The 70592-nt window shown below is 50.9% G+C and overlaps 2 protein-coding genes across 3 annotated transcripts; both read left to right on the top strand.

The window, feature by feature from the left end:
- The first annotated feature begins 14517 nt into the window (after positions 1-14517).
- Positions 14518-36328, top strand: UNC93A (unc-93 homolog A). 2 transcript variants are annotated; one of them, XM_045865456.2, is made up of 8 exons: positions 14518-14658; positions 17984-18165; positions 19137-19366; positions 20841-20966; positions 22445-22656; positions 24599-24734; positions 25970-26101; positions 36056-36328. In XM_045865456.2, exons 1-8 carry the CDS (start codon positions 14569-14571, stop codon positions 36319-36321), a joined length of 1374 nt encoding a protein of 457 aa, XP_045721412.2. In that variant the 5' UTR covers positions 14518-14568; the 3' UTR covers positions 36322-36328. The 2 variants fall into 2 exon arrangements, with proteins under 2 accessions (XP_045721412.2, XP_064454433.1); XM_064598363.1 differs by lacking the exon at positions 20841-20966.
- Positions 36329-37312: 984 nt separating this feature from the next.
- On the top strand, positions 37313-55818 carry TTLL2 (tubulin tyrosine ligase like 2). Its single transcript, XM_045865455.3, has 2 exons — positions 37313-39412; positions 54068-55818. The coding sequence occupies exon 2, from the start codon at positions 54086-54088 to the stop codon at positions 55679-55681; it is 1596 nt and encodes a 531-aa protein (XP_045721411.2). The 5' UTR covers positions 37313-39412; positions 54068-54085; the 3' UTR covers positions 55682-55818.
- The last annotated feature ends 14774 nt before the right edge of the window (positions 55819-70592 follow it).

Below are 70592 nucleotides of genomic sequence, written 5' to 3'. Positions count from 1 at the left end.
ACCCAGGCTCCCAAAGGCCGAGTTGGCCTGCAGGCAATACGCCCTAAGCACAGAACCCTTACTCATCTTGTGAGTCACAATCCCTCCCGGTTCTCAAAACACATCATCAGCCTGATTTCTCCCCGACGCAGCAGAAGCGCCCTTCCCCACCCTGTCATGGCCTGCGGTCCTGCAGGGCATCCCCATCCCTGAGGGGCAGGAGGTGCTTCTTGACTGAACAGCACGAGGAGGTGTGTGGTCCCCTCCCAGCCGGGGGCAGCTGGTCCTAGGGGGCCGAGAACACTGTGCAGTCGTGCTGGCCTCCACTGAGGGCAGGCCATCGCGCGGGTCTCAGGCTTGGGGAGGGGGGCCTGCCTTCTCTCCAGCGCACGTCTCCCTGCAGGACTCGGGGAACAGGGAGCCGAATGCGGGGGAGCCCTCTGCACCGCTGGTTGCCACGCTGCCTCGGGGGCCCCAGCTGCACGTCTCGCTTCTTTCCGGCTCGGCACAGACAGACCAGGCCTCGGGGAGCCGCTGATCCCGTGGGAAACCGGCTCGAGGCTAGGTGATCACGGTGGCGGTATCCCCATGCTGGCAAAGGATGGCCTGCACGGCACGCGGGGCAGGGCAGGGGACAGAGCTAGGCTCCGTCGGGAAACACAGGAAGCTGGGAGCAGATGGCAGATACCTGGCGCCTGTTTGCATTCGCTTCGTAAACCACTGGCGTTGGGAGCAGGTGGGGCCCGAGGACGTTCAGGAGAAGCTAAGAGGGGAACAGGTTAATGATTAAATCAGAAGCCTGAAAATAATTTGGAGTCTTAGTTTAATGTTTAGAGTTCTTCATAACAAAATTTCTTTAGGTAAGTCCATTTTCCTTTAAAAACCTCTATTCTTTATAAAATTATATGCTTTTTCTAGACATATGGGAATAGTATACAGGTGCATCAACTAGAGAACACATGCCCCGGACTGCCACATTTCTGTTGTCCAGCGAAGGGTTTGGTGTGAGTCCTGCCTGTAGACTCCCTGTATGTAGCTGTGCACAGATGTGTGTGTGTGTGTGTATTTGTATTCTCATATACCTATATGTGCATGATTTTTCTTTTTTCTTTTAACTCTTTTAATTTCTTAATGTTTTTATTGAAGTATAATTAACACACAGTGTTGTATTAGTTTCAGGTGTACAATAGAGTGAGTCAACATTTCTATACATTACACAGTGCTCACTATGCATGCACCCCCACTCCCCTTCCCTCCCCCACCCCTCCCCCTTCCTCCTCCCCCATAACCACCAGGGTGTTCTCTGCAGCTAAGAGTCTGGTTTTTTTTATTTGTTTCTTTTTTCTTTATTTGTTCATTTGTTTTGTTTCTTAAATTCCACGAGATGTTTTTTTTTATTAAAATGAGCTTATGCTGTTTTTGTGTGAAAACCAAGACCTCAGGAGAAGACTTTATAAAATGTCCTCAACCACACCAGGCTCTCTCCTAGTCTGCCTTTCCACATCTCGCTGGCAAATCCTTCCCAGAGAGAGTCAAGTGGTTCCCAGATAAGCAGCCACCTGCAGACTTGTACTTTGCAAACAGGTCGTGCCACTTGCGAAGGCGGTATTGTGAATGATTTCCCAAGGCGCTTTGGAGAGTCAGTCATTCTCCTTGCCACCAAAAGCAAACCAGGAAAACGTCCAGCGTCCTCCAAGATCTAAGAAGGCATATGCCATGGTAATGATGGGAACTAAGGAGGCACAAAACTAGGTAAAATCGTCACGCGTGGCGTTATTTAGTCTGGGGAGACGTAATGCAAACTTTATGGACATCTGTGTGTTGTGGGATCAAAGGCACACAATTATCTTTGGAGATTTACCAAGGTAATTTTACATCCCTGCAGCTTTGCCCGTGCAGACAACATAATGGATTGAGAAATACCCAAAACATTCTCGCGTAATCACCACTTTGCCCTCATCTGGGATCGTGGGCAAATGTGCATTTGGCCCTTGGCTGTCCCAATGATAGGTCCAGCTTTCTCAGCCGCTCCCGGGGCTCAGTGGGACCCTGTTCAATCAGAGGGCCTCAGGCTCTGGTCTGCTGGGCTCACAAGACGCAGGGCTGGAACTTTCACTTTCTGTGGGGAGAAGCCTGGTCCGGCTCAGCACCTGCGGCTCTGAGCAGCTGCGGGTGGTGGGCTCTGTCATCTTGGTGGAAATGTGAGGCAGGGGGCCGATGGGCTCTCCCTCCCCATCCGTTCTATCACGTGACCTGCTTTCTTTAGGCGACAGTGGGTACCCCACCTGAACTGCTGTGATTTCTCTATTTGCTTCGTGGTTTACTGCCTGTTTCCTTCAGTGGTATGAAACCTCCGTGGGAATGGGGGCCCTTTCCGGCCAACACTTTGTTGGCCTCAGCACCCAGAGCTGTCTCTGGCACAGGGCAGGCCGGGGCAAGCGGCTTGACTGCCTGCAGAAGGCGGCTGGGCCGCTCAGGCAGCAGAAGGCCCACCGGAGGGAAAGGGACAGTGCACGTGGAAAACAAAGAGACGTGTGTGCATGCATGTGCGCGCACGAGTGTGCACTAAACGGGGGCCTCCCTCACCCCCCCAAATACGCGAGTGTGGCGTGAGGACTTTCCCCTCTCCGACTCCTTCATGTTTCGACACTGGCAGGGCATCCCAAGCGCTCACAGCGACCTGCCTGTCTCCTTCTCTCTGGGACAAGATGAGGCACCTTGGCCTTTCCAGACGTGGTGGCTCGGGGGCCCCGCAGATTCCTGCCGAGGATGCGGGCTGCAGTCAGGCCGCTCACGTGGCCCAAGTGGAAAGGCATGCGAAGGACCCCAAGGGCAGGGAAGACCCAGGATCTCAGTACAGCTCCCAGGGCTGACATGCTTCGTGAGCACTGTGAGCGTGAACATATTTCGGAATATTTCAGGTCTCTCTCTGGGCCCTGATTCCACTGAGTTTGTCCTGAGGAGGGTCTCGGCTCTCTCGGAAAAGTGATGGGAAGGAGCTGAAGGGACCTCGGCTGGGGGAGGACGGGATCCGGGATGGACCCCAGCTGCGTCCAGAGCACCGTGGCCAGCTCGGTCCTCACAGCCGCCGGCCTCCCCCACCAGCCAGCAGGCCAGCCTGCCCCTCCGAGGCTTCAGCTGCTTTGAAACACTTGCTAAGAGATTAACAGAATGTTTTCTGAAGCCAGAGTTGAGAGAATATAAATTGCCCTGACTTTAAAAAAGAAAAAAAGCACCAAATACATTTATTTCCAAAGAGTAAGAATTCCAAACATCAGCAATAATTTGCTCCATTCCTTACAAATACATTGCTCATCTTTATTAGAAGAAAGTATAACTAATGAATAGGACAAATTTGAATTTGTGGGCTGCTTTTATTAACAAAGATATCAGGTCTAAATGTCAAGAAAATTGATATCAATTTGCTTATATAAGTAATTTCTTCAAAAGAACAAATCACTGATGAGACTTCCCTGGAAGTGAAAGCGATCTTTAGCTTCTCAGAAGGAAGTTTACTGATGCAGAACGTGATCCTGTAGGACTCACACCTCCAGGAGCTTTCCGTGTCGGCAAAACAGTGGCATCTAGTGGCTGGTAAAATCCCCGCCTGTCAAACCCCGTGAGTCTCCAGAACCTTCATTCTCAGCCATGTGCGAGATGGCGTCTTTCATTTAATACCCAGTAAGTGATCGTGAGGATTCAAGCAGATCTACAAAATCATCTTCTTTCCTCTAAGTGATAAGGTGTTGTTAATTGTAAGGAATGAAGTGGTTATTAGTATTTTGAGCCATTTATACCTAAGTTTTCAGCCGTTGGAAGCTCCCCCAGGCCAGTTATGTGTTGCTCATAATGCTGACACGGCTGACAGGCCAAATCAGCTTTTGGGTTTCTGGAATTCCCCACTCTTGTCCCCGTCCCAGCCACGTACCTGCAGGAATGTATAAATTAGTGGACACACACTTCTGAGGCTGGGTCCCTCCGATTATGAGGAAAGTATTGTAGCTTCATCTAAACTTGTCCTCATCACATGAACAGTTTGGGCACGGTCCTGGTGGGCATCTCTTAAGAAATATTTTGGGAGAGCGACATCACTAAAATGATGACATATGTTGTCTCTGACTTCCCTCCCCTCTCCCAAGAAGAACAACTAGCAACTGTTAGAGAACAGCACCCCTGAGAGAATCCTAGAACACGGGCGTGAGGCTGAAGCACCGCCTGCACCTCAGAGACCAGGACAGACTGCGTCAGCCGGACAAGAGAAGCCGCCACACGGCCACGTGGCCACATGTTACTACATCGTCCCTCCCTTAGGCCAGCACAGCCCCACATGGAGAGGTCTCCCCTGAGCCGCTGGTTCCTCCAGTGGGAAAGGGGAACCCAGGGTAACAACTAGCCTCCCCAGCATTGTGGGTCATTTTGTGGGAGCCCCTAATCTGATTTCATACCATGGGGATTGCAGGGGAATGTGCGGGACTCAACCACTGGGAATTTGACTGTGCAAGGGAAGGGGGGAGGGGCTTGCCACAACCAGCGCTGGGATCTCGGGAGACCTAGTTCATAATTGCAGTGCCCAAGTAGTAATCCCCACGAGAGATTTTGTTCATCTGCAAAACCAAGTCGGGGTTATGGTCTGACCAGGAAACTTAGTGGGGTGCAGATCTGCCTGATTTGGATCCTCGAACAAGGAGTTCTGCCAGCCCTGGAGCCCAGTTTGCCCGTGCCAAGGCAAGGTGCTGAGTCACAGCCTCACTCACCGTGGAGCGTGCCTTCTAGCCCCATTTGAGCAGAAGGACTGGCAACAATTCCTGGAAGCTGTGCAGCCCAGTGGTGCTCCAGCCAAGAGGCCAGCAGGCAGAGCTGATGGCCCCCAGAGCAAAGCCACTACTGAACGTAGTGACTTCCTGAGCTATGCACAAGCAGGGAAATCTACACACAGCTAAGTCCCAGGGTAGCTCTTGGTCCCTCCCAACAAGACAGCTTGTTTGGTAAATTGAGAGTAGCCTGGAGCAGCTCCTGCCCAGGCATAGGGGCTGAGACAACCCCACCCCCTGTGAAGAGGGCCTTCCAGCCCCATCTGGCTGAAAGCTGTGCAGCCCAGCTGTGCATGAGCTGAGAAACAAGCAGGCGGGCTAATGGCCCCCGGGACAAAGCCAGTACCAAGCATGGATGCTTCCTGTGCTGCACACAAGCAGGGAAATGAGTACAATGCCAAGTCCCTGGGTTGCTCCCAGCCCCGCCCAACCAGAGAGCTTGTTTGGGAAATTGAGAGCAGCTTTTCCCCTTCCCTTCCAGGCACAGGGGCTGAGACAGAGCCCCGCCCACTGTGCAGAGTGTCTTCCAGACTCATATAACCAGAAGGCTTGGTGACAACTCCTGGAAGCTGTGTGACCCAGCAGTGCTAGAGTGGAGAGAAGGACAGGCACAGCTGACAGTTTGCAGAGCAAAGCTCGTGGCCCTATTCTTCCAGGAAGCTTGGGGTGTGGGTTGGCCTGAGTTAAGGCAAGAAACAAAGAACTTCACCATCTTTAGAGTGGTTTCCCCTGCTGTTCCTGGCCATCCCTGCACATCTAATTCATGGCTCAGCTCATCACTGAATACAGCCTTCAACCTGTAAGCAACCTAACCAAAGTATATGGGAAGCTGCATAGCCTATTTAATAGTCCTATGTACAGTGGCACATGAACAGAGAGCCTAACCTGTGACTTTCCCCATCTGCAGAGCAAAACAAGGGGCCTCCCCTAACCAGGGAATTCTGGCTTGATTCAGGTCCCCAAACCATGAGCCATACAGGCTCTGGTCTTGTTGTCCTGCCAGGGCAGGGAAACTAATTCATAGCCCTATATAGTACTGAATGTAGTACCTAGTCCTGACCATCTAGTAAACCTGACCAGAGAATCCAGCCAACTGTGGAGCCCATCCTACTGCCTCACTTGAGGGGTAGGGAACCAAACCAGTAGTCTTTTTCAACTATTCTCAGCCAATAACACAGCCCCCATTCCCAACCACAGAGTTGGAAAAGTTTCCTTGCCAAAAATAGGCCATAATATCAGGACCCATCTCCCCAAGGACATTACCAGCAGACACACCCAGAAACCCAAACAGGGCTGACTGGTGAAGAGCTGTCTCTGCCAGAGCAAACCTGTAACATCTAGAAGAGGAGCTCAATTACTCAGATACACAGATACCAATGTAATGAATCAAGGATCATGAAAAATCAGGTACATATGACACCACCAAGGAAACTAATAAAGTTCCAATAACTGACCCTAAAGAAATGGATATCTGTCAGACAGAGAATTCAGAACAATCCTCTTCAGGAAGTTTAGTGGACTACAAGAAAACAGACAACTAAACAAAATTAGGAAAACAATGCATGAACAAAACAAGAAGTTCAACAAGGAATAGCAACCATCAAAACAACAAACAAACATATGAAATCTGGGAGTCAAAAAAATACAATAACTGAACTGATGAATTCAGTAAAAGATTTGAAAACTAGACTCAACCATGGAGAATAAAGAATCAGTGACCTGGAGGACAGGACATTGGAAATTATTCAGTCAGAGGAGCAAAAAGAAAAAAGAGTGAAAGAGTGAAGAAAGCCTATGGGAATTATAGCACACAATGAAAAGAAACATTATTCACATTGGGGAAATTCAAGAAGGACAAGAGAAAGAGAAAGGAACAGAAAGCTTATTTAAAGTAACAGTGGCTGAGAATTTCCCAAACCTAGGGAGAGAAATGGACATCCAGATCCATGAGGTCCAAAGGATCCCAAATAGGTTGAATCCAAATGAGGGCTACACTGAGACATTGTAATTAAATTATCAACAGTAAAAAACAAAAAAATAAAAATAAAAAGAATTTTAAGAGCAGCAAAACAAAAAATGGAAATTACAAAGGAAGCCCCAGAAGACTAGAAATAGATTTCTCAACAGAAATTTTTCAGGCCAGGAGAAAATGGAATGACATATTCAAAATATTCAAAGACAATAACTGTCAACCAAGAATTCTATACCTGGTGAAGCTGTGCTTCAGAAATGAAGGAGGAATAAAAACTTTACTAAACAAACAAAAGCCAAGAGAGTTCATTACCACCAGACCTGCCTTACAAGAAATGTTAAAGGGATTCTCTGAGTGAAGGAAAGGAATGCAATTAACATCAACAAAAACATAAAAAGATAGTGCAAACCTCTCTGGTAATGATAAATATATAGCCATGGTTAGATTCTGCAATATGGTAATAGTGGTGCCTAATTCACTTACACCTCTAGTTTAAAAGTAATAAAAAAAGAAAGTATTAAAAATAACCATAACTACAATAGTCTGTTATTAGTTATACAATATAAAAAATATAAATTGCAATAGCAATAAGCTAAAATGTGAAGGGGAGAAGAAATAAAAGTATAAAGTTTATGAATTTTATTGGAGTTGAGTTATTATCAGTTTAAAATAAGATGTTATAAATTTAAGATATTCTATGTCAGCCTCATGATAACCACAAGGGAAAATCCTGTAGTAATTGTACAAAAGTACATGATAAAGAAGTCAAAACATACTGACACCAAAAGACATTAAAACACACACAAAAAAAGTAGGATAAGAAACAAGATCTATAAAATAACCAGAAAACAGTTAACAAAAGGACAATAGTAAGTTCTTACTTATCAGTAATTACTTTAAACATAAAGGGATTGAATTCTCCAATTAAAAGATATAAAATGGCTGGGTGATAAAAAAAAAAACCCACCAAGATCTAACAATATGCTGTCTAGGAGGGATTCACTTTAGCCTTAAAGACACACATAGACAGAAAGTGAAGGGATGGAAAATGACATTTCAAGCGAATGATAACAACAACGATAAAAAAGCAGGGGTAGCTATACCTACACTGGATAAAACACACTTTAAACTAAAAATGGTAAAAAAGAGACAAAGAAGATTATTAAATGATGATAAAAGGGTCAATACATCAAAAAGATATAACAATTGTAAATATTTCTGCACCAACATTGGAGCTCCTAAATATATGAAGCAAAAACTAACAGAGCTAAAAGAAGAAATCAGCAGGAATACAATAATAGTGGGTACAATAATAGTGGGGGGCTTTATTACCCTATTCTCAACAATAGAGAGATCATACAGACAGAGAATCAATATGGGAACAACAGATTGGAACAACAACATATGCAGCGCATTCTATCCAACAACAGAATACACATTATTCTCAGGTGCACATGGATCATTTTCTAGGATAAACTATAAGTTAGACCACAAAACAAGTCTTACCAAATTCTAAATGGTTGAAATTATATCAAGTATCTTCTCTAACCACAATGTCATGAACCCAGAAATCAATAACAAAAGGAAAACTGGAAAATTTATGAATACATGAAAATTAAACAACACTGACCTGAACAAGCAATGGATCAAAGAAGAAATTAAAGGAGAAATAAGAAAGTTTTTTGAGACAGACAAAAATGGAAACACAACGTATCAGAACTTGTGGGGTGCAGGAAAAACAGTTCTAAGAGGGAAGTTCATTTCAATAAATGCCAATATTAAGAAGCAAGAAAGATCCTAAGGAAGCAACCAAATTTTACGCCTTAAGGTACAAACTGAACACAAAGTTAGAAGAAAGGAAATAATTAAGATTAGAGCAGAAATAAATGAAATAGAGAATAGAAAAAAAAATAGAAAAGATTAACCAAAGTAAGACTTCATTCTTTGAAATGATAAAATTTACAAACCCTTATCTAACCAAAGAAAAAAGAAAAAGGACCCAAGTCAACTGAGTTATAAATGGGAAAGGAGACTTTATACTGGATACTACAGAAATTCAAAGGATCATAAGAGGCTGTGATAAGCAACTATATGCCCACAAACTGGATAACCTAATAAAAATGGAAAATTTTTTAGAAATCTATAAATTAACAAGGCTGAATAAGGAAGAAATAAAAAGTGTGAACAGACAAATTACTAGTAATTTGTAATTCTTCATCTCCCAATGAAGAAAAGCCCAAGACCAGATGGCTTTGTCAGTGAATTTTACCATTCAAAGAAGAACTAACACCAATTCTTCCCAAGCTCTTCCAAAAAATCAAGGAGGTGGGCCATTCCCAAACTCATTTTATGAGGTCAGCATTATCCTGATACCAAAACCAAAAAAGGATGCTACCAGAAAAACAAAAATAAAAACTACAGGCCAATATCCCTGATGAATATCAATGCAAAAATTTTCCACAAAATACTAGCAAACCAAATTCAGCAGCACATTAAAAGGACCATTCACCATGAACAAATAGGATTTACAATTTGGAATGTGAGGATGGATAGTTCGACATATATAAATCAAGCATTGTGATACATCACATTAATAGAATAAAAGAAAAGAATCATAATCATTTCAATAGAAGCAGAAGAAGCATTTGACAAAATTCAACATTTATTCACAATAAAAACTCAACAAATTAGGCATAGAAAAAACATATCTCAACATAATTAAAACCATATATTACAAGCCCATGGCTAATATCATGCTCAGTGGTGAAAGGTTGAAACATTTCCTCTAGGATCAGGAAGAAGACAATGGTGCCCACTCTCACTGCTTCTATTCAACATAGTACTAGAAGTCCTAGCCAGAGCAATCAGGCAAGAAAAAGAAATAAAAGGTATCAGAATTAAAAAGGAAGAAGTAAAACTATCTCTCTTTTCAAAGGACATTATCTTATATATAGAAAATCCTAAAGGTTCAACCAAGAAACTATTAGATCTAATCAATGAATTCAGTGAAGTTGCAAGATACAAAATCAACATATGAAAGTAAGCATTTCTATACACCAACAACACATTTTCAGAAAAGGAAATAATTGAAATTGATCCCACTTACAATAGCATCAAAAACAATAAAATATTTAGGAATAAATTTAAGGAGGTGAAAGATCTGTACTCTGAAAACTACAAGGCATTGATGAAAGACATCAAAGAAGACACAAATAAATGGAAAGTATTCCAGGTTCATAGACTGGGAGAATTCATATTGTTAAAAAGTCAGTACTACCCTAAGACATCTATAGATTTAAGGCAATCCCTATCAAGATTCCAAAGGCATTTTTTACAGAAATAGGAAAAAAACTCTTAAAATTTTATATGGAGCCACAAAAGGCCCCCCAAAGCCAAAGAAATCCTAAGAACAAAGCAGAAAGCATAACACTTCCTGATTTCAAGCTATCCTATAAAGCAGTAGTCATCAAAAGAGTATGGTACTGGCATAAAAACAGATGAATAAACCAATGGAACAGAAGTGAGAAATAAACCCAAGCATTATAGAGTTAACTAATGTTTGACAAGGGAGCCAAGAACACTCAATGGAGAGAAGACAGTTTTTTCAATAAATGGTACAGGGATAATTGGATATTCACTTGTAAGAGAATGAAACTGGGCCCGTATCTTATTCCACACACAAAAATTAACTCAAAATGGATTAAAGACTTAAATATAAGACCTGCCACCATGAAACTGCTAGAAGAAAACACAAGAATAAAGCTCCTTGACATGAGTCTTGGTGGTGATGTCTGGATGTTACGCCTACAGCATAAGCAACAAAATCAAAAGTAAATGAGTGGGACTCCATCAAACTAAAAAGCTCTGCACAGCAAAAGAAACCATCAACAAAGTGAAAAGAAAACCTATGGAAGGGGAAAAATATTTGCAAACCATATATCTGATAAGGGATTAACATCCAATATACGTAAAGAATGCATACAACTCAATAGCGACAAACAAACAAACAAAAACAAACAAAAAAGAATTTAAAAATGAGCAAAGGACCTGAATAGCCATTTCTCCAAAGAAGATACACCAAAAGCCAACAGGTACATGAAAAAATGCACAATATCTCGAATCATCAGGAAACTGTAAATCAAAACCATAATGACATATCACCTCACACCTGTTAGAATGGCCATCGTCAAAAAGACAAGAGATAACAAAAGCTGGCAGGATGTCGAGAAAAGGATCCCTTATGCACTGTTGGTAGGAACGTGAACTGGTGCAGCCACTGTGGAAAACAGAATCAAGGTTATTCAAAAAGTTAAAAATAAAACTACAGTATGATCTAGCAATCTCACTTCTGGGTGTGTATCCAAAGAAAATGAAAACACTAACTCAAAAATATACCTGTACCCCTATGTTCAAAGCAGCATTATTTATAACAGCCGAGACATGGAAACAAACTAAGTGTCCATTAATGAATGAATGGATAGATAAGTTGTGTATATGGATACCATGGAACATTATTCAGCCATAAAAAATGTGGAACTCCTACCGTTTGTGACAACATGGGTGGACTCTGAAGGCATTATGCTAAGTGAAATAAGACAAAGGAAGACAAATACTGTATGATCTCTCTTACATGTAGAATCTTAAAAAATAAAGTTAAAATTTAAAAACTCATAGAAAAAAAAAAATCAGACTTGTGGTTACCAGAGACAGAGGGTGATGGGAAAATGGAGGGAGGTGGTCAAAAGGTACAAAATTCCAATCACAAGATCAATAATTACTAGGGATGTGAGGTAGAGCATACAACTACAGCTAACACGGCTGTACGTATGTCTAGGAAATACAGGGAAGTTTCCAAATCCTAAGAATTCATCACAAGAAAATGTATTTTTCTTTTCTCTTTCCTTCCTTTTCTTTTTATTGTATCTATATGAGACAGTGGATGGTAGCTGAACCTATTGTGGTAATTATTTTATAATAAAGGTAAATCAGACCACCATGCTGCCTACCTCAAAATGACACAGTGATGTATGTGAATTATTTCGCATTAAAAGGTGGGGGGAGCATTTTGTTCTGCTAGAGAGCCAAGGCAGATTGTAAAATGCTGTTCATTTAAAAAGCCGCTATTATGAAGGATAAAAGGGCAGAACCAGGAGGGAAAGTGGGAGCAGATAGGATGAAAGCAATTATTTCCATGTGAACTCCTGACTACCAGAAGGACAGTTAGAGGGACAGGGACGGACGTGGCTTGCAAAGACAGGAGCAGACTGAGGCTTCGTGACGTAAGCACAGAGCTAGAAGGGTAGCTCCCTGGAGTTGTTCCCCAAGAGTCAGTGAGCAAATCCCAGAAGGTGGTTCTGGTACGTTTGAACAGTGGGTAACAGAAGAAAAGCTCAGCTGGGTCTTGTAAGATCAGAGTGGAAGTTGATTGTGAATAGTTGTAGACAGGCCAGCACTGAAGTAAGCTAGAATGTTGCTGAAAATAAAAACGAAACCAGAGTTCATTAATCGATGAGACTGGGGTAAAAAAGTGCATGTTATGCTAAGTATTAGATTTCTTTAAATAACTGTTCCAAGTGGTATTTTCTGTGAAAGTTAAAATGTCATCTTAGCCAGTTAACATTTCCTGGTGATGACTATGTGTTAGGGCTATTCGGGGGGCCTTCACAATTACTAGCTTCCTGAACTTTTGCAACTCTCCCCTCTCAAGAGGAAAGCGAGTTTGGAAAGTGGTGCGATTCCCGTGAGACTCTTGGGCAGAGAAGTGACGGGTTAGGGTTTACACCCACTGGTCTCATTTGTTTCCATGTTGGTGTCTTTTAGGGACGATGTTGCTTGCATGTCTGTGTTAAGATGACAATCCACGTTTTGTCTGTATGTAAAACCATTATTTTCCTAAAAATTTTATTTTCACAAGAATAAATCAAGCTGCAAGGGCTTTCTCGTGCTCTTCAAAAGGAATGACATGCTCCTATGAATGGCGGGTGTGGCCAGTGACCTAACCATGTTAGGTCACCATCAGTCTAGACTAAATAAAAATTGCTGGGTGCCGGGGAGGCTCAGTCGGTTAAGCGACTGCCTTCGGCTCAGGTCATGATCCTGGAGTCCCGGGATCAGGTCCCGCATCGGGCTCCCTACTCGGCAGGGAGTCTGCTTCTCCCTCTGACCCTCCCCCCTCTCATGCTCTCTCTCTCTCAGTCTCTCTCTCTCTCAAATAAATAAATAAAATCTTTAATAAATAAATAAATGAATAAATAAATAAATGAAAATTGCTAATTTCACAGAACTTTGGAAACAATCTTCAAACGTCAAGTTCACTAACAACTGAATGGAACAATTGAATGAACAAATGGATAAACAAATGATTTAGCTTACTAACTGTGAGATATGGTTAAGTTCTTTAAAACCAGATGGGTGCTGCCCAATGTGGGAGATACTGCAACAGGTAGCTATTTAAAGTTAAATTAATTAAAATGAAATGCAGTGATGAGTTCAGCTCCTTAGTTGCACGAGCCACGTTTCGAGGGCTCAGTAGCCACATCTAGCCTGTGGCTGCCATGGACAGTGCAAAAAGTTCTCTTGGACAGCACAGCTCTATTCAAAAAATCCCAAATGTGTGATCTGTTCTGAAGCTCAGCTCCCTGTCTAGTCAGGTCCGAGAGTTCCAGTGACAATTATCAGAGCTCCCTTCAGGACAACATAAAATGACGCATGTAAAGTCCTTTGCAAATTGTAAAATGCTATACTCAGGAGGCGTTGTGGTTTTGTTTTTTTAATTATTGCAATGTTGTAAAATCACATAGTCTTTGAGATAACCAAAACTTTGGCCCTTGGATCTTCCAATCATGTTGTCGTTTTCAGAAGTTATGCTATATATCTTGAATCCCACATTTACACTTGTTCTTCTTTTTTTTTTTTAAGATTTTATTCATTTATTTGACAGAGAGAGACACAGCGAGAGAGGGAACACAAGCAGGGGGAGCGGGAGAGGGAGAAGCAGGCTTCCCGCCGAGCAGGGAGCCCGATGCAGGGCTCGATCCCAGGACCCTGGGACCACGACCTGAGCCGAAGGCAGACGCTTAACGACTGAGCCACCCAGGCTCCCCTATACTTTGTTCTTTAAGACTGAAATACATCTACATTCTGTACTATTGACGATTTCTTTTAATGCGAAAGGTACCATCATATATATATATATATATATACACATATATATATATTATATATGTGTGTGTGTGTGTGTATGAAAATGATTATTTTACTGTAAGGACTTTATCTAGAAATTAATAGGGGAAAACTGCAAGTACGTACAAGTTGATAAAAGTCCTAATCTTTTGCCCTGTTAGAAAGTGGTTATTGTAGGGCGCCTGGGTGGCTCAGTTGGTTAAGCGACTGCCTTCGGCTCAGGTCATGATCCTGGAGTCCCGGGATCGAGTCCCGCATCGGGCTCCTTGCTCGGCGAGGAGCCTGCTTCTCCCTCTGACCCTCCCCCGCTCATGCTCTCTCTCTCTCTCTCATTCTCTCTCTCTCAAATAAATAAATAAAAAAAATCTTTAAAAAAAAAAAAAGAAAGTGGTTATTGTAGATCACAGAGAAGGTGAATGAGTAACAACCCCCATGGTGCTTCCTGGAGTCAGTGATAACCAAGTCCATTAACGCACAGGGGCCTTGATGACCTGCGTGCCTCTCACACAGAGGAGAGAGAGAAGGGGACTTCTTGGTACAGACTGCTCTTCCTGTGCCCCGATTGGTTTCTTTAAGGGAACTACGAATCTATGTGTCCACTGATGGTTGACACCTTTAATCGGCATGATGGAAAGAAGCCTGAAGAATGTCCTTGTGGTTTCTTTTGGATTTCTGCTTCTCTTTACAGCCTATGGAGGTCTGCAGAGTCTGCAGGTAAGTGAGAACACTTGTGCGTGAACGTCTGTCTCTTGGCCTTCAAGAATCCCCATGGTCACAGAAGACGAGGAACGTAGAATTTCTGATTAACCAGTTCACCCCCAAATCCTCTCAAACAGTGGTTTCTATATGCGAGCTTGCAACGCACAGCCTCACCCCGCCAGCAGGATTACACAGCAGAGAGCGTGTGCTTGACCCTTGGACAAGGGGTGTGGGTCGACTTAGTGATGTGATAAGACATTCTTCACCTTTGGATAGAGACTCAGGATGAATCATGGTGAATTCTATGGTTCCAGGACTTTGGCTTTGTGGTTGGGGTAGTAACGTGAATTTATCAAGTTTCACTAAATTATATAGATGCTAAGCCTCTTTAAGCAATACAGTGAATTTGGACAAAGTGGTCTCTATAAGTTTGACCCCTATGGTACTCTTTCCTCCTCGGGCCTCTCTAAACAGCTGTGGCAGGGGTCACATGTGCCTGGGAGTAGATTTGCTATATATGTCCCCAGATAGTTACTTTTTTTTTTTTAAATGTATTTGGCATAGGGGCAGCCGTCCAGGGAGAGCAGACGACTCACCCCTCCCCCCCGCCCCCAGCACACCCAGGTCCTCCCCAGTCTGCCTGGGCTCCTGGGAGTAGAAGCACCCACAATCGTTGCTGGGGCCCCTCCTTCCTTGGAAGACCTGAGATGTTAGGGAACCAGACCTCCAACTCTGGCGTGGGGCAATCCCCCCCACCCGCCCACTTCTCTGCCTTCTTTCCTAGACCTGACCCAATATGTTTCCTTGCTTTTTGATCCAGAATATGTAAACATGGTTTAACTAGGACTGTCTCCATCAGTCAGGACTGGCCTAAGCAAAAGAATGCAATGACATGGACAGAAGTGACCTTAGGCATGGCTGTGTCCCCACGATGTTGGGAGCACCTGCCTGTTCCTTTGGCTTTCATCTGCTCAGCTTCATTCTCAGGCCTCCAGGGGGTAGTACAGATGGTCCCAGGTGTCTCCAGGGTCCCAACCCTGATCCGAACTCACCCCTGGACCCGGGCGCCCACCTACAAGCATCTCCCTGCTGAGGCCCTCTCACTCCTGTGGCTAATGGTCTCCTACTAGTCATTCAGGTCTCCACTGGATGTCCCCCCCTTCTCCACCTTCCCTGCTCCCTGGAACCAAAGTCTGGATGGGGCACACTTGTGTGTACTCCCCTGGTGCTGTGGCAGGCTCTGCAGTAAGCCCGTGAGTCCCTGATGCCGGAAGGATGGTCACTCTCCGTGACCATGTCCCCCTGACTAAGACAGTCCTCAACATACAGGAGGCAATCAGTGGATAACTCTGTGCATGAAAGTCAGCGGTGCATGCTAATCTCCAGCTTACCTACCTTCCCAGGCTCTCCACGGGCTTAAAGATCTGACCCTACTCCCCAGGACTGAGCCAGGACTCCTCATGTTGTAGTCTGGCAGGCTGCCCAGCCTCATCTTCCCAGAAGAGCTTCAAGGCTCTGGACAAAGCACTTAAATGTTCCCTGCTGCCTTTCAGCTCAGGACGAGGCCCATGCAAACTCATCCCCCACATCTCCTGCCTCCCACACCTCCCCCCCTTCCTCAGGTTACCCCCTCATCCTCCAGATCTCATTTGGTCTTCACTCCTTCTAGAAGGTCTTCTGACTGCACTGGGCCAGCGTCCCTTGCAGGACTCAGGCCCAGTTGCAATGGCCTGTTCGTTGGTGTTACTGACCCCCGTCAGTTCCTGTCTACTATGCACACCTGGAGGGCAGTGGCTGTTGTAATTTCCTTTGGTTTCGCTAGAGCAGTGCACAGAGCCTCTCCTGGTAAGTGCTTAAGGATGTATTTGTTGGGTGACTTAAGTGAATGTCCTACTTGCTTATGTGAGCAGGTCTTGCATAATTCAAATTTCACACACACACGTACTCATCCGCATACAGTATTCTGCAGGTCTGCTCTTCTAACACACGCAGACGCAGGTGTTTGAACACCGGCATTCACGTAGAAAAGAAATTTGCTTTTAAAATTTGATTCCCACTTTGGCTACTGAAATCTGTCTTCCTTTTCAGTGGTTTGCAGTCAGATTTCATTCAAAGGGACCGACATACCTTGCTGATTTGTAGCAGCACTGGGTGTGGAGGAGAAATTCCAGCGCACAGAAGTGCTGCATGCTTCTCATGAACATACGAGGAGCCACGCTCAGTAACACAGGAGAATTTCATACGTTTGTATTAAGGAAACAAAAGGCTCAGGCTGAACCAACTCTCTCACTCCACACTCCTAGCAACCAGAGTCATAAGCGGAAATTTCTAGATAACCCCTAAGTCAGAGCAGAGTGCTCAATTTCCATCTTCCAACCAGATTTCAGAATTTTCATGACTAGCTGTGGTTACTTTCAGTATCAAATAATCCACAAATACAGTTATGTACCCGCTTTGGGCAAGGCATCGGGAGAGATTTGGAAAGAATAGAATATTGCCCATGTTGGGGGATCGTTGTCAGCTGGGGTGACATCGCGGGTCACCGGTGGCATGTGCTAGAGGTCAGGTGAAATTCTAGCATAGGATCAAAGCAGCGGTCTCTGTGGATAAAGTTATCCTGGAGCCCTTGGAGACGCTTGATCTACACTTGAAGAATGGGAACCCTTTGAAAAGCAAGGACAAGGAAGGTCAGAGCACGTCGAGGGGTGGGGCAGGAAAGGAAGAGAGAAAGAAGAGAGAATCTTGGGAGTGGTGGGTGCTATGCAGTCAGAACTCAGCCCAAGGGTTTGGGGTCCACAGTAGACAGAATGACAGTGAGGAAGTGCCAGGGGGCTGCACCTGCCCTGTGCAGGTTACCTTGCCTCAGAACATTGTCTTGTCAGAAGGGGGACCAGATAGGAAGGAATGTGAACAGTCCAGGCATTAAAGTACCAGCTTCCAGATCATCTAACTATCTAGCTGTCCATATGAATCTACAAGGAGACAATGTCCCCATCTTTATCTCTTCCATGGGGAAAATCACACCCATTTCTCAGCCTTAAAGGGGAGGAATGCAAAGCTGTTCTATAGACGGGAGCAGATGCCACAGAGGGCATGAGGCCCTCTGCCCCACCGTGACCCCAGCACCGAGGGCCTCAGGTTTCCCCTCCCTAGTCTCTAGCAGCAGCTGACTCTCTGTTGGGACTGTGCTGGTTTCCCCCCACACTGCACCTGTCAGCTGGGAGGGGGCCGCCCGCCAGGGAAAGCCTATTGCTGGTGGTCTCAGGAAACTAGTGCTGACCTAGAGCTCTTTCCCCTTGGCCACCGGCCCCTCTGACCAGGGTGGTTTTGTCCCCCACAGAGCAGCCTGTACAGTGAGGAAGGCCTGGGGGTGACGGCACTCAGCACGCTGTATGGCGGGGTGCTCCTGTCCTCCATGTTCCTCCCGCCGCTCCTGATTAAGAAGTTTGGCTGCAAGTGGACCATCGTCATCTCCATGTGCTGCTACGTGGCCTTCTCCCTGGGCAATTTCTACGCCAGCTGGTACAGCCCGCACAGCTCCCACCCTGCTTCTGGGTCAGGCCTCAGGTTCAGCTGCCCGATGACACCCCACTGCATCCCCTTTAACATGAGTGCTGCTTCCTGAAATTCCTCTCTGCTCCTGGACAGGATAATGTGGAGGTTTTCTTCCCATTTTTTTCTCATCAAGATGTCTCTGTCCCTTTTGCTGGGCCCATCTCCTCCCACCAGTTCCCAGCCATGACCTTCCCTCAAGTCTGTTGTGGGCCTTGAGCTTCCCTCCCTGCACCAGGGCACTTTTGTGGCTCCAGCAATGAGAGCTAGACCCTAAGATATCCAGGGTGAATTTCAGGGGATTTAGCAGAATGTGACCAATGGACCCATTGGTCCCACCATACCTTCATCCCATCACAGAAAGTGAACATGGCAGGGCTGGAGCTGGTGCAGGGGCCCAGCCTGAGCCCTGCTTACTCCCTGATTGAGAGGGATCCTCCGGGACCACGCCGTAAGGGCACCAGCCCCTAGCTCTTATTCCCAAGAACACACCTGTCAAACATCTCTTTGGAGGGATGCCCGTTATCATCCAGGACATAATGATTACGGTGACTTCATATTCTTCTTTTTATTACTGCCCTAGAGTTTTCATACAGAGTCCTCAATGGAGAGGGTGAATCAATCAATCAATGTTTCAAAAATGAATAAATCATTTTAAACGTACAGCTGTCGGAAATACTCAAAAGCCACCCAGCCTTACTTGTAATCTCAGCTCATTGTAGTTGCTTTCAAACACAAAGAAGTTCACTGGCAGTGAATTTCTCTCTTGCTAATGAACCTGAACCAGAAAGGGCACTGGGTTTCGTCATTTATCTGAGTCTGATGGATGGTGAATCCATCGACATAATAATGCTTATGATGCGCTAGGCACGGAGCCTCCTTTCCACAGAAGCGCGGAAGAGCGGAGGGAGAAGAGGCATTGTCTGTGTTTTACTTTACAGGTACACCTTGATTCCCACCTCCATACTGCTGGGTCTTGGAGCAGCCCCGCTGTGGTCCGCTCAGTGCACGTACCTCACCATCACGGGAAACACACAAGCAGAGAAGGTGGGAAAAGTTGGCAGAGACGTGCTGAATCAGTACTTTGGCATCTTCTTTCTCATATTCCAGTCATCCGGTGTGTGGGGCAACCTGATCTCATCCCTGGTGTTTGGCCAGATGCCTACCCAAGGTAAAAGGGAATAGGGCTCAGTGATGGCCCCTGAGAGGGGCCCCCACCCCATTCACGCACATCTTTATTCCATGACTCGGGCAGGTGAACTACCTAAAGACGTGGTTCTCAGCTGCCTGTGCCCCGGCCTCTCCTGGTTCCCAGCTGTTCTCCAGGACAGTCTGTGCAGGTCTGAGGGTCTGTCTTGTCCACAAGTGCCCCAGCAATTCTGACCCTGCCCTCCCAGGGGCAGGCGGAGCACTTGCAGAGCATTGCCCGTGGGAAATGGAGGGCCACTGACAGTGGAACTCGGGTTCATGGAGCCATCACTATCCTTTTAGACCAAGAACAGGCTCAACTGATTTATTGTCCCACTGAACTGATCCACTGTCCAGTGTCTTAAATGTTCCACATAAGACCAGTTGTCCCTTAACTGATTTCAACATCTGATGGCTGATGTCTTAACTCACGTCTTTACCTGACCTTGCCCAGACATGGCTGTAAAGTGTGTATCTGTTTAATGTCTGCACCCTTTGATGTCTGAGGATTTAAACCAAGGGCAGAGGAAATAAATCTCTCCAATTCTCACAGGCAACCTTTATTCATGGGGTGAGACGAAGGGGAAGGTCTTAACTCCTGACTCTTACCAGGATTATCCCTATCTCTCTGTCCTGGTCCTCCATCCTGCCATCCCCTATGAAGTCCCACCTTTGGAAAACTCCAAAAGCCTCCTTCTCCTGTTTCTCATGTGATGTCATCACTTGCTAAGTGCATCTGAAGAAGGGAAACCATCGGGTGGATGGAGACCCATTTTTACTCAATATTGCTTATCAAGGTCAGCAGTAATGCAACAGAAACTGGGATTAAGGTTCAGCCTCTATAACACGACTGGTGTGAAATGGAGTGAACAGCTTTACTTTTAAAGACATTCAGGCAAGTGAGCTTAATTCTCCAAGCGATCTCCAGACACAGACTCCGAGGAGTGAGGCATCCCAAGAGCCCTGCAAGGCTTCTCCGCCTCCCTCCAACCCGCCTCTCATTGTCTGTGCTGCAGACATCACCAGCCAAGTTCTATGTGATGAGATTTCTATTATGACAACTGTTCTTTCTCCCGTGACATCTCCCCCCTCTCTCCAGAGACTCTGACGTGGTCTGAGAGTCTGACGCCTATTCTAATGCTAATGTACCTTATTTCTTCTTGAGTAGTTTGGAAACGGTGAGCATTTTCCTTATGTCCAGAAAGTCATACAACAAGCAGCCAGCATTTATGGCTCATTTGTCTCGTGTCTAAAATCACGCCTACAGATGTGTGCCCAAGAGGAAGTGTGTTTTGAGGTACTTGGTCACACAAGCCCACATCCCCTGACTTTGACCTATCGTGACTCTTGCCTGTGGGGTGTCCAGGCTCCTGTTAGCCACGCGATTCATTCCTCATGCCCCTGGTCCTATCCGTTTCCTGTGTTCTCGTGTCACCTTTTTGCTTCCGATGGCACAGAGGCCATCCCAGAGGAGCAGCTCCTGTCTTGTGGGGCCAGTGACTGCCTGATGGCCGCGGCGTCCACCAACAGCACCCAGCGTCCCTCGCAGATGCTCGTCTACACCCTGCTGGGCATCTACACGGGTACGTGCTCACAGAGGGTGGAGCCCCAGGGAAAGCAAACCTAACTCTTTCCTGTGTTGAAAAACAGTATCTTCCCAAAGTGCAAGTATTCCTGCAAAATGTGTTCAGCTGGGTTGCACTCAGGTATTCTTCATATGAAATCAAATACAGCAGAACAGGGCTATCTAACAGTTTCCTGTGATGATAGAATCGTTTTTCTTTTGCAAAGTTCAATACAGTAGCCAGTGGCCATGTGTGCTTATTTATATTTTTATTCACAAATTAAAAATACTGTTCCAAAGTTACAACGGTGGGGATTGTTGGTCTCAAGGAACAGCCCAGGCCATGGAAATGCATTTTCTGCATCCTCAGCCCCCACATGAGGTTCCCCGCTGCGTGCCTTCACCAGCTCTGCCCACAGCTTGGGAGGGGCTGGCTTTGTGAACCTGGTGGTCCCAGGAAGCCCCCGGCCGCCACACGGTGTCACATCAGGCTGGTGAGATGAGGCAAAGAGAAAAAATAATTCAAGTCCTCTTTAAAGGATGATCGGCCTAAGCTCTCAGACTATAATGGCGGCTGAAAACCGTTCTGAGGGGTTTTCACTGCCTTTCAGAGAAGCGGGAAAAGCATCAGGCTCTTGGCTGATCTGTGGCTCCCAGAGCACTGAGTGTCGTTAGAGTTGCCAGAGACGGAAACCTGACACTGGTACACGGACATCCTAAAACCGGGGAGGACTGAGAGGGCTTCTGGGTAAAGAGGAAAAGGAGTAAATACTAGCCCTCGATCCAAATAACACAGGGGTGCAGAAAGAGGGGCAGTCACACCCGTGGGATTAGGAGGGCACAGGTGTACCTCTGGGGGAGCGAACAGTTGTCTTGAATGGAGTGTGTTTGCATAGTCAGCCCATTCACGTGGTTCAAAACACACCCCCGGGGAGAGGGAAAGCCCCCTCTGTCCCTCCTCCTGGCCGGTTTGGCCGAGACCACCCCCAGTCGGTCGTTCCTGGACCCAGCGGCCCGTGTGACAGTGTGCCTCACGCCCTTCCTCCCTAAAGGCAAGCAGCTCCGCATGGGTCTTTCCCTCAGCTGCTCCCCATGGGGATTGCCCACCTTAGCATATAAGGAGCTGCTTCATTCCTTGTCTTCGAACGAGCAGTATCCCCTTGTGTTCGGGATGCACCCAGTTCCCACCCTCCCCTGTTGTGGGGAAACAATAAACATAAAGCTCAGCAAGTGATAACGTCGTAGGACTTGTGGTCCCGAGAAGGGAGACTGGCTCTTGCTGGCAGTTACCTGAGGGTGAGGATGAGGGAACAGTGGCGGTGAGGGGCGCAGAGGGCCCCGGTGCCTTGTGTGGTGCGGGCCGGAGGCTCTGCTCAGGCTCGGCAGCCTTGCTTCACTGAGAGCAGGATTTGAAACCAATGCCCCAAAGGAGAGGAGTAGCCGGTGGCTCCCGGCTCCTGTGAGCCCCCCAGCACCAGCCCTCTGTCTTCCCTCCAGGGAGCGGCATCCTGGCGGTCCTGCTCATTGCCATGTTTCTCGAACCCATCAAAGATGCTCAGCAGGAAAGTGAAGGAGAGAAGAAGTTACCTTTTTGGTCCACCCTGCTGTCCACCCTCAGGCTTCTTCGAGACAAGCGCCTATGCCTCCTGGGTCTGCTGCCTCTGTACAGCGGATTTGAGCAAGCCTTCCTCGCGGGCGACTACACCAGGGTACGAGAGAACTGCACGGGACGCACACCCCAACACCCGTGCGTCTCGGGGCCCCTGCCCTGGGGCCGGGTGGGGGGCGCAGCTGCTGGGGCTGGAGAGCGGAGCCTTCGGTTCAGGAGCTCAGCGTCCAGGTCACTGCCCCCGCCCCCCCGGAGCTCGGCCTCATCTCCAGGGACCAGCTCTCACTGCAGAGGTGTCTTCAGGGAAAGGGCCCAAGCTCTCCGGGAGTCATCACCTGTAATACTTCCTTGTGTTAAGCCTGCCTGCAGCTCACGCTTTGCCCTTCTTTTAGGGAAAAACATGAAACCCACGAGGAACACTGGAATTCCTTCCCATGCTAGTTTTCAAATTATGCCTTTCAATCTGGCAATGGATTGGCTCTCGGGCACTGTCGCCCTGTCTCTCCCTAGACGCCTGCCTGCCCACGTCGTGCATAGGGAAGGCCTCTCTGGGGGCAGGCCAGCAGAGAGACACCTGTCCCCCAGGGCTGGCACAGCAGGAATGCGAGGCCACCGTCCACCACCATCCCTCGTGGCCGCGGCATGCTCACGGAGGTTTTGCCTCCAAAGCTCCCCACCCACGTGCTTCGTGTCCTGAAGATCGTCCTGGGGTGCCATGGGAGGGATGCCTCAGACAGGGGTGGTAGAGAGCGGAGACCCCCTTTTCCAGGAAGTGCTGGTTGGGAGCTGGGGTGCCAAGGGGCCGGAGAGCCAGGACCAAGGCTGCTCCTTGAGGATTGCCCTTCCTTGACCAGAAAACTTCTCTAGCTTTGTGCCCACCACAGCTCCCTCCCAGGTAGACGTGCCGAACTAGCCAGATGCCCAGTTAAATCTGAATTTCAGGTTAACCACAAATATCTTTTAGGACACATATGCTCCATGCAGGATGCGTGCGTCATAGATTCTCTCTGGTCCCCCCCGCTCCTGGGACAGTCTTGACGGAGAGTCTTGGAGTTCCAAAGACTAAAGACAAAAATGACAAAACAGTCCTTTGGCATTTGGCCGCGGCCCCTCCCGTGGGCTTTGCTGTTGACCACGTGGCATGTGACCTCAGCCACAGCCCCCACCATCCCAAAGCAGCAGAGCTTCCTGTCCAGCCCACTCGTCTGTGTGTCTGTCCTGATTCTGCCTGAGGACAGGAGTGGCGGGTGTGGGTGTGAGGGCGCGGGCCGTGGTAGCACACGCTGTCCCGGGTCCAGGCTGGGGCCACTCTGTACCCCACCGTCTGGTGCAGGAGCTCCCCTCTTTCTTCTTGTCTGCACAGAGAGCCTGTTCATTTTCTTCACAACTGCTTCCTTTCTATTAGGATTTTATTTGCGGAGCTGTTTCAGGTTCATGGCAAAGTTGACAGAGGTGCCTGGCCCCACACATGCACAGCCTCCCCGTTATCAACATCCTGCCCAGAGGGAACACTTGTGCCAACCTGTGAACCTGCCATGACAGGTCATCATCGCCCACATTAGGGGTCTCTCCTGGTGCTTGCGCTCTGTGGGTACGGACACGTGCGTAAGGACACGCGTCCACCATTATGGTGTCACGCCGAGAGGCTTTGCTGCCCCGAGAGTGCTCTGTGCTCCCCCTGTTCATGCCTCCCCACCCTCTGTCAACTGTCTGGTGAGCAGAACAGGAAATGACCAACTCCACCAGGAACGGCTCCAATGGGCCCCGTGTAATTCCTAAGAACCCCACAACACACAGCAAAGGCTGCGTGGGGAGAATTGTGTGCAGGTGTCTGTCCTTGTTAGTTCCCACCCACCTTGGGCGTGTTCTCCTCCCCGGAACCGGGGGCGGAGGGGGGGCGCGCAGGAGGCCTAGGCGAAGGTCCGGGCCAGCCCAGCACGTCGGCCGTCCCACCGCAGAACGCATGTCACCCGTGATCCCTGGCCCAGACTCGCCAGCACACCACACGCGGCCGGGTAACCTCCCCTGTGCTTCCCCTGCAGTCCTACACCACCTGCGCCCTGGGGATCCAGTTTGTCGGGTACGTGATGATCTGCTTCTCGGCCACCAACTCGCTGTGCTCTGTGCTGTACGGAAGTCTCTCCCAGCACACGGGCAGAATCGCTCTCTACGCGCTGGGTAGGTGGACCCGACGGCACCCGCGAGTGGGAATGGTGGCGGGTGGACGGCGGGGCGCGGACGGGGGCCCAGCTCAGCTCAGCCAGGGTGTGTGGGCTGAGTGTGCAGGGCAGGCGGGGAGGCTTCCTGTCCTCACCTGGCGGGACAAGACTGTGTTCTAAGCACGCCTCACCCTCTGTGTCTCTTGGGAAGAGGAGAAAGAAGAAGCAGAGACCGTGTGAATAATAAGGGCACTGACGAGCCTGTGACCCGGGTGCCCAGTCCAGGCTCCCGTGTCTGCAGCCGGGACACAGCGAGGAGGGGAAGCAATAAGCACTAGTCAGCGTCCACCAGGGGCCGCGGCATCTGCATAGGTTTTCCCCTTTCATCCTTCCAATCGCCCTGGGTGGACACTGCCCACTTTACAGATGAAGAAATTCGGGAACAGAGGAGGGTGGCGAGTGGCCCCAGGCCACACAGCCACGGTGAATGCAGTAGGCAGCTCCCTTTTCTGCAACGTCATAAGCTGTTCCATGCTACATTGTAGTCATAGACGCCCCAGTGTCCGCAGGAATCATGAGGCCAGAACTCTTTTATTTTTAAGATTTTATTTATTTATTTGACAGAGAGAGACACAGCGAGAGAGGGAACACAAGCAGGGGGAGTGGGGGAGCCCGATGCGGGGCTCAATCCCAAGACCCTGGGACCCTGGGACCCGGGGACCACGACCTGAGCCGAAGGCAGACACTTAACGACTGAGCCACCCAGGCATCCCTAGGCCAGAACTGTTGACACTGGGGTAAAGTCAGGAGGAAGGAGCCTGGTGGCTCTGCCCACCTCTCTGTTCACATCAGCACCTGCTGGGGAGCCCAACGACATCCCCATGCCCCCAGCACTCACTGAGAGCCCAGCACTCCCTTCCGCCCCTTTGGGTCTCCTCAGCTGGGGCACGATGACACTCCCCGCAAGGCGCAGGGGCTCGTCTCCCCAGCCCTGCCTGGACGGTGAGGGGCCAAAGATGAGCAGAGCGTCTCCCCCCGCCAGGTGCGCCCTGCAGTGAGAGACTGTGAAGGGCACACTAGCCGGTCTGCAGGCACTTGCAGTGTCAAAGTCCAATTGAGGAAGGCTGTTTGGTGTTTCCAGGAAAGATTACTTATATGTTGAAGCAAACAAAGCGGTTCCCTGAGCGTCACCTGGTCCAAGCCTCCCCTGGGCTGCGCTCACTTCCTGCTGGTTTCTGCCCTCTGTGCCCACAGGCGCGGTCACCCACCTGTCTTGCATCATCGCCCTCTTGCTGTGGAAACCTCACCCCCACCAGCTGGCTGTGTTCTTCGTGTTTTCTGGCCTTTGGGGCGTGGCCGACGCCGTCTGGCAGACACAGAACAACGGTGAGTCTCCTCTCGGGGGTCCCTACCTAGGCCAGCGTGGGGGACACATGGTGGCGGAGGACCCGCCATCCCAGGGCCCCCGGGGAGGTGACGCACCACGCAGCAAGCCTAGAGCAGGAGGCAAGCAGGGGGGCCAAGGGTGCTGCAGGTGCCTACGTGGATTTGAGCATTTATTCAGACCCAGAACACAAAAGAAGGAAATCAGCCGCGGGCACAACTTTCTTCCCTAAGAATGGTGGCCCCCTCGTGGCTTTCTGTTTGAAGAGCTTCCCTGAGCAGTGGCACGGCCCACGTGCTAGATGCTGGAACCCCGGGGCTGGAGGGGCCTTCTAGGCACAGTCGGCCCCGATGGGGAGAGAGGTGTGTAACCCCTGAGTAGAAGAGCAGGCAGGTCACTGTGACAGCGACCAAGCAAGGGGCACGGGGACCGGGGTGCAGTTTTCTGAGGAACTGAGTTGGGGGCGGGAGGCGCGGTCAGCCGGGGCTTGTCTGGAGGTCAGGCCTGAGTGGGGCCCCGGCTGGCTGTCCTCAGGCAGGGCTGCAGTGTGGGAGGCCGTGGGGGGCCGGGGGGAGGCCGGGGTGCCGGGAGGGAGGCTGCAAGTCTGAGACCACGGTGCAGAGTCTGTGTCCCGAGAGGCCGCTTCCTGGTTCATAGAGCTGTCTTCCTGCTCTCCCTCACGTGGTGGGAGGGACAAGGGAGTGCTCGGGACAGGCGCACGGGGACACAGATCCAACTCATGAGGGCTCCGCCGTAAGACCTCCTCGTCCCTCAGAGGCCCCACCTCCTAACACTGTCACCATGGGGTTAGGGCTCACCCTATGAATCTGGGGGCACAAGTGTTCTGGCCGCAGCGGATGGGACACGCCGAGGGGACAGGCTGGGCCAGGGTGCTGGGGGTGAGGCGGAGAGGATGGGGGCCTGAGGGGGGCCCAGGCTGCCTGGGGAGGGGTCCAGCTTTGCTCAGCGTTGGTGCAAGCAGCAGAAAGGGTCCAGGGGGGAAACGACAAGGTCAGCTCCATCGCATTATGGGGGGACAAGGGGCTGCGGGTTCACTTGGGGAAGACAAAACAGCCACCCGAGGGGGCACAGTGCAGAGCAGGAGGCCAGGGGAAGCGGGTCGAGGCAGGACGCACCCAGGCCAGCTGGTGGGCGGGGCGTGTGGCCTCGGGGCAGCGTCCCCAGGGTGGGGGGACGAAGCGGAGGCCGAGAGAGGACACTGCTGGGGGACTCGGCTCTGAGAGGTGGTTGTTTGTAGGGTTCACCACTCACCATGATTGCTTTAGATGCAGAGTCGGGGACCCCAATGAGGACAGGGGAGATGGGGGGCCGGGGCCGGTAAAGGACAAGGTGGGGCAGCTGAATGAGGACATGAGGACGAGGATGGGGGGACAGGAGGACAGAGGGGTCCCCCTTGGCCCAGAGGAGGGCTGCCCTTTTTCGGGGGACCAAGGGAAGGGAGTGGGAAGGAAGAAGCTCAGGAAGCCTTGTCACCACGGGAAGAGGAGTCAGCAGGGTTCCCACGGAGCGCCAGGCAGCGGCAACCGTGACAGACAGCGTTACCGAGCTGCACAGTCAGCCTTGGGGACAGCGGACAGAGCCTGCCAGCCAGGCACACTCTCCCCACACGCGTGGGGCCGCAGAGCAGAGCGCAGATGGTGGGGCGCTTGCATGGGCGGGCTCTGAGGGCAGAGCTGGGATTTGGGTGCAGGCCCAGAGCCCTGCCGTCCCGTTGGGCAGTCTCGGGAGCTGGCCGGGAGAGTGGGGGGGCTTTGAGCCCGTGTGGAGCCACCTGGTGCCCCCGAGGCTCACCGCCCACAGAGCGGAGGACAGGAGGTGCTGACACACCACCAGTGAGCTTACACAGGACACAATGTGGGACAGAGGCTATCCGAGGTCGAACCAGGCGACGGGGGTCTGGGTGGGGGACACAAGGCCCCATGGGGCTGGGCAGCGAGAGAGACCCAGCGGAGGAGGGGCGGGTGGCCGCACAGGGCTCAGAGGGCCTGGCCTGACAGCGGGGGTGCCCAGGCTGGGCTCTGCCGGATCTAAGGCTTCTGGATGGGGTGCTGTGCACGGACAGCGCACTCCCGCCACACGGGAGCCACCCGCGGGAGGGACGTCCAGGTCACCGGGTGCGCAGTGAGTGGCCGGAGCCTCGAGCAGAGGTCCCGCAGGAGGCGGTCGCCCCCGCCACACGGGGGGCCGCCCACAGGAGGGACGTCCAGGTCACCAGGTGCGCAGTGAGTGGCCGGAGCCTCGAGCAGAGGTCCTGCAGGAGGCCGGCGAGCCCCGGCGGCGACCGGAGCGGGGGGCCTGATGTCCTGATGTGGGAGTCTGCGGCAGCCGAGCGGTGGGCGTGCTGGGGGCGCCTGTGTTGGCCGTGGGCCGCGCTCTCCATGGTGAGACGAGCTGAGGGTGTCGGGGCCGCCGCTAGGAGGGGGCAGGAAGCAGGGGTGTGGATGGCACGCATGCAAGGCCGCTGCCCGAGGGCTTCCATCTGAGGACGTGACCGAGAATTACAGCCCTGAGTTTCCCACAGGCCCGTCTCCAGCCTGGGACGGGAAAGGGGTGCCAGGCGCCCCAGGATTTGGCTCCGAAGAGAGCCTCCTCCCCTCGTGACATCACGGCCAGCCCCGCGCTGGGAAACACGTGGGGGCTAGAGAGTGGGTCAGGCCATCCGCAAACAGCACGAGGGCCGGGGCCTGGCCGCTGCCCCTACCGCCACGGTGGCCTCGGTGTCCCTGCGGTGGCTCCTTCCTCACGAGCCGCGTGTGGCCAGCTCACAGAACAGTTGGATAAACATCTTCGCACAAATCTGGTCTGCTGGATTCAGGCGTCCGGGCTTCCCGGCCTCCCTACCGCCTCGGGGGCACAGGTGGCTTTCGTCAGCTCCCGAAGCAGGTGACAGACGAGTGTGTGACTCCGAGCCGTGATGGAATGTGGTTGCAGCGGCGACAGAAACTGTTCGCAGAAACCCGCAGGGTCAGTCCAGAGAAGTACCGATTCCACGAGGAACGGCAGTCGGAAGCACCTTAGCTTTTTGGGCAGTCCAGAACTGGAGACCAGGGACAAGTCACGCCCCCCGGGGAGCATCGGGAGAGAACTTCTTTCAGCCTCCGCCTGCAGGAGTGAGACCTGTGCGTTCCCAAGGGCATGCGCGCGCCGTCTTGCCTCCCACGGTGTTAGCCGAGGCCGCTGAGCTCACGGGCAATTTTAAAGTATTTACACATTAAAAGCCAGGCAGGGGACTGGGGTACGGGGTCACATAATACCGCATGCAGTAATCCTCTAGATGTTTCAGACGACTGCTGTGACCATGCTTGGCTTTCTTCCTCCCCGAGACGCAGGAATGACGACGGTTTTCACTGTCCTTTTCTTGCCAAGGACAGAAGAGCCTGGCAGGCAGAGCCTTGTCGAGATTGTGCGGACGAGGTTAGGTGAGGTCCAGCGAACACCTGGGACAGTCGAGCACAGGGGGTGGCTGAAGAAAGACCCCCTGGAATAAGGGTACTAATTTAAAATGAATTATTTCTGTCTTTATGTGCCGACAAAAAATAACTTTTTTCAAGGAAACATCGGTTGTTGGGGGAAAGTGTTCTTTTCATTATCTGAGCGTTTCTTCTGGAGTCGAAGCTCGCAGTGATCCTCGCGGGGAGCGATGTTTTCATCACCCAGTCCCCTGCGGGCTGACTGCGCCGGGCTCCCGGCCACGCGGCTTGTCCTCGGGCTCCCTGTATTCACGGAGACTGCAAATTTTGCGTAGCTCCCGCCACACCCCCCAGAGCAGCTCTCTCTCATTTTTGTTTTTTTAAGTAGCGGGTTGGATTGTCATCTTATTCTCCTGGAACGTGGGTCTCTCATTTGGGAGGACACGTGAGGGGAGCCACGCCCTTTCCTAATTAATGAGGCCGAATAGGATTCGGTGCAACCTAACCCTCCTCTCTGCCATTGCCTCTCAGTTCAGAACCTGGCGTGGAAGCAGACCGGATGCCCGCGCACCCCGGCCCTCCTCCCTGGGGCAGGGCTGTGGAACCGCTGCTCCACGGTCCCACGGGGCTGGGGCGCCAGCAGCCTTGGGAGCCACGGATCTGGGCCACCGGCTCCAGTCTGTCAGTCGCCCTGACAGTTCGGCAAAGAGGGGTTCCATTGCCATAGAAACCCTTGCACACCAAGGCGCTGCGTTTGAGATTCAGAGTATCTGGTCTAAAAGTGCTCGCTTGCCCTGGTAGCCGCCGGAGGGGCTGTCTCGGGTTCATATACACAGAAAATCTGCCTGTGTTACATGCTCAGTTCACTGACCTGTCCTCTCCAAGCAAACAAGACTGCCCGATGCCAAGTCCACCCCTCATGCGCAGACAGGGGTCAGCCTCTGGTCACTCCCACCTGCGCCTTCCTGGGGAGGACGAGGCTGGGAGCAAGGCTTCTTTTCTTTTTAAATAAACCTTTTATTTTGGAATAATTTGAGTTTACAGAAAAGTGGCAAAGACAGTACAGAGAGTTCCCATATACCATTTTCTTAGTTTCCCCTAATGCTAATATCTTGCAAAACAGTGGTATGTTTCTCAAAACTAAGAAATTAGTGTTGGTACATGACTCAACTAAACTTTAGACTTTATTTGGCTTTCTCCAGTTTTCCCACTTTGTGTGTCCCAGGGTCCCACTCAGGATCCCACCCAGGATCCCTCCCATGGTCCCCCCCGCAGTCCCATCCAGGGTGCCACCCAGGGTCCCCACTGCATTGAGTTGCCTCATGTCCTTGGTCTGATCTGTGACAGTTTCTCTTCCTTGTTGTTCATGACTTTGACACTCCTGAAGAATACTGGTCAGGTATTGTAGCGTGTCCCTAGTTTGGGGTTGTCTGATGTTTCTCATGATTAGGCTGGAGTTATGGGCTTTGGGTAGGAAGACCCCAGGGTGAAGTGCTCTTCTCATCACATCCATCACTGACGATGTGAACCTTGATTGCTGGCCAGCCCGGTATCTGCCAGACCTCTCCAGAGCAGGGTTGCTGCTTTTCCCTTTCCACAGCCAATTTTGGGGAGCCAGTCACCACATCTAGCCAACAATCAAGGGGGAGTTAATAAACCTCCACTTACTAGAGGGAGAGTCTGTATAAAAATCATGTATAATTCCTTCATCGGGAGTGTTTGTCCCTTCTCCCCAGTTTATTTAGTTATTTACTCAACCATTTGTCTTCATTACTATGGGCTCATGTACGTATTATGCCCTTTGGGTCACAGTCCAACCGATGTTACTTGTTCTGTTGCTCTAACTGTTTTAGCTTTGGCCGTTGGGATCTTTCTGGGGGCACTTGTGCCTTCTGCCAGCCATCTGTTTCCGTTTTAGTACTTCCCTACCTCCCGGTGCCACAAACTATTCCAGATCCATCTCCTGGGGCAGCACTAGCATCACCCGTTTCTCCACGGACCCTGGGTTCATTTGATTGGATAACAGGGGTAGAAAATAAGATTGGCGTGCTGGGCATGCTCATTGCATCTGAGATGACAAGGCTTCTGGGCCAGAGTGGGGAGATGGATGTGTGCGTGCTGACCCACATGCGCACACGTCTGCATTTCTGCATCTGCCTGTCCGTAGGGACCTCAAGTGAGGATGAGTCCCCACTGGGGTCCCCGGCTCCCCTCCAGCACCACGGGTTCATTCTGGCCCTCCCCCTGCTGATCCGTGACTTCCCTCTCTGACAAGAAGCCCGGCTCCCCCCGTGCGCGCCACATTGCTTATTTGTTCAAACCTAGTCTACATGTGAAGTGACTTCAGAATTGCTGAAATATGATTTTACCTACTTTGTTTTTCTCTTGAATGTCTTTCCCCTCTGCCCACTATGTCCCTAAGTAACTGTTGGAATTTGACACAATTAATGTGTTGCTTTCTTTATGTTCGGAGTAAAATAGGATCTAGATCATGAGTAATTTCCTGAAAAGCCCGACTCGGTAATTTATAATCATCACAATCGAAATTTAATCTTGAAATCTAAAGCTGCCAAACTATAGATCAAACACATTACTTTAAAATTAGCGTTGCCATATTACTAGAATATTCATGGAATTGGGGTGTGTTTGCTCTGTATCTGCTAAAGGCACCCTTGTACCTGTTGGCCACAGATCATGGAAACACCTACCTCTCGCAGCCATTGTGTTTCAAACGTGGATCTTCCTCACTAGCATCTCATGTTTGGATCCAGTTTTAAGTGTCACCCTCTAACAAAAGACAAGCGATCTTTATTTAGTGAGTTAGTTTTTATTTAAATTCCAGTTAGTTAACGTACAGTGTTATATTAGTTTCAGGTGTACAATGTAGTGATTCAACATTTCTACACATCACCCGGTGCTCATCGCAAATGTACTCCTTAATCCTCATCACTTGTTTAACCCAACGTCCCACCCTTGTCCCCTCTGGTCACCATCAGTATGTTCTCTATAGTTAAAAGGCTGTGTCTTGGTTTCTCTCTCTCTCTTTCTGTCTCTCTTTTTCCTTTTGCTCATTTGTTTTGCTTGGAAAGTTCCATGTATGAGTGAAATTATATGGCATTTGTCTTTCTCCAGCTGACTTATTTCAATTAGCATTATACTCTCTAGCTCCATCCATGTCATTGCAAATGGCAAGATTTGGGGGAAGCCTGGGTGGCTCAGTTGGCTAAGCATCCAACTTTTGATTTTGGTTCAGGTCATGATCTCAGGGTTATGAGATCGAGCCCCACTTGGGGCTCTGCACTGGGTGTTGAGCCTGCTTGAGATTCTCTCTCTCCATCCTCCTCTGCTTCACCCCCCCCCCAAAAAATGGCAACATTTCATTCTTTCTTATGGCTGAATCATATTCTATTGTATATAAACACCACTTCTTCTTCATCCATTCACCAGTCTGTGGACATTTGGGCTGTTTCTATAATTTGGCTATTGTAAATAATGTTGGTATAAACATAGGGATGCCCTTTGAATCAGTATTTTTGTATTATTTGGATAAATACCCAGTAGTGCAATTGCTGGATCATAGGGCAGTTCTATATTTAACTTTTTGAGGGACGTCCACACTGTTTTCCAGAGTGGCTGCACCAGCTTGCATTCCCACCAACAGTGCACCAGGGTCCCCCTTTCCCCGCATCCTCGCCAACACCTATTGTTTCCTGTGTTATTGATTTTAGCCATTCTGACAGGTGTGAGGTGGTATCTCATCGTGGTTTTGATTTGCATTTCCTGATGATGGGCATCTTTTCATGTATCTGTTGGCCATCTGTAGAAAGACAAGAAATCTTTAAAATAACCTTAGGAGTTACTAAATCCCAGATCTTGTTATTAGACTCTCATTGTGGGTGTGCTTTCATTAAGGTGGCACTTCACAGCCTCGGCACCTTCTTCTGAGCCTTCCAAACAGCCTCTTGTTTTCCCAAGCACACGAATGTTGTTTATGACGTATATCTGATCTTACATCTTTCTGATGGCCTCATCCTCCTGAGTTCTTCCCATGGTAGGCAAACAGCCGAGTAACCAAATGCCAAGAACCTTCTGAGTGTTGACGTTTCCAGACAGGGTTGCAGGAGACCTTGCTGCTGGCCTCAAACCAGTGCCAGAGAGGCTTCTCTTCCCTACGTCCCTCCCCTGCGAAATGTAGGGAGGAGGAAAGGGGCAAAGGGTAAGAACAGGATGAGAGCAGGCAAAGGAATGTGTGTGAACATTCCACGTGGGCTCTCCCTCCCACAGCTGCCCATCCTGCCAGACGGGCAGTCCTAGCAAAATCCCTACAACCTTCCAGACTCCAGCTGCCCCAGAAAGAACAGTCTCTGGTGCAGATCATGGCTGGTGCCCCTGGGGCTGGGGGCAGACGTAGGGCTTGCTGTTCTTCTCCCCCCACCCCGCATGCTACAGGACCACACTGATATTTCTGTTTACCTATTGTCTCATTCATGGGCAAACACGGCACCTTGGCCTGTGCTCTGCTCTGGCTGCACGTCCTGTGTTACCTCGACTCCATCCTGGGGTGGGCTTTTGGGTAATAACTAGAAGGAGAGAAGACGAACAGGCAGCTCCCTTTGCGGTTACCCCGCAGGATGTGGGCTTGGGGTTTTACCCGTTGGCGCCCTACTGACTTCAGGAAGTCACTGTCCATCCACTGGTCCACTTGGTCATTCACTAAGTGCTTTGGCTGACACTATGAGAGCATTGGAATTATTCTGGGTAAGAATGAGACACTTGGTGGGATGGCATCACGGAGAACCTGACAGAAGAACCACAGGGGGACCATCACCAGAGAGGTCTGGCAAAGGGCACTTCCCACCAGGCCTGCCGCATGCAAAGGCACAAGGCCCAGAAGCATGGTCAGTGGGCCCGAAGCAGGGGGGCACGCTCCACAGTGACAGGCGGTGCCCTGGAGTGAAAAGGTCAGGTCACAGAGGGACCTGCCCCCATGAGGAGAAGATGCTTGATCTACCCCAGAGCCGGGCGGGGTTGCCGAAGACTTCCCCGAGTGGGAGTGACATGACATATTTGCACTTTGCAAAGATCATCCTAGCCGCAATGTGGGGAGTAACACGGAGCAAAGTAAGACAAGAAAGGAGGAAATAGGTCAGTGTGGAGCAGACGAGAGACAAGGCAGTGAACAGTCCAGGCGAGACAGGTGGGTCACATGGAGAGGAGATCCAAACGTTCGGAGTCCAAATCCACTAATGGGCTGTGGGCTCCTCGACAGCAGACGTCATGCCTTTTCATGTTGCAGGACTCAGTGCTGTGCCTGCCATGCAGTAGGGTGTAGACAGGCAGCGGTGTAGACAGAGGCACAAGGGATCTGAACCCAGCGTGTGTGACATGTGGGAAAGACCCGGCTTTGTTTCTAGACTGAAGAGAAGGAGGTAAGAGAGGGAGTCAGGCTGAAGGTGCAGGACAGGGGTTCCATGATGGGGTGAAGTCCCCGAGGGGACGGTAGCAGAGGGGGGCCTCTGTGCAGGGCCCTTTCCGGGTTACGGTGGATGGAGTGCACAAGGGGAGGTATCCTTGGTGAAGAGGCGAGGCCACCGGCCAGAGGGGAGGGGAGGTGGCCCGGGCAGCTCAGGACGACAGAGCAGGATGGGCCAGCACTGGGCCTCAGCTTCCTAGCTGTTAACCCCCTCTATACATCGGCCACCTCACTCAGCTCAGGAGATGGGGAGCTTCTGGTTCTCATCCAAGTATATCAAATATTTTACCATCCTGCAAACTGGAACAAAAATCATTTACTTTCACCTAGAAGCATTTATCAGACTGTACTATCCTGCTAGGACTGTCAACAGAGTACAACAGATGGGCGACTTAAACAACAGACATTTTTGTTTCTTACGATTCTGGAGGCTGGAGGTCTGAGACCCAGGGGTGGGCAGGCTGGCCTCTGCTGAGGCCTCGCTCCTTGGCGTGTAGATGGCTGCCTTCTCCTTGTGTCCCCACATGGTCGTCCCTATGTTCACATCTGTGTCCTGACCCTCTCTCCTTATAAGGACACTAGTCATGGGATGACGGCCCTCTCTAATGACCTCATTTGCCTTAATCACCTCTTTAAATGCCCCGTCTCTGAATATAGTCACAGCCTGAGGTCCTGGGGTTAGGATTGCTTGTGTTTGTCTTTGCTTCTGGACTCCAGCAAAGGGCCAGGCCTCATCTGACACAGGCCAGGCCTCTAAGCTCTGCTTCACTTTTCTATGTTCTCACTCCCCGAGTGATAGGCTGGACTAACTCCGTCCAGTGCTAACATTGCCTGAGTCCCGAATTGTATGTATAATGGTTCTTCACTGCTAACGACTGTCTCCAGACATCCATAATCCCCAACAGAAAACAATTCTGTCCTTTTAAGAAGGAAACTTTCCTGACTTTGTTGACAAAATTGGTCAGCGGAGAAGCTGCACTGCTTTCAGCAATAATTGAAAAAAACCATTTGAGGTTTTGTAGCAACACGTTCATGCGGTGTGTCCTCTGCAGCTCTGTACGGCGTTCTGTTCGAGAAGAACAAGGAGGCTGCCTTTGCGAATTACCGCCTGTGGGAAGCGCTGGGGTTCGTCATTGCATTTGGATACAGCACGTTCCTGTGCGTCAACATCAAACTCTACATCCTCCTGGGAGTCCTGAGTCTGACCATGCTGGCGTACGGGGCTGTGGAGTACCTGGAGGCCAAGAACCTGGCCAGGCCAGCTGCCTCAGAACAGACAAAGCCAGCGGAGGGGGCAGGAGCAGAGACGGCCATGTGATGGGGTGTCGCAAGAGAGCTCTACCCAGCGGGCCTCAGGCTTTAGAGCTGATTCTTCACAACAGTGTCAGCAGTATTTAGCCGTCCTGAAGACAGAACGTAGATACATTTTTTGTATAATTTTTTCCTATTCTAACAAGTTTTCAGTCCACCATGTCACCAGTGGAGATGGAGAGTATGCATGAAGGAATCCATTAATGTCGGACACAAAGAAGAAAGTTGAGTGCATCATCAGCCAACGGCAACTTGCTTAGGTAGAACCAAGAGCTCCCACCTGTTGTTGTACTCACTGTTGTTGTTGTTTGTGAAAATAATGAGTCGGACACTCTGATTTTACAAATGGGTAAACTGACATCCAAGCAAGTCAGCTGACTCCCTCTCAGAGTCAGTGAGTGACAAAGCAGATGAGAGTTTATGTCCCTTGAAGTTTACAGACTATGAGTTTCTAAATAAATGCAACTATATGATGGTCGTATCTCCCATGCAGATACTTTTATTCTAAATACTCACCTAGCTCACACACACCACGGTCATCACATAAGTGAGTTAGCATGCCTGCGACTACAATGCGTAAGGCTAACAACAAGATAAACCTGGACTGTGGGCAGATTTGTTACCTGTTACACGTACACATTCTGATCAGGACCCACGTCCACCAATAGTCTATTCCCATCCTCGTCATCTGTCACCCCTGCTAATGCTGGCTTCTGCCTCCTTCTGAGACGTCTTCCTTCTCCCTGGAGCTCAGCACCCTCTGGCGCCTCTGACGGAAGCCCTGGGGTGTCCCTTTTCCCCCTTCACCCTGAGGTGCCATCTTTCCTCCTTGGTCCCTGCCCTTCACCAAGGCTGCTCCATCCGTGTCCCAAGAAGGTGGCCCTTCTGCACATTCCCACACCTCCTGCTTCCCAGTGGGCAGCCCCCCTCTGGCCCCAGCCTCCACCCCAGCCCAGCATTCTTCTGGGCGTTTAACAAAGTCCTATCATCTCCCTAAAACCTTTTCGTGCCCCCCTCTTCAACGAGGCAAGTGTCTCCAGTCCCAGGGCGCACAGGAGGCTGCCAGGCTCCTCTCCAGGACACTCTGCTCCAGACCTTTGCTCACACGCTTCCTCGACCTTGAGAACCTTCCTGCCCCTCCACACCAATGCACCCAGCTTATGTGACTGTCCTCACAAGCCTACGCAACTTATATTCTGTTGTATTTAGTTTTTGTATGAGCATCTCCCTCAACTGAACCTTGAGCTCTGCCATGTCTGGGATACAATACCAGCAGGCACTTAGTGAATGTTTGTTGAGTGAAGAAAATCCATCAATAATTCAAAGAACTATTCACCCATTCCTTGGTCTCTCCATGAAATTCCAGACAAACCCTGCCTCCCTCACCTGCTCCCGCAGTCAATATGAGTTGAGTCCGTTAGCCTGGTCCTGTGGTTCCCCTCCGGCTGGCTCACTTGCTCCTCCACGGCCTCTGTGGACCCTCTGCCCACCTCGCATCCTCCTCATATCTCTTCTGCTTCTGCAGGGAGGGGCCGGGCCTCCCCTTGTGTCTCCATCCGAATCATTTCTGCCCTCCCATCCTGCCTCCCATGACTTCTCGAAGCCCTCCATGGTCTCAGCAAAACTGAGTCTTCATATTCTCTGAATCTCGTGATGTTGTTTTCCCTTTTGCGTCACATTTGTCTGTGAGAACTCTTGACCATCTCCCAACACGGAGTTTCGGTTATTTCACAAAAACTCAAAGGTATTTGTATAGAAGGCCTTCCACGAGGGGTAGATGACAAGCATGGTCCCTCCAACTTGGAGGTTTAGGATTCCGGACATAAAGGATGTGCAGCTCCTGGATGCAAATCAGGATAAGACAGGCTGATTTGCAACTGACCTTTGGTTACTCTCTCAGCTCAGAGCCTTTGTAAGTGAGACACCTTCACTTACTTAAGAATACCTCATACCTTCCAGAGAGGCCCTTGAAGATTGTCCTAGAGATAACGGGCCGGATTCTCCTGACCCCGCTAGGAGTCTGCTGAGGCATAGATGGCACTGAGGAGTGCGCCTTGAGCCAAAGGTCCACGGAAAAGGACCCACAGGCTGAGAGTAGGTCCAGGAAGTACAGGCAAAGCGCTGCAGAGAACACTAGGGCCACCAGTCCAAGCCCATGTCCGGCGTCAGAGCCCAGACACAGAGGGGACGCAAGCTGTCCTGATATTTTATGTTATTTTATCTTATTTATTTTGTTTTATTTTTTTAAAGATTTTTTTTGCAAGGCTGGGGATGTGTCCTCTGTGACTGGGACCTTGTGGTTTCCTGACCCAGAGGCCGCCTGCTGTCGAGTGTCTGAGGGAGGGGATAGGCTGACCTGGCTTAAAGGGCAGAAGCTGGACTCTCTGTCCTGGTGCTAGGGGTGCTCGGCCCCTCCCTGCCCGGAGGGTCTCCCTGATCCGTTAGACCCTCGAAGATGAGAATGTGGGCAGAGGAGCCTGGTTTCAAACTTCAGGCCCAAAGACCACCCTTGTCCCAACACCGAGAGCAAAGGCCAGCTTGGTGAGGACTGCGAGCAACAGCGCAGAGTCTCCGAGTGTCCCCACGGCAGGGATTTTGCTGCCGTGGATGATTTCACTCGATGCTGAGTGTTCGCCAGAGTTCTGATCAGATCGCTGAGCACATGATCCTGTCTGCTCCTGTTGATGCTCATGGGAAAGTGTGCCTGATGCCAGGGCTGCCCAGAGCCCAGGCCTCCTCGAGGGACGGGAGGCCTGCAGGTCAGCCTGATGCAGACACGGGCGGCGGCTGCTTGGGGAACATTTGGCTGGTGCCAGCGGAGGTTCCCGGCAGATAGCACCTTCCCATCTGCCCAGCCAGCCACTCGGCTGCGTCCCCAGCTCTCCCTGGAAGATCGCCTACGGCACAAGGGCCTTCTCTCTCCTCTTCCTGCTTCGAACTTCTTGGTGAGAAGAGTTTGAGAATGTGCCCAAGAACCCCGATGCGGGGCCCGGACAGAGAGTCACCCCCCCCGCCCCGCTCTGGTCTCTGCCTGGTCAGCGGGTGAAGGATGAATGGCCAGCGCCCGAGGTCACACCAGTATTGGATTGTAGCAGAAAGTAAGTGATTTCATCTTGCTCTTAGTGCTCCTTTTCTACAGTGAGAATCTTGGCATTTCGTAAGGAATCATTAAGACAAAGTGTTGTTGTGACGTCTGCAAAGTGCTGTGTATGATGGGGTGTCCCACCCCTGGATGAAGGTTAAAGTACAGGGCTTCCCAAGCAGCCTAGGACTTGATCCAACAATCCCAACTCTCTTGGCCCAACTCCCAGGCCTCAGCAATAAATGCATACTTGTGTTACTTGCTTAGAGTAATTAAAAGGGGCAAGATTTAAAAAATCCATAATGTAGGGATGTATGTCACAATATATCATAAAAAACTTCCTGAAAATTGGAGATATATCTGAAAGAAAATGCTAAATGTAGAAATAACAAAGTTAAAAAGCACCTAATAAAGAGAAATGTGGTCAGAAATCTAGAGAGTCCCTCTAATTTGCTAAAATGAGCCCAAGTCCACAGGCAGCCAAGGCAATAAAAACAACCACAGATTATATAATCATCATTATTGGATGAAAGGAGCCTTGTCAGTGTTTTCAAAGAGAATCATTTTCTGGATCCTAAAACATAAAGGGATGTTCAGCAAAGAATGCAGGCAAGCACAGTCCAACAGAAGTCTGTGTGTGTTTTAGGGCAGTATGACATCCGGGACCCCTGACAGAGGCAGAGGGCGTGCAGTGGGAATGGGGTTCTGTGAACAGGTGGGGCGAGGAGGGCTAGGAGGCCGGAGAAGGGGGCTGCACTCAGTGAGGGCCTGGTCACTCTCTGCTTTACCCTGCAGGAGACCAGAAGCTTCTACTCCAGAGCTGGGGCCAAGGGCCTTCAGAGGTCCAGCCCTAACCCTAACCCTAACCCTAACTCTGGCTGGTGAGGGTCTGCTCCAGCCTGGGCTTCCTATTCAGGGCATGACACCGGCCAGAGAGAAGACACATGGTACCATCAAATGAGAGCTGAGTGAGTATAAGGTATTTGACACCCACTTCCAGCTTCACATCCAAATCAAAGCCAGAGAGGCTTCTTCCTCCTGAGACCCTTTCCAGGCTCACTTCCGTGCACCTCCACTGGCCCAACTCCAGACTTCTCCCAGAAGCCCCTCCCTCCCCGGGCCACATGACCTGTGTCCCCCGCTCCTGCAGGCAGGTGGGCATCCCAATGTCCAGCCCATCCAGTGACCACCCTGCTGCTCTGGTCCCCCTCCCCTGAAGAGCTACCCACAGGCATCAGGCCCACTGCTGGAGGCTCTTCCCGGACGCCTCTGCACCCCAGCTGTCACCCCCCATCAGTCACCAGCCCTGTTTGGGTCACCTGCTATTTGGGAATCTTCTAAGCCCCGTCTCTCCCTGTGGCCTCTGTTGGCGGGTGACCCGACCGACCGTCCCTCAGAGTGTAAAGATGACACACGGCTGTCCCTCCCCATCCACCAGCAATGACTGTCCTCTTTCAGGATGAAGTCCCAACGCCCTCACCTGGTGTACAGGGCTCCCCATAGCTTGTCCCACCTCACCCTGGCCCCCCACCCCTGTCCTTTCCCCAAAGAGCAACATAAATGCCTCTCTCATCTCTGCGACGTCGCAGTTATCGCTAGCTTTACGAAAATTCCTGTCCTCCTCTGTCTGGCTAACGGAGTGCTCAGAATTCAGCTGAGAGGTCCCTTCTTTGGGGAGATCCTATAAAATGGCCCTGCTCCCTGCAGGCAGCAGCCTGCCTGCCTCAGGTGCCCTCTCAACGCGTTCCCAGCGCCTTCTGTCCTCTCTTCCATGCTGGCACCTAAGACGACCTGTCCCCTCCCTGCGTGAGGGCAGGAAGGTGGGCTGATGACACAGCTGGAGAGTACCTGAGTCTGGCAATCAGGCCCTTTGCCTCGCTCCCTTCCCTGTTTGTTCTTCCCTCCCACCCATGTGGGATGAGAACGCACTGCCCGGTGAGCGCCAGAGAGCCCAGTGTGTGGAACCCCAGGTCCTCCACCTTCTGACCCCACCGCGGGGCTCCCCCTTCCTGGGCAGGAGCAGGGGAGCACGGCGGCCACACAGTGCCCCCTGGCGGGCAGGGGAGGCCACCGCCGCCTTCCCAGCCGTGTGGGCAGAGAGGGGCCTGTCATCCCGTCCCTGGAGGGTGACCCCTGCTCACCTGTTTCGCCTGGCCCTCCGAGCCCGCTCCGACCCCTCTCTGGAGTGCTACCCGCCTTCCCGTGGACGGTGCCTTGCTGGTTACTTCTCTCACAGAGAACCGAAACCTGACTCCATGTGATGCCCCTTCGCCTGCCACCCCCCCCCTCCGCCCCCGACTTCCTTACAGAAACACAGCAAAACAGCAGGAAGCTTCCCGCCAGGCTGCTCTGGAAGGTACAGCGCTTTAGCTAGGAATTCAAACCGTGGAGCAGAGCTGCCTCTGCGTGTCCCCCAGATGTTTTCCTGAAGTCCGAGGCATTCGTATTACAGAGGGGCTCTTTCCTTCCAGCCTCTGGCCACCGGGGGCACGAGCTTCTTCCGCTCCAGCCATCACCACCCTGCAGGGGCTCAGAGACCCAGCGGAGACCCACATGGGTTCCCGGGGACAAACTGCAGGGGTGCTGGGACCTGTCCACACCCGCAGCGAGCCGCAGAGCCCATGGACGAAATTCTGAGGCCAGTGTGAGTGGGATGCCCTTAAATAAAAGCGGATCTGCGTTCACTATAGGGCCATGGATCTCATTCTATGAGAACCTCTGCTAGCACCAGCCAAATGCTCCCCATTGCTCTGTCCCTCTGCCCCTCGCTGACCTCCTGCCTGGCGTCCCCGCCACCTCCACTCCACACGCTTCTAGAGATGACAACCCTGATTTCTGCTGTCCCAGCAAATACTGCGCGAGACTTCACCTGATCTGTGCAGCCTCCATTCTCGACCCCAACAAACCCCAAGCAGGCCCAGTTTGCCTGGAACAACTCTTGCCACACGAGGAAATTGTCCAGTAAGCAAACGAGAAGGTGTTCACTCATGCGCTCAGCAAGTGCTTGTTAAGTGCCCAAAGTTGCTCTGCGCATGCTCCCTACAGCAGGGACCCTAACAGCAAGCCTCCCTTCTCAAGAGATTTGCTCTAAGCCGAGAACGTACAATAGGTCATTGGGTGAAAGTCTGTCTGAGGAGCAGGGCAGTAGGACGGGCGTCAGGAGTGACGCTGGTGCAGCCGTGGAGGGAAGTCGCTCCTCTGTGTCGGTGGAAGGGTCCCGCTTCTCTGACAGGTGCTATGAGGAGGGAAACCGCAGGTGCCCAGCGGAACACAGCCCAGTTAGGCACGGGGAGCCGCCAAGAGCCCGCGGCAGCCCGGGGGCCAGACGGGTGTGTGGGGAGGAAAGGCCAGACTCAAGGCCAGAAAGCAGAGCAGATCACGGAGGGCCTATGGGCCAGGTAAGACTCTGGACTTTATTCTGAGCCATAAAGCACACAAAACTAAATGTGAGTGGCTACCACAGTGGGAATTGATTCTTTCCCAGTCTACAGGCTGGGAGTCCAAAATCAAGGTGTGGGCACGGCCGCTCTCCCCCCAAAAGCCTGTACTGGAAAATCCTTCCTGCTCTTCCGGTTCCTGGTGTTGCCTGCTGTCCTGGGTGTCCCATGGCCCGTGGATGCATCACGTGGCGGGCTTCCATGAGTCTGTGTTGTCTGTGTCTGTCTGTCTTTGCGTCTTTTCTCCTTTCTGATGAGGACCCCATGCATACTGAGTGAGAGCCCACCCTATCCAGCCTGACCTCGTCTCAACTACCCCTGAAATGACCTCAGAATGTTCTGGGAAGGACATGAATTTCCAGGGGACCTATGCACCCCAGTACAGAACCCACAAGAGACAGGAGTGACATGATATGCCTTAGTTTTCAAAGGCTCCCTCTGGCTGCTGCAAAGACGACTAGTCAGTGCAGGAGTAAGACAGAGACTTACAAGCCATTGAACCGAGAAGCTGTTGAATCGTTCGAGCAAGAAAGGACTGTGGCTGGTACCAGGGCGGACCCAGGGGCAGGGAGTGGAAAGGGTGTGAAGGGCTCAGACTGAGGATGGGCTTGCAAGGCAGAGTCTAGGAGACGTGCTAAGGCAGAGGAGCTGAGCCACAGAAAACTCCAGAAGTTTGGAAGAGTTGAGTGGCCACTTTCCTAGACTGGGGAGGTTGGCAGAGGAGCGGGTTCATGGGACAGCAATCAGGAGCCTGGGGTGGAGTGTGTGAGACGTTGGAGGCTGGAATCTGTAGGGAGGGAGAGAAACTGGGACGTCAGCACCATAGAGAGTATATCAAGGTCATGGCGTGGAAGGAGACCAGCCCTGTGGGTGGGCCTGGCGAAAGCAAAGCCCTGTGGTCTGAATCCCTGCACCTTCTAGTCTTACAGGTCAGGGCAACCAGGAGGAGCCTGGAAGAAAGTGACCAGTGGGACAAAGGAGCACCCCGAGAGAGTGACACGGCAGAGCCCAGTTAGTGACCGTGTCCCAGAGATGGGTCAGCTCTGGTGTCGGCCGCTGGGGTGTGTGGTCAGAGGACGGTGGGGAACGGATCCCCGATTTGGCACAATGAGGTCCCCTGTGTCTGTGGCCAGAGCAGCTCAGTGGTGTCTTGGGGATGAAGACCTGGGCCAAGTATCTCAAAAGAGGAGAGAAGTGGATTCAGGGAGGATTTCCAGCCCTTCGCGGAGGGTTTCTCTGGAAAAGAGGCAGTGGCTGGAGCCTGAGGTGCGGGTCGAGGATCATTACACAGCTGAAATGTTGGGCATTAAGATTATTCTAGTTCAGATTCCTTACGTGATCATGATGAGAGAAGCAAGAACAGTCAGTAAGATTAATGTCACGGAGATGGTTAGTTGAAGAATTGGGACAGAACTTGATTTCTTAACTCCTGGTCATTTTTCTACTAAAAGGGTAGCTGATGAGAGTAACTCCAGATGCTATTCTTCAACTGAGATATATGCGCTTAATTTTTTGGAGCTTTCTATTGAATTGTAAAATAAAGACAGGAAATGTATAATTGTACAAGTACAGTTTGATAAAATTTCACAAACTGAATACATCCATATAACCAACCCCCAGACCAGGAAACAAAACACCTGAGTGGAGCCCCATGGGGACCCAGTCTATGGCTTCCTCTAAGGGCAACAACTTCCAAAACCATAGATTTTTTTGTTGTTCTTAATTATTTGTACTTCTCTCTTGATTATGCTTTTATTGTAAAAGTATTATGTTTGTAAATGTCCTTCAAGAAGTACTGAAGTGATCCTGGTAATAAATAAAAATTCATTCTCAATAAACATTCACCCTCCTTCCAGTGAACCAGGTGCTATGCTTGGTATAGTTTTCAGTGAATCTTAACTGGAAAGTGTCAAGAGCTTGGTCACTGGTTGGAAAGATCTTCAGGGGCAGAAAAGATTTCCAGGTCCCTGTAGATCGTGCTGTTTTTCACATCGCTCTCCCTTGGGCTCAGCAGATGGTAGAGGGGATTCTTTTTCTATCAACCACCTGGGGTATGAGTTTTGGCGCTCATTTGGTGGGTAGGACCGAGGTATTTTAAAAAAGTGAAAATTCTACCTATTGGTTCAGTGTTTCCTTGGACTCCTCCAAAGTTCTAGATTTAAACATCATAATGAGCCCAACTTCCTCTGGATCCTACCAGAGGAGGTAAATGTGTCCTGGACAAGGAGCATTCGCACTTGAAGGTGAGATTACACGGACACTCATGAGGCCCCAGAGCCACGGATCGCCAAACCACAAAGCTGTTGGCTCCAGCCTGGAGTAGAGGAGTAAGTGGTTCTGGAGAGGCGCGGCCGAGCGCGTGAGTGGACCTCTGGCTCCATCGTCTGAGCCCAAGCTCCAGGGTCTGTGTGGTCAACCACTAGGAGGCACCCAGCCTTCCCTAAGCCTTTCCGTGTCTGAGGGGGACGGGACCCACAGGGAACATGAGCCAAGGGAGAACTGAGCCCACTGAGACATTCAGAGGAACCACCCAGTGAAAGAAATGTGGGAAAGAATGCTCATTTTGGATGAAGTCAACACGTTCCATCTGGGAAGTGTGCCCTTAGAATGTCCTTAGATCTTGACAGCCTGCCCCCCTTTCTCAGAGTTACCCTGTCTCTGTGCATCTCTCAAAACCATGGCCAAACCCCCCGTCATCTGATGCTCGTGAAGACAGCTGGGGGAAGGACTCCGTTACTCTGTTCTTAACGTTATTTACCGGCACGTATGGTTGCAGGTAACAGTAGGTAATTAACTACGAATGAACATGTCAAACCAGAAAGTAAAAATGCCTTGTAGGCTACAGACAATAAATTACTTTTATTCTTGGTTTGCTAATTAGGAAATCTGCAGCGTTTCCCTTCGCCTGACACATCTCTGGCTGTTCTGTTGTGCAGTTTCTTATATCACGTGAAGGAATTTATTGGTCCTGCAAGGGTGTAAGAGTGTCTGTAATTAAATACTTGGCATCGAAACATCAAACATTAATCAACAGAGTAATAAGACGCCGGAGCCTGGGTGAGCCGAGTACAAAGATCCTACAGCGAGGTACCTCGCCTTGAAATGCTGGGCGGATCTTCTTTGGTGTCCCAAAGTCCACAGGTGTGGTGCGCAGGCCCCGGGGGACAGAACGAGGGCGTCGGGGAAGGGCACAGCCTCGCAGGAAGGATGGTGCCGACTGGGGGCTCAGGTATAAACTTGGCTTAAAGAAACAAAGATTCATTTTGCAAACTCAACTGTTTTTATGTGGAAATGATCTGTTTTGAGATCCCACCAGGGAAAAGCACAAGGAGATCCCAGGTAGCCCCACAGAGGAGCTCACCCGCCTCTTCTTGTTCGTCTGTCATACGCCCCGAGCCCCTCTGCGAACTCTGGTCTGCAGCTGACAGGGGCCACGGAGCCCTGGGCTGAATGTAGTCCCCACAGAAGGCAGAAGATCCTCGGGAGGAAGATGGAGGAGATGCAAATGAAGCCTGGGTCCATATCCGAAGGGCTTCTGAAGCCCTCAGCCCCTGCCCCTGAGATGATGTGTGCCCCCCTTTGTGAGGAGAGCAGGTTTGCATCACTGAGTGACCAGCATGGGTCCTTCCAGTTCTGCCCCTTCAACTGGGCTCTGCAGCGGCTAAAGGCGGACCACAGACCCCCTTGGAATCATTCACCCCAAGCCGGGCTCAGGGACAAGTGCATGCAAGTCACACCCAGCACTGGAGGGGGCCCCAGTGTGTGCCTCCATCCCAGGACCTACTCCTCCCAGAGAGCTCAGGGGGCCGGGCTGCCAGGAACGGCCAGTGTGCGTTCTGACCAGCGGGGCCCCTGTGCTCCAGACTTCGTATGACTCAGGAGGAAAAGCCCTCCGTCCCTAGCTGGGCTGCATTGCTTCAACCGTCCAGAAAATACATAGAGTGCCTACTGTGTGCACATCTGCAGCAAGAGGACAGACAGGGTAAGCACATTCTGTGACAAGTGGGCGAAGGAGGGAACTCAGCGGCACCCCATGGTGAGAGGGGGCGGTCAAGCTGAACATCCCAAGCAGCCTGTGTTTTCCAAGAGCTGACGGATGCCACGGCTTCAGGGCAGAGCAGGACGCTGCCTGGTACTGCAGCGTAGGGGGGGATGGTTTTCCCTAAGGTGAGTGTGAAGGGTGTGGACCCCAGAGGAGGGGGGTGAGGGGGCGCATGAAGTAGGGATGCACGGAGGCCACAGCGAGGGCCTGGTGCCGGACACCGGGCTCACAACCCTCACGTGCCGAGCTGGAAGTCGGGCCGGGAGGTGTGTTCCACTGAACAGAGGCTGAGGACTCATGGGAAGGCCTTGAATGCCACGCTAGGAAGTGTGGCCTTCAGACGTAGACAGGACATTTTGAAGGCTTTCCAGTAGGCAAAACAAAAAAAGAGAAAACCACCACCTTCTTATATGCAGTTTGCAAAGGGGCAAATTCAGCTCCGCAAGTCCCGGGAAGATGGACATTTTCACTTTAAGTCAGTTCTGTTCCATTGGTGCTTCCTGCAGATGGATGTGCGGCTCAGGGGTCTGGGGTAAGGCGTTATGGGATGTGGCCTTTTCCCTCGGGGAACTGATGGCTTTAGCGATAAAACAGAACCTATCATCAATGCAAAAAATAGTACATGGGCACTGATTTAGAATAATTAAAAATTGTTCTGAATTTAATAACAACGCATTTCCCCCCACCCAAAAAAAAAAGGTTGCAGGGGACGGTCCCTCCTCCAGCACCTGGCTTCGCCCCCTAGAACTACACAGGACCCCACAGCCACGGCCTGTCCCTAGCTAATATGAACAGAGTGCTTTGCATGTGTGAACAGCACATGAGCGGTGTGATGTGTCCGTTGTGTGCGCAGTAGGACGGCGTGTGTTCTTACATATTTGCGGTAGGGCTGAAGACAAGACTGCACAGCGAAACAAGTTAACGAAACCATGTTTCCACGTGGGACACATGAACATCGAGGCTGCATATAGCAAATCCCCAGTAATTCCAATGAAGGCAGGGCAGATGCTTTTGAAATTAATGGTTGAGGTTCTGAAAGCAGAGACCTTTTTACAGGAATACGTGTGGTTTTATTCCTTTCATCTGTACATGTACGATGTAAACAGAACCACTGAGGAACCCATGGACTGAGGTTCTTTAAGAAACGGGTTCTCTGCATGGGTGGAATCTGTGTTTGCTCTTGCAGTGTCTGGTTTCAGGGTCATCCAAGGAGGATCCCTCTCCTTGACCCCCAAATATTTCCTGTCTCAGTCCAATGACAACAGACATTTGTGGCACTCGGTCGCGTCGTTTAACACTAGCTGGAAACCAGTTCGCACAGAAGTGGCCTGGGGTTGTTCGTCCCACAGGAGTGGATGAGCTGAAAAGGAGGTGTGCATAGAGAGAATGGGCGCCCGGGTGCCCGATTCTCTCTAGGGGTCCCAGGCTGGAAAGGAGAGAGTGTGAGATCTAGCGGTCCTCAGGGCTGGGACGCTGGGAGCTAGGCCCTCCCAGAGAATTCCCACTCAGGAATCAGTCTTCCAGGAGAAGCAGTGGGCCCCCAGCGATGGCAACGGGGCCCCGCGTGCCCGGGGGGTATCCTCACGGCGAGGGAAAGAGTGTGCCGGGACAGAGCGTGACCGGGGCTGACCAGGCTCTAAGAGATCATTAAGCCCCGTGATTGTAGTAACGACCCAAACAGACTTTTGGGTGCAGCTTCTCAGCATCAGGCTACAGCTATTCCGAAGCTGAGTATGACATCGGCCGAGTCCCAGCCAAGGAAGACACGAGAGCGTGGCCTGCCCTGAGACGTGGGTCTCCGGCTGCGCGTCCCCCAGCTTCTCTGGGCCTTTACTTGCTCCTGCTTCACACGGTGTCAGATGGTCATTCTGTCCCAGGTGTGGTGTGTTCTCCTCCAGACGAGGCCTTTGAGCCTGGGAATGTTCCGGCAACATTCCCAGTCACAGCCCATCCCTCTCCTGACGGAGGTGAAAGCACATGGCCTTCGTCCTGCGGGCCGGGGTATGCCCCTCCCTTCGGGGAGGAGCTCAGTGCGTTCTGGTCTCCTTCTGGAAGTTTTTATGTGGAGGCTGACCTTAGCTTGGAATGCCTCACGGGGACTCTTCATCCTTCAAGCCTCATTGGCGGACGGGCTGTTTCCAGTGTCTTCAGGTCTGTGGCCGTGCACCTGCCACGTGCATCCCACGGAGAGAGCACGTGGAAATGCAGGTGGGAGATCACGACTCTGTCTACATGGCTGTGTAGAGATAATAATTTCTTTGCAGTGCACTGGTGGAGAGTACATATTATTAGTAATTACTATTACTTGGACACATTTCTGGGCCAATCGTGATACATCCGCGTGACTGCCCAGGGAGGCTGAGAACTGTACTCCAAATAAAGTGTTTTCAAGCTGGAAGAGAATGTTTAACGGCCTCTTTTCAGGATAAAGTCCGTGGTCCCCGAGAGCTCTTCCAACGGGAGCTCCAGCTACGTTCTGCTTTAGAACCACAGCCGTTAGGTTGACCAGGACCTCCGCTTCCGTCCTGGATGAGTGGCACATATTTTAAAATAATTAACATGTCATATTCTATTTTCATGTCACGCATGTGTGTTTGCATATGATACATGGCGTAACACATTACTTTGCCTTTTAAATCTTAGTACAGCGCAAGTTAACATTTTAATTGTTTATTATAGACATCAATTAATATAAATTGATGCCTCTGCAAAATAGCCTGGGCTCTGTGCAAATAAAATACCCAGCACTGCCTTAATTATAGAAGTTATTTTATCTTTAATTAATTTCCGTGCAATAGCGGTCATTTCAATTTTCCTCCAGTACAGCTTACGTGTCATGGTCTTACAAGTCCAAACACCCAAATAAACATACAGTTACGGATTTAAGCACTTGGAGAAAAGGTGGAAAGGTCTAGTGCTTATTCGGTACAATGTCAGGTTTGGTGATGTCTATTTTAATTGGGAATAGAGTTTTCCACTGAATTTTGGGTTCAAGACTGAGAAGCTTAAATTAGCCATAAACCTCTTGGCTTCTGACCTAGATAAATGAGATGTTATAATGTGATAAAAAAGGAGAGGAAATCTTGGGCAGAAATGAGCAATGGAGTAGGAATCCTATGTCTATCTGTACTCAGTGTTACTTACCTGCGGCTGAAATGAAGGAAAAATGTATGACATTTTGTATTCCTCTAATGTACAGGAAAAAATGTAACCCCCATGTTCTCCCCTGCCCCAACCCCACACTGGTCTGCTGGTTCATTCATTTATTCCAACAGGGCACCCAATGCGGGAACAGGGATTAAAAAGCAGCCCTGAGGTTTAACTCCTGTTTCGGTGGGTGAGGCGGACGGATGGCCACGTCAGTGGGTGTAAAGGAGGAAGTGCTCATTTTAAGGGGCACCAACGCTGGCCTGCAGCCCCTGGAGAGGGGAGACTCCCCCTGGCGACCCGCACCCCGACCTCCCCTTCGGAGCGCAGACACGCAGACCCCACGCTCTCTGGACCGGCCGGGCCGCCGGCAGCCCCAGCAGGCCTGCCGCAGGTGCGCCCGGAGCGCGGGGGCGCGGACTCTGTCCCAGCCGCATCCTGCCGGCCTCTGAGTCCAGCAGGCTGGCTCCTCGGGGTAAACAAGCGTTCTTCTCGTGGCCAGCACAGAAAGGGTCAGACTCGGACAGTACTTGGACACAAAGCCTCCTTCCCTCACGGCTGTAGAGGCACCTGATGCTGCTTCGCCGCAGCCCACACAACCTGACCCCGCCCGCGACCGGGCCCCACCGCCGGGGGCCCCGCCACTCTTGGCTCTCCGAAGGTCGTGCACCCCAGTGGTGCTCATGGGTGTTTCTTGCTCCTCTGCAGGGCCCCCCGGCTTCCGTCCAGAACCACCCAGGCCCGGACCCTCTGGGGCCACTTGCTCCTTCTCCTAAAAAGGTCACGTGGCACTTAATCATACAAGACATATGAAGGACAGGGACACAAGCAGCCACCACCCCGCTGACATGGACAACCTTGGTGCTGGTCACCCCGTGCGGGGGGCACGTCTAACCCTCGCTGGGCTTTGATGCTCCTCCCCCTCCTCCTCCCTCCCCTCCTCCCCCTCCTCCTCCCTCACTTCCCCCTTCACCTCCCCATCTGCTCCCCCCTCTGCTCCCCCCTCTGTTCCTCCCTCATCTCTCCCTTCACCTCCCCGCTCTGCTCCTCCCCCTCTTCCTCCCTCCCCTCTTCCCTCCCCTCTCCCTCCCCTCCTCCCTCACTTCCCCCTTCACCTCCCCTCTCTGCTCCCCCCCCCCCGCTCCTCCCTCACCTCCTCCTTCAGCAGCAGGAGGCCAGCCTTTGGACACCATAACACAGGGGAAAGACACGTGCATTTCACAGGTGCTCCTTCTATGTCCACGGACTACGTGGCCACACCCGGAGCTAGAGCCTACCCGTGGCTGGTCCTGCCGTGGCCATGAGTGGTGTCACCTTGTCACCTTCCTCCTTCCTAGAGGATTTCTTTTCCCTCAGCTTAGAACAAGGAAGAAAATGGGTGATTGTGAAAATCTCCATGGACAACTTCACTCTTACCCACGAGGAAGACAGTCTGTTCCGCGATGAGACAAGGGTGACTGCCGGCTTGGCTGCCCGCTCCAGAAAGGGGCCCAGGCCGCGTGGCGCCAGCACCTGCGAGCACGCCGAAGAGGCTTTGTCCAGTTTCCTCCAGCACAGGGCCTTTGCCCCACAGGCAAGCGGCCCTGCCACACGTGGAGATACGAGAACGTCTTCACTCCCCTTAACGTGAGCACTTCCTCCTTCATGTCCACCGGCGGTGAAAGCCGCGTGACTGGGCTGTGTGCCACGTAATGCCGTGTGTGGGCCCCGATGGCGTGCCTTGCCACAGGAAGGGTCCTCGGCTGGCTCCTCCCCACTCGGTCACCACCACTCGTGTCCTCTCCCCCATGGTGGCCTCTTCCTGCCGGAGGCTCAGTCCTGACATTCTCCTCCCAGGGAGGGCTTGCGAATTGGTCCCCGACCTGTTTGTCATCCCTACACCTACTCCCCCCACCACATGCTTTCCTCAGTCAGACAGAACTATCGGCTGCTGTGAGCGTCTGTAAGTCTGAAAGAGGCAGGATGAAAGAAATGTAAGTAGCTCTCCAGATGAACTCTTACTGAGCAGAGAAAATTTGTAATGATGCATTTGGTTTCTCAACGAAATTTTAACAGGAAGACAGATACTCAGCTGAAAGAGGATCCAGGGCCAATGGCTGCGTAAGCGGCCCTAGTAAATACCCAAAGCCTCATTAGACCGTGTTCTTCACCTCTCAAGAGGACAACTGACTGGCTTTCTTGGTTCCGTGGTGAGAGGAAACCCAGGTTTGCAGACCATCCTCAAGAGCCGAATTTCCTGGTCTGTCCTTGTCCACTGACCTGCAGAGCTGGGAGAAGGCCAGGCTCCTATAGCCACTGAGTGCTGACCCCCCACGAAACAAGGCTCTGGCCAGAACACCACACTGTCTCCTCTTGATAGGTTTGTTTCCAAGGCTGGGAGGGTGGGTGGTTCCATTCAATTTGGTTTGTCCTACTCAATATTTCCCACACAGCTTTTGTGAAATGGTAGCTGATAGAACAGAAATTTTAAGAGGGTTTCATGATCAAATAAGCTTGGGAAAGATGGCATATTTCTTGAAGCTAGAAAGAGAAAAAACACTTTCAACCGTGTTTCATCCAGCTTCCATGATTATTTTGACTCTGAATCTTCTTCCCCTCCCCCCCGCACACATGAGTGCCCACACACACACTCTCTCTGCTATAATACCTGTTAATGTCGTTGAACATAGTTTGAAAACATTGCTGTAAATTGCAAAGATTGAATTTCTTAATCACCGTGCCAGATCTGTAAATTCTGCGTGCTCCTCCTGGTCATAGCAGTAACAGCACCGAGAAGGTGCTCATTCATCTGTTGACGCTGCTTGTTCACAGCTCTTTTGGACACGGTTCTCGAGCCACTGCCCAGCCTGTTTGCAGCCTCAGGATCAGAGGCCAGCCATACTCTGCGGTTGGCTTCAGCTGGAAACAAGGTCGCTGGGAACAAGGTGTCTCCTTCACTCCTTGACTCTGCCCAATTTCAAACCTGGAGAAGAAGGTGGGTGAGCAAGCTGGACCTCCGTCCCTCCCTCTGTCCTTCCTGACCACTTTCGCTCTGGCCAGACCGACTTCACTGAAAACGCAGTATCGAAGTTTCCTCCCATGGCATCAGTCAGAGTCTGCCAAACCGCAGCATTTCCACCGAAATAAGCTCTGTATGCCTCCTTAAATGATAAACTGTGCACCAACATACTGACATTGTCAAAGAAACAAGTCAAAATTGCCTGAACTTGGAATTTTTGATTAGCATGTTGTTTTAGGACTTTGGAATATCAACATCTCCCCCACGAGGCTTTGACTTTATTACCCTTTCCCCCTAGGTCATAAGGAAACATCATGCCTCACTATCGGTTCTGATTTTCTCAAAAGCTATCTTATTTTCTTTCTTTGGAATTTCAGAAAGATGCCAAACACGCACTTTCTGGGTATCTTTGCGAACTGCAAGGCACGATCTTCACGTCATCTTTGTTTTCACAGAATGTGAAAGTTCTAGAAACTAAGATTTTTCTTAACTATTTTTCTTGCAAGTTACCATGTGTTGGAGGGAACCCAGCCTCTGACCACTGGGGATATGGGGGAGTTACTGGTGGCCATCGCAGGTATCTGATCCAAACTCCTTAAGCTTCTCAGGCCAGTAAGACCCCTGCTAATCATATTAACACCAGCGCTTCACGCTTTTGCATGTCCAAATTCATCTAACTGTAGACAACTTGACATTTGCTTTTTCTAAAGAATGTTCCTGGTTTAGGCCAACAGGATTCACTGCACCTCCAGCCCTAGGGCAGAGTAGCCCTCAAGAGTATTGGTGGTGAACTGCCAACACTTTGAACATGTCTCTAAAAGGGAGAAATAGGCAGGTAATGTCTGGAGAGACAGACTGCACAGGGAGGCCCGGGTCTATTTTTGCAGGGGGAGCAGAGAGGTGGGTATCTGGTGAGACTGTCTGATGTGCGGGAAGGCACAGACCAAACGGCTGGCCATAGGATGTGGAATCTTTTATGGGTAAGCTCCTCTTGATGGCGATCCCCCCTGCCCACCTGCTAATGCGTTTCTGATCATCAATTTTTAGAAAAGAAAACCGTATTTCATGGCAGAGGACAAACCTCCGGGGCCCATCCTGAAGCCGCTGGTGTTTCGCGTAGATGACAGCACACCCGAAATGGTGCAGAGTGTCCTGCTGGAGCGTGGGTGGGACAAGTTCGATGAAGGAGAGCAGAACGTGGAAGACTGGAACCTGTATTGGAGGACCTCCTCCTTCCGGATGACCGAGCACGTCAACATCAAGCCGTGGCAACACCTCAACCACCACCCGGGCACCACCGAGCTCACCAGGAAGGACCATCTGGCCAAACACCTGAAGCAGATGAAGAAGACGTATGGCACGCCCCTGTATGAGTTCATCCCCCTGACGTTCATCATGCCCAAGGACTACAACAAGTTCGTGGCCGAATATTTTAGGGAGAAGCACGTGCTGGGCGCCAAGCACAGCTACTGGATTTGTAAGCCTGCCGAACTCTCTCGCGGGAGGGGCATCATCATTTTCAGTGACATTAAAGACTTAATCTTTGATGATACATATGTAGTACAGAAATATATCTGCAACCCTCTCCTTGTGGGCAGATATAAATGTGACCTCCGCATCTACGTTTGTGTCACCGGCTTTAAGCCTTTGACCATTTATATTTACCAAGAAGGGCTAGTGCGGTTTGCCACAGAGAAGTTTGACCTCAGTAATCTGCAGAACAATTATGCCCATTTGACCAACAGCAGCATCAATAAATCTGGGGTCTCATATGAGAAAATCAAAGAAGTGATTGGTCACGGCTGCAAGTGGACCCTCAGCAGATTCTTCTCCTATCTTCGCAGTTGGGATATGGATGACCTGCTTTTGTGGCAGAAAATCAACCACATGGTTATTCTCACGGTGCTCGCCATCGCTCCCTCGGTCCCCTTCGCAGCCAACTGCTTTGAGCTCTTTGGGTTTGACATTTTGATTGATGACAACTTGAAACCGTGGCTTCTGGAGGTCAACTTCAGCCCCGCCCTGTCCGTAGATTGTTCGGCGGACGTATCAGTGAAGAGGAAGCTTATCCATGACACGATTGAGCTGATTTACTCACAGGGTCTAAGAAACGAGAGGATGGAATGTCGTGACAGTGCCAAGGGGAGCCGCAGCGTCTCCCTCGCCAAGCTGGACATGGGTAGACTCAACAAGGCTTGTAGCGCTCTGTCCTGTGAGTCCCTCTTACAGCTCACAGGTAGGACATTTAAGGATGAATCTGCTGTGAAGAAAGCCATAAAAATATGTCCTGAAAATAAACATGCCTCCCAGCCGAGGGAAATGACGAGCAGGAAGAAGGACCTACTTCTGTCAACAAAAGAACCCCCCAAAACCAAGCCAAAGCTAAAGGGTAGACACTCGACCCATAAGACGCTCATTCCATTCATGTCACTCATTCAATCATGCGTGGGCAAGACCAGCATCTCCCCGTGCCTCCCCTCGGACAACAGCAAGGTGCCGGATCTCCAAGCAGGGAACTTTGTGCTCATTTTTCCTTTCAATGAAGCTACTTTTGGAGCTTCTAGGAATGGATTAAATGTCCGAAGAATAATCCAAGAGCTCCAGAAGCTAATGAATAAGCAACATCCCCACATGGCAGAAAAGGAAGCAAAAAGAAGGTAAAAGAGTTTTGGGGAAACCAGGGATTCCGTCGCCAGGGACAGCAACAGCTCAGCCCTTGACCTCTGCATTCAGCACATCGACCACGTCATTGGGACCCCTGATGTGGGTGCGTATGTAAATATAACTACTCTGCAAATTTGGACACATTCACATGGTGATTAAATTATATGATATGAGTGGTTTATTTGCTCTGATTTCTTGGGAGAATGCCACCCAGCCTCTTGCCTGCACTTGGAAATGCTTTATTACAATTATACAGTGCACTTATTTAAACATGAAAAGAAAAGATTACTAGAACATTTTTAAGGACTCTTATGTGAGAACAACACAAAAAAAGACCAAGTGTTAACTTTTTTGTTTTTTAACACACCATTTTTTTTTCAAAATTATTTTTGTCAACTTAATGATTGAACAGTCATCCAGGGTGAAGCCAATTGCTGAAAACCTCCCCCCAAAATACCCAAATGACTTTATCAGTCCTAGGTCCTGGGCCCTAACTCAGACACGGTGCCACATAGCTTCCCACTGGGGACATCCATCAACCATATTCAAAAGGTGGCCCCCTCTGGGTTGGTCCCCTCACTGATAGGTTACCATCCCAGCATGTGACCTCAGAACCTTCCAGATGCAGCTGTGTTACCATTCCTGCCTCATAAGAAAGCATTGATGAGTCCTAAGACACAAAGTCTCCAGCATTTACTTGAAAACATTATGCTGAGTGAAAAAAAGCCAGACACAAGAGGCCACATGTTGCAGGATTCCATGCCGACGTCTGGAGTCAGCAAATCCATAGACACAGAACGCAGATTGGTATTTGCAGGGTCCAGGGTGGGGGGCTGGAGAGCAACTGCGAGTGGGTAGGGGGTTTCCTTTTGGAAGACAAGAATGTTCTGGTGATGGTTGCACATCACCATGAATGAATGTGCCAAATGTCACTAATGGGAAATTTCATGTTATGCTTCTTTTCCCACAATGAAAAAGTTAAAGCCCAAGTTAAGACAGGCAGGATGAAACATAGACTGGGGACGCAGGAAGCACAGCGGGTGATGCGGCCATAGAAAGAGAACACAGAAAGTGATTGCTCTCAGTACTGGCATATGATTACGTACTGCGATTGCACCTGCAGGTGCCCCTCAATGGCTAACGAAATTCTAGTGCTTGATCTGAATGGTTCAGAAAGAAAGGGGGAGAGAAAAAATCCAGCACTCTCAACACGAGGCTGTAATGCCTATTTTGTTCATTGCTTGGTTTCATGCATAAGTCCCTTTATTTGCTCCCAGTCTTGTTCCAGGAAAGATTTAAAGGAGTTGAGTGGGAATGTAAGTGCATCAAGATTGTTCTGATCTTTTATATCAGTTTTCCACTTTATAGTATTTGGCAAATGAAGGAAAGGTTCTTTTCCACAAACGTTGAGGTGCGCTCTAAGACCAAATCATGAGGCTGGCATTGCTGGAAAACCAGAGATTAACTCTCATTCTCTCCGTGTCTTCAAATACTCGCTCCTTCATCATGAGCCAGGTTTTAATGACTCAGCTGGGAGGATGAACGTTGCAGAGAGGAGTGAAGCGTGTGCTATTAAGGATAGATGATTTTATTGGAGCATTTGAAGTTTTATGGCAATAGCCTTGGGCCGTCTGTCAGGAAAAACATGCAAAGTCTGGGCAGTATATCTCTCAAATGGCAAAATGTGGGCCAATTAAACAAAAACCATAGTGGAGTAAGATAAACCTCAAACGCACCAGGAAACTGTGCGTAGAATTTGCACGCAGGTGCACAGTTGTGTAAGGGACATGGAGGGAAAACATGAATGCAGTCTTGCTGAGGTAGGAAGGTCAAAACTACAGAGTCCAGAGAATTCTCCGGGAGATGTGGTAGTTCTTCAAAAAAATCCTTGGACTTTCACTTCTGGGAAAATGGAATAGGCGTACATTTCCTCATACCTTCACTCAGTACAACTGAACGCGTTGGCGCGTACAAATAGACAAGCGTGAGGAGTCACAGAGGGGAGAAAGAAGGCAGCACCACTAGGGACCCCAAGAAAAAATAGAGTGTTGGGTTTCCTGGCTTTGGGGATTTGGGGGTGGGGTTTGCCTCATACTCCAAACTGGGCGCTAAAGTAGCTGACAATGCGAGTGGACACAAAGAACCAAGACTCCTCTCCAAGCCGAGGACTAGGAGAGGAGCAGCTCAAGGAGAATGTAAGTAAAGGAGCCTGGGACGTGAATGGGATCACTGACTCTGGGAAATCTCCCAGGGAGCTGGAAGCGCCTTGCAGTTGAAGGGGAAGGTTCTTACTTCATTTCCAAACTGCATTCTATCTCCCCTGGACTCGAGGTTGGAAGAAACCAACAGCAGGGGACACAGGAAGTCACGCTGAGAACCTTCTGGAAGGAATGGGGCAACTAGAAGTGTGCTCACTGACACTGAGGTGTCACGGGCTGGAAAGCAGCGGGGGGAGTGTGGCCCCCACCCGCCAAGCCCGCCCCCGAGTGGGCGGAGCCTGAGCAGGAAGTGGTGGGACAGCCCGGAAGACAGGTGGCAGGTGCACAGCGGCCGGCCAGCATGAGACAGACCCACCGGCAGGGCTCAGAGCCGTGCCGCCGCCGCCACCTCGGGGGCATGCAGGGGCTCCGGTGGGCATGGGCAGAAGGAGGGCAGCCCCCCGCGTGGTCTCTCCAAAACCTGACCTTCGAGACTCTTCCCGTCTGCTGAGCAGACTCCCTGAGTCCGCCTGCAAATGTGCAGTGATAGCACAGCTCCCCGTGGAGGAGGCTCGTCCAGGGCGTCTCCGCTCCTCTGCAGGTGGACCCTGTCAGGAAGGGACGGTGGGAGGTAAGCCACATCCCCGCATCCTCAGCATCCTGAGATACTGATGTCCCCAAGCAGGCCACCGTCTGAAATCACTGTCCGTTACCATCTCCCCGAGGGTTAGCTTCCCAGGGGACGAGGCAGGGGGACGAGGCAGCAGACGGGCCAGCTGAGGGAGAAAGGAGGGTCGCTGGCTCGGGCAGGAAGGGACGGGGCCCGTGCGCTCCCTGCTGGACTCTGCCCTCCCCTGGCTCGGCTCACCTCGGAGTTGGCTCAGTCCTCCTACGGCTACATTCTGCTTTCCTTTTTGTCTCTTTTAGGTTCAGTCTGACATCTTGTTTTAGGGTCAGAGCGCAAAGAAATACCTTCTCTCTCTTTCCTTCTGTGAAAAAGACCCTGACCCACATCGTCCAGTGGGGGGGTGACAGGGCAAGCCTAGGTCACATGGGTCCCCCTTATCCCAGGGAATGGGGGGTCGGGGGCACCCCTGGGGACCCCCCAGAGCCCTTGGAGAGCAGGAGCAAGACTTCCCTTGAGGAAAGCGTGGAGGTACAATTCTCGGAAGAAGGGGTGCTCGGCAGACACAGGCAGCATTCGCCTGTGAAAATGGAAGGGTGGTCAGATGGGGAGATGCAGGGAAACTGAGGCCTGGAATAGTCCCCGAGGCCTCGATGCGCCCTGAGGCCGCAGGTGAACACCAGATGTTGGGTAGCATCTGCTGCAGGAGAAAGTTACAGAAGCGTCAGCCTAGGATTCCACCCTTGGTCAGGACCGGACAGGACTGAAGAACACAGACAAGCAGCGGCTTTCGGCACCAGCGAGGGCCACACAAGAGGTCTGGCCTCCTGGAACTTCCTAGACCCTCCTAGCTCGTGTGCTCCCCACCATGTTCACCCACAGCCGCTCCCGGAGGACGGCCCTGGGCTTCAGGAGGAGGAGGAGCCCAGCACACCCCCAACCCCAGGAGTGTGAGTGTGTGGGGAGCTCGGAGCCCGGAGAACTGCCGTGCAGAACAGAGCAGTGCCTTAACTGGGGTGAATGGGCATTCCGGAGACCCTTGTAGTCACCCCCCTTCCCACTTCCGAGCTGGCAAACTGGGAGCAATCTGGCGGTGAGGGTCCTGGGCAGTGGGGCTGGCCGTGGGGCCCCCGGCTCTGTGGCGCTGCCGCCTTGCAAAAACACGGAAGGGCTCCGAAGCCTAAACAAGCAGACTGAGCCCGTGTTAACAAGCGAAGACACCAGAGCTTTCCGGGGGCCGGCAGGAAGAGGTCAGCAGGCTAGCTTGTACGGCGGGAAAGAACACAAGTGTCACGAAGAGGGTGCGCCCCCTTCCTCCTCTCCGGGGCGGCTTCCCAAAATAAAGGACACAATTCATTTAAGTTCTAAAATAACTAAAATATTATTTTCATTAAAAAACTGATTTGGGGTTGGTTTTAGTGAATATTCTATCATTAGATCTGCACTTACTACAAAACCTGGACACCTTCAAGGCTGATGGGGACTTTTTTCAGGTTTGTAGAGATGTTTCTGTTTTATTTTATTTTTCCAAGCATTTTCACATAGGTCTCTGCTGATTGGCCTCTGGGAAGCAGACCCAGGCCCCTGTGCTCCTGGGCTGGGGCTCTCGGGCCACGCGAGGCCGCCTCCCTCAGCCGGTGGCTGTGACCCGACATTCCTGCTAGAAGTTTCAGTATCTATCTTGCCCTTAATTTAACCAAATGCCTCGTCAGTTCTTCTTTAAAAAAATAAAAATCTATATATCCAAACAAAATAAAGGAAATAAATATGCTGGATTGCTGGATTGGTGCTCTGCAGATTATGCTTTTCTCATTTTCAAGATCTGGAAACGTGCACATACTAGCAGACTGTGTGGTTTGGGAGGGGATTTGCAAGATGACTGATGTGCTTTGTGATGTCAAGGAAAGTCTCTCAGGAGAGAGAGTATTTTTGTTCCTGAGAACCCTGGAGAGTAATAAGTCAAGCAGAGAAAGACAATTATGTGGTTTCACTCATACGTGGAACATAAGCAACAGCACAGAGGATCACAGGGGAAGGGAAGGAAAACTGGATGGGAAGAAATCAGAGAGGGAGACAAACCATGAGAGACTCTTAACTCTAGGAACCAAACTGAGGGTCACCGGAGAGGAGGGGGTGGGGGATGGGGTAACTGGGGGATGGGCATTAAGGAGGGCACATGTGATGAGCACTGGGTGTTCTATGCAGCTGATGAATCACTGACCTCTACCTCTGAAACTAATGATGTACTGTATGTTGGCTAACTGAATTCAAATAAAATAAATAAAATAAAACAAAGATTGTATAAACAACAAAAAGAAGAACCCTGGAGCACATCCCATGGAGAAAGTTGCTGGCGAGAGGAGACAGGTTTGGGGCGATGGGCCCATGCAGGGGTACAAGTGGCCGAGGGTCAGTGAAGCCCAGGTGCGGGTGAGCGTGCGGAAGGCTGAGGGGTGTTTCAGCAGTGCTGGGGTGTCGCTAGGAGGTAGTGGGCTCTGGGCAGGAAATCCAGCTGCTGAGGGCAGCATCCAGCAGCAAATCTGTCACTGCGCACACGGTGCCATCAGCAGAAACCTAGCTGCTAAGGGACAGGGAAGCCACGGAGCTTCTCACTCCACATAGGGGACCACCAAGCGAGTGACAGAGCGAAGGACATTTTTAGTCTCATAGATTCACCACACTTTATCAGAAACTTGTGTAGGAATCCGGACAGTGAGGATGTCATGTGCCTTTCACACGGAGAGAATATTGTTGAATTGTATTCTTCCGTCGAGCATTTTGCTGTAGGCAGCGTTGCCCCCCGAAGACGTCTGCGTCCCAATCCTGGGGCCCGTGAAGATGTCACCTCACAGCAAAGGGCTGGTAATGGAAGCAGAGTCAGAGAGATGTGACGAATCTGCACCACTGGCTCTGGAGGTGGAGGAGGGGCGCACGGGCCAAGGACCGGTGGGCTGTAGAAGCTGGCGGAAGGAAGGGAGCAGGTTCTCCCCGAGACCCCCAGCTGGGACGCAGCCCTGCCAACCCATCTCAGAATTCTGACTTCCAGAACTAGAAGCCGTTGCTGGTAGAGATTTGTTTCAGCAGCAACAGGAGACTGAGTTCGAGTTCTAAATAAGAAAACACAGACTAACAAAACACGGACTAATATGGTTGTTTCGTGGAAGTGTAACAGAAACAAGGTCAGCTCGCATAGCATGGGAGGCAGTCAGCTGGGTCCCCCTCAAAGTTTCTGTCTCTCGGGTTTAGGATTAACACCTAGGTGGTTGGCAGCCTGCACACCTGTGAGACCATGCACATTGCAGTGGTACAGTGTGCATCCCCGAGGTACAGGTGTGCATCCCCTGTGGTACAGGTGTGCGTCCCCGCGGTACAGGTGTGCGTCCCCGAGGTACAGGTGTACATCCCCGCGGTACAGGTGTGCATCCCTGAGGTACAGGTGTGCATCCCCTGAGGTACAGGTGTGCATCCCCTGTGGTACAGGTGTGCATCCCCGAGGTACAGGTGTGCATCCCCTGTGGTACAGGTGTGCGTCCCCGCGGTACAGGTGTGCGTCCCCGAGGTACAGGTGTGCATCCCCGCAGTACAGGTGTGTATCCCCGAGGTACAGGTGTGCATCCCTGCAGTACAGGTGTGCATCCCCGAGGTACAGGTGTGCGTCCCCGAGGTACAGGTGTGCATCCCCGCAGTACAGGTGTGCATCCCCGCGGTACAGGTGTGCATCTCTGACATACAGGTGTGGATCCCCGAGGTACAGGTGTGCATCCCCTGTGGTATAGGTGCGCGTCCCTGTGGTACAGGTGTGCATCCCCTGTGGTACAGGTGTGCGTCCCCGCGGTACAGGTGTGCGTCCCCGAGGTACAGGTGTGCATCCCCGCGGTACAGGTGTGCATCCCCGAGGTACAGGTGTGCGTCCCCGCAGTACAGGTGTGCATCCCCGAGGTACAGGTGTGCATCCCTGAGGTACAGGTGTGCATCTCCGACATACAGGTGTGGATCCCCAAGGTACAGGTGTGCATCCCCGAGGTACAGGTGTGTGTCCCTGCTGTACAGCATGCATGGAGCTCAGGGCCACAGACAGGATGGGAGGGACAGACACATCCCCTTTCCCCACAAACCTGGCCCGTGGCATTTTGGGAAACATCCTAGTGGATAAAGGGACTGTTTAAGGTAAAGCAGAACAACAAAGTGTATTTGGGAAAAGCCGTATACATCCACAACCTAAAGAAGAAACGTCACTTCAGGCTCTGAGCAACAGTACCTAGCAGCAGGTGCGCTCCACCCAGATTCCAAGCTCCCTGCAAAATCCTTCTTCAACACCCTGCTGCCCTCGGGGCATCTGGGTGGCCCAGCTGGTTAAGCATATGACTTTGGCTCAGGTGATGATCTCGGGGTCCTGGGATTGAGCCCCGCATCAAGCTCCCCACTCAGCAGGGAGTCTGCTTCTCCCTCTCCCTCGGGCCCTCCCCCTCCTTGTGCACGTGCTCTCTCTCAAATAAATAAATAAATTTTTAAAAGATGAAATGAATATAGTAACAATCATGAGAAGGCATGAAAATTAGTTATGGACTAATAAAAAATTAATCCAGGCTGTAGGATAAGTCCAAGGTGTGAGTGTGTAAAATGTAGGGTCATTAATCATTGGGTTTTGTCTTTTGCATGGGGTGTTTGTTCTAAAGAATCAGCAGCACTAAATCTATAAACGAATGTTTAGTTATTTAAGGAAGTCTAATCTAATTAGAACCAATCTTCATATGCTCAAGAAAAAGTAGTTTCAAAGTTAAGTTACATCGAATAAACTGAGCATTAAACAGTGCTAATTTTTGTGACTAGCCTTCCCCGTTCAAAGTGCCCCTGATTTTCAGAGTCAATAATAATCAGAGTTATGATGACCTGTCATGTTATGGACTCGCTCATTTATGCCAGAACTAATTTCCAAAACCTCCAGGTACTACTGTCACTGTTGGGGGGGTGGGTCAAAGACGTAGGAGGCCTGGTGTCCACCCCAGTTTGCTCCAGGCCCCTGGGAGGGACACAGGTAGGTAGGTGGTGGGAATGCATCTGGGGATAAGCCTAGGGGGTGAGGGGGCCAGAGGACTGCGGGACCTGCCCCACTGCTGGGAGCGGGGATCATGGAAGGCTTTCCAGAGCAGAGGTGGCCGTGCAGGCCTCGGAAGGACAACAGAGGTGGCTTGGATGAGACGGGGCTGGTCCTGGGGAAGGGGCCTCTTCCGGTGAGGGGTGCTGGGAGAGGGCACTGGCGGGTGGGAGGGCAGAGCCAGGTGGGACCAGTGGGGCTGGAGTGTGCTGAAGCTGGGGTGCCATGCTCTGAACCCAAACCCTCCTCCTTTGGAGCATTCGGAGCCACCTGGGGATGCTGTGTGGGAGGCGACACCAGGTCACAAAGGAGAGGAATCCATCACTGGTCTTGTGTCACCCACCCCCACAGCATTCCTGGGAAATAAGATGCCCAAATGTCGTGTGCACAGCAGAATGACATAGGGAGCCCCCTCTCCCCCTGGAGGCCTTTGGGTCCTCATCAGGCCCTTCCCCCCGGAACCTGGGCCAAGCCGCCCCCCTTCCCAGCCCTGGACGCTCACTGTGGTTGTTCTGGGGGTTCTTCCTGCTGCCATTTTGAACAACTACGTTTATACACTGCTTGCAAATGTGTGGAAATACACAAAATAATGTCCTGCCTGTCATCAGACTGCATGTCCAGCGTGGAGCCTTGAGGAGGCGCAAGGAACTGGACTGGCATTCGATCTAGCAGCTCCCGGGTGCAGCACGGGATGAGCTGTCCTAAGCATGCCCTGATTGCCACTGCGCCCCATGGCCCCCTGAATCCATCCTGCTCTGATTCCAGACTGCATGCACCAGACCACTCAGGAGCTCGGCAGGTGACATGTCATGAAACCACCAGCCAGGCCGTCATCTGGCACCTGAACACCGTTCACTGACAAAATTGTACATTAGTTTATGCTCGCTGTCCACGCACAGAAGCTCCATTCCTTTTATCCCGTACCCCAGCGATCCGTCCTGTTTGCTTTAGCGAAAATTCTCGGGATAAGCCGATTCAACATAAAACAATTGGCAAATTCTTTTTTTTTTTTTAGCCAAACCAAAAGCAGCTTTTCCGTAACAGGTTAGTTTTGCCTGTTAATGTGAAAAGTGACCTGGCCCGTGGTCATCAGAAAGGAAAAGGCTCCGTCCGGGTCAACTGCCCGGGGAGTGCCTCTGTTTTCCTTCAGAGCCAAGAGCACTCTGTCCCTGGGTCCCTTTAAACAGCATTACCAACATACTGACAATCTCCGTAACACGGGCATAGTAGACAAATAATTACTGCTACTAAACTAAGATCTTTCATGTCCAGCAAATAAAAACATGAGTATATATCGAAAACACATACATAAACCCACATCTTGCGATAAGATTGTTCAAGAAGGTATTCCTTCTCTGGGATCGGGGGATTCTCCACGTAAGCATAAAAACCCGCTAACTTCCAACGTGCTGCTTATTCTCTAGGCGGCCTACAAAACAACAAAATAAGCAGGTAATTTGGTCATTGTTTTGACTTTGAGATGAGAAGATCCTGAGTCTCAGGAGGGGACCACGACCCTGAGACCCACATCATGCCGACCCTGGCCAGGCGCCCCGTGGGTCACTCGGAGTGACTACAGCCCTCTTCCTATCTGACCCAGCAAGGTCATGGGGGTTAGAGGTCATGGAGGGCAATCGGTCAGGCTGGGGCAGGCACGAGGCAAGCCTCATGCAGAGGAAGGGGAGTCGGTGTCTATTAACCCGGGTGGCCCAACAGGATGGCCCTGCTGAGCTTCCCCCGGGCCTGTCCCAGGGTAGAGCTGGTTCTTGTGATGAGCAAAGGGTCCGTAGTTCATCCTTTGCTGAGCCCCCCGTCCTCCAACTGGTGTTGCTCTAAGTGCTTGTCCTGACCAAGGAAGCCTGGGGTCTACAGTGTCTCTTCCTTCACAACTTCTGGGCGACTTGGGGTGTCCTAAAGTTTTGTGTGTTCTCCACCATTTGGGGCCGTGAATATACTATTGGTTTTTTTGTGTCTGTTTTAGCAAAAAAAAAAAAAAAAATGTGGTTGGGAAGTCACATGTAACGTTGGGTTTTGAGGGACGCCCGACTCCTTCTGTCCGGGAGGACGTTTCCAGGCTTGTACCTGATCTTCACGGCCCCGGATGCAGACCGCGTTTCCCGGTAGCCCGTGCAGTACACAATCTTGATGGTACCATCGGGGTATTCCCTCCTCTCGAACCCGGCCGTTTGGATCTCCTTCTGCCCGTTGCTGAACACAATGGTTCTGTCGCCGTTCCTGGGAAGGGAGAGCAAGCTGGTCAGGTAGCCCGCATGGTGGCTGGCACTGCCCGCATGTGACACCAGGCGGGGCGGGGGGTTGGCAGGAGCACCAGCTCTGGATCCTCATTCCAGACCTCGGTGGATGAGGGCAGAGAATGTGCAAAGGCCAGAGCAGGGAAGGCACACGGTGGGTTCAGGGTGTGGACAGAAACGCAGTCTGGCGAGTGTGGGAGAATGACGGGGTGGGGGGCCGGACCACGGGGTCCCGGGCTGGGAGCTTTACCCGGAGGGAGAGGGGAGGGATTATACATCATTCAAGCAGCGCAGAGCTTCTGCAAACTGTGCTGTGGGGACAACTGGAATCTACCACGACGTCCAGGAGCACCTGTGGGGCCGCGGGCGGCTGGCCAAGTGGGGACGGCCTCACCTCTTTCCCCTGCACACTCAGGGCATTAGGAGGTAGCAGGCTCTGGGAGCACCTTCTCGGCATGTCTCAAATTGTTGTTCCCGTGTGTCCTGCTATGGACCCGGGCTTCCACCAACACAAGCTGACGGGACATTCGCTGAAGACCACGAGTATTTTTAGGTTACAATGCAAGCATGACCAAGGGCAGGGGAGAGAACGCAAGTCAGCGTTTAGATTCATGTGGGAACCAGTTCAAGGTCATGGACAAAACCTCAGGGTCAGTGACATTATTTTCTATTATTCCGTTTACACAGAAACCTACTCTTTTACAAAAGTTAAATTAATCCAAAGAAATTGTTGCCCAAACACACCTGTCATCATACTGACCTTTCCACCCTGACGACTGTCCCGTCAGGAAACATAGTCTCTTCACGTCCGTCACTCAGACGTTTCACTGTCCCATCCGGAAACACGATTTCCTTTGAGCCATCAGGGTGGTATTTTTCTGTGGATTACACATTTTAAAAATGCATCTCCCTAATCTCCCTGCTGCATCTCTCAGCTGCTCACACATATTTCACAGTGACCCACTCCACAAAGCACCGGTATTCAAGACTTGGTTTTGTACCCTGCTCTATCATTTTTTTTTTTAAGATTTATTTATTTGAGAGAGAGAGAATGAGAGAGCACATGAGAGGGGGGAGGGTCAGAGGGAGAAGCAGACTCCCCGCCGAGCAGGGAGCCCAATGCGGGACTCGATCCCGGGACTCCAGGATCATGACCTGAGCCGAAGGCAGTCGCTTAACCAACTGAGCCACTCAGGCGCCCTCTATCATTTTTTATTTATAGTTGAATATCTTACTCTATGCAGACTGCTCTTCCGTCTCATTAGAACACAAAATTTATATTCTTCCAACTTAGCCCAAATTATCCCCTCAGCTAAAATGTTCTTTTCCTTCCATATGCTCTCTGGCTCCTTCAACGTGGAAGGTCATCGTCAATCCCACAGCAGGTGACTTTGGGCTTCTGTATGCCTTTGACCTTCACTTTTACTTTTTCACAGTGACTTGGGGTGTCAGACCAGGTAATGTGGTGAAGACCCAGGCCTCCCTCCGCAGTAACCTCCAGAAACAACACTGACTTTCAACCTTGTGCAAGAGACAGACCCTTAGGGGCTCCTGGCTGGTTCAATGAGTAGAGCATGCAACTCTTGATCTCAGGGTTGTGACTTCAAGCCCCACGTCAAGTGTGGGGTCTACTTAAAATAAAAAATTTTTAAAAAGAGAGCGAGACAGAACCTTTAAAGGCCACGGGGTTCATTGTGCAATGCTGAGACCCAGCTCTATCCAGTGTTATTACAGGATCAAAGGCATGGTTTTATTGCCCGCATGTGGTGTAAATCACTGTTTGCATGTGATTGTGAACAAAAGAAAAGATGTTAAACTTAATTCATCAGTTTCTGTTTTCTTTTTAAAATATTCATGTGCTTCTTTTTGTTTTAACTGTTAGCTGTTACTGGTGACAAGAAGTAGCACAAAATATACATGAGAAAAATAAATGTGGTGATAAATCTTACAACGGAGGGAAAATTCTACCCATTGAAATATTTTTTAGCAAAAAACTGTGAAAGTTTGTTGTTATGTGGTACATTGATGGAACGCCCAGAAGGAACTGGGAGGCTCTCCTTTGGAACAATTCTTGTGAGCACCACTGAGTTCTCTGACCCCTGGTGCATACTCTGAGCACAAGTCTGCTGATCTGTATGAATTTTACAAGAATGTGTGTGTGACACACAGTTGCATCTGTAAAATGGCAGGAGTGGAACATGAGGCCTTTAACTTTGCTCCCGAAATGTCCATCATCGGTAGCAGGTTTGAGGATGCGGACATGCCTCCCAGGACAATAACAGGACTTGGAGTTTCTACGGAGAGAGGGTGAATCGGTGCGTGAGAGACATCCGCATGGACCAGCCGAGACTCTGAGGGCTTCGAGGCTTAGGGACAGCAACGACACACAGGTCTACAAAGTACCTTTCTCTTCCAGATGACCTGACTCGACATTAATAAGTCACCTGACATGGCGTGTGGGAACTAGCAAGTGTAACGTTCCATTGTCAAAACCTGGCTCAAGGTCACTGAAGCAAGCACTTGCTCTCGTGTCCACCTCTCCGCTTACTTGCCAAGTAAGAGCCCAGAGGACAGGTTGTGAAGGTAAAAAGTCCAACCAGATACACCTGAGCATGGCTGGAAAGAGCCTGTTTAGGGGCCTTCAAGCTGTCGATGACGATCTGTTTAATGAGGACCTTGACTCTCGGCACGCGGCAAGTTAGACGCTCTGAAAACACTCCCGTTGCCAAGTATGATGCTCGATAAAATAACACTGGAAATCCACTTCAATGAGCTCCCACACTCATGGCAAAGGCCAGACCTCACACTGGCCTCCGAGAAGCAGACAGATCCGGAGCGGTCTCGCTGCCGGGTGCTGATGGTGTCCAGGCTGCTCTCGCCGTGGCTCCGCGGGGGATCAGAGCTCATCCCTGCTTAAAGATGACATGCTCAGAGGTCATGCCGCCCGTGACCAGGATGAGCCAGGAAACAACCACCTCCGGCAAGGTGAGTGCGCCAGGGAAACTGTCCCGTTCTGAGCCCTCGGAGGAATCTGGGGAGTTGGGGACGCCCCAGCCCCAGAAGCCAACCCAGAGGAGCCCCCGGCAGAAGCAAGCACAAAGCTTTCTGGGTTGACAGACCCAGACGGGGCCCCCGGGCCTGCCGCCCAACGCAAACCGACAACTGGAGCCACAGAGACGGTGAGGGGGCGTACCGCCAGGGGGGTGGGGGCCACCAGCACAGACCCACCACGAACACTGCGAGTACGACATTACCGGAAACACCGTACAGTCAATGCATGTATTTTAAGAATTGAAGGAAGAAATTTAAAACAAAAAAGAAGTGATATTAGCAAAAAAAAAAAAAAAAAAAGGCTAGATAAATTTGAAAGAAACAAAATGGAAGTAAAAAATAAAATCTTTAAAATTAAAGGTAAAAGGTGTATTGAGGAGCATGTAATATTCAGCTGAGGAGACAAATGATGAACCGGGCGGTAATTGTAAAGAACTTACCCAGGATGCAACAAAGACAAGAAAAACGTAGTGTGAGGAGCGCCGAGGAGTGTAGGGAGCAGGTGGGGCCCCACACCCGTGATGGAGGGACAGAGAGAGACAGAGCAGGAGGGTCACGCTGGCGAGGACGACAGCCGAGGACGTCGCTGAACTCGGACAGGAGTGCCGGGTGAGGTCGAGGGCACCCGGTTCATCGCACTGCGAATGGTCTCTAGCATAAGTGTGCCCGCGTGTGTATTGCGTGGAACGTGCTTGTACTAGACCATCTTTCACTGTTTTCCTGAAATTCTCATTTCTCCAGGCCTCCTGCTACGCCGGGCGCCCTACCTTTCGGAAGACGTGAGTCATTCAACCTGAGGGGCACACAGTCCCCAGCACAGTGGATGCAGTCCCATCTGCAACCACCCCTATCATAACGGACCGGGAGACACAACATTACCTAAACGCAGCAAGAAAGAAAATTCACCTTCAAAGGAAGAAATTAGGTGGAGGCCAGAGCTTCCGACAGATGCGACAGGGGGCAGCATTAAATCCTCTGCATGCTGAGAAAAATTGCGTGTTATCCTTTTGCTTGAAATTCTCCAGTGATTGCTCTTGGCATAAAAGTCCAGGTCCTACACACTCTGGCTCCTCACGCTTTGACCTCACCTGCTCTGTGAGGCTCTAACTCTTCCCCGGCCACGCTGGCCTCCGTGATTTTCCTCAGACATTTCACTTGCTCTGCTCTCGCTAGAATGCTCCTCCCCTGGTAGGCACGTAGCTCTCTCCCTCTCAGTTCATCCTGCCTCTCCTTAAGTATCACCTCCTCAGGGAGGGCCTCCCAGATCAGCCTACAGGTAGAGTACAGGAAATAACAGCCGGGTGTCAAATAACAACACCCCGTTCTCCATTGTCTACCTTCTTACTTTTCTCTATAGCTTTTAATATGTGTTGATTTTTATTTTATTTATTTTTATCTGTTTGTTCTCTGTCTCCCTCCAACAAAACTTCACGAGATGGGGACATCTTACAGTTTTGTTCACTGTCATGCATCCAGCCCGAAAACAGCGCTGGCCCAGGGTAGGCATGTAATAAAGATCTACTGAACAAATGGTGTGGAATTGTACATCATGATAAATGATCATTCATGAGCAAAGGTGAAATCAAGGGCAGTTTTCAGATGAAGCAAAACAAGTCAGTTGCCCCATCTGAAGTACGCACTTGAAGGAAGCTGCACCGAAACATGCAGGAAAGAAGAGTGAGCCAAC

The sequence above is a fragment of the Mirounga angustirostris genome, unplaced genomic scaffold (assembly GCF_029215605.1).
Source record: "Mirounga angustirostris isolate CCGP_5_RB_7025 unplaced genomic scaffold, mMirAng1.0.hap1 SCAF_8, whole genome shotgun sequence".
Taxonomy (NCBI): domain Eukaryota; kingdom Metazoa; phylum Chordata; class Mammalia; order Carnivora; family Phocidae; genus Mirounga; species Mirounga angustirostris.
This window is presented reverse-complemented; position numbering and strand designations above follow the sequence as displayed.

Excerpts from the sequence above, each read along its gene's own strand:
- UNC93A (XM_045865456.2), top strand. The coding sequence starts at position 14,569 with ATGATGGAAAGAAGCCTGAAGAATGTCCTTGTGGTTTCTTTTGGATTT. Across the intron at positions 19,367-20,840 it reads TGGCCAGATGCCTACCCAAG|AGGCCATCCCAGAGGAGCAG; the intron begins GTAAAAGGGAAT and ends CCGATGGCACAG. Across the intron at positions 24,735-25,969 it reads AATCGCTCTCTACGCGCTGG|GCGCGGTCACCCACCTGTCT; the intron begins GTAGGTGGACCC and ends CTGTGCCCACAG.
- TTLL2 (XM_045865455.3), top strand. The coding sequence starts at position 54,086 with ATGGCAGAGGACAAACCTCCGGGGCCCATCCTGAAGCCGCTGGTGTTT.